At 43.2% G+C, this 60,948-nt stretch overlaps 1 protein-coding gene across 1 annotated transcript; it reads right to left on the bottom strand.

Annotated features, from left to right (window-relative positions):
* Window positions 1-2,943: 2,943 nt before the first annotated feature.
* Window positions 2,944-46,450, bottom strand: LOC146035945 (cytochrome P450 2G1-like). The gene is made up of 9 exons (XM_083159666.1): window positions 46,093-46,450; window positions 24,584-24,746; window positions 21,212-21,361; window positions 20,317-20,477; window positions 16,838-17,014; window positions 14,030-14,171; window positions 10,155-10,342; window positions 8,220-8,361; window positions 2,944-4,006 (listed from the first exon to the last, which is right to left on the bottom strand). Exons 1-9 carry the CDS (start codon window positions 46,267-46,269, stop codon window positions 3,825-3,827), a joined length of 1,482 nt encoding a protein of 493 aa, XP_083015792.1. The 5' UTR covers window positions 46,270-46,450; the 3' UTR covers window positions 2,944-3,824.
* Between the last annotated feature and the right edge of the window lie 14,498 nt (window positions 46,451-60,948).

Here is a 60,948-nt window from a genome sequence, read left to right as displayed (position 1 = left end):
TTTTTTAATGCCCAGAATTTATAAATGTCTGTCTAAACTTATAGTACTCTACATCTCAAGCTTATTATTTGAGGAAACCCTTCCATGTAATCTATAATAGCATTTTAAGTAAATATTTTAGACCTATACACTGCCAATCAAAAGTTTTAGAACACCCCAAGTTTTTAGATTTTATTGAAATTTTAAGAAAATTCCAGTGAATAACCTGCAATGATACAAAGGGGGAAATTTACTAAGCTGGGAGTTCTATTTCAGATGGGATGTTGCCATGGGCAACCATTAAGACACTATCTAGTATCTTCTAGAAGGTGCTATATAAATGAGAAGTAGATTCCTATGTAAAATAGAACTCCCATCTTAGTAAATTCCCCCAAAAGACCGCTGAAATACCAGCATGCAGGACGTTAAATGCCCACTGCTACATACAGTATAGTGTTCCTGTAAAATAAAGACAGTACACACACGCCATTGACAGTAGTGAACTGTATACTGAGAAAATTAAGATTTATGCCAATGATATTCTGCTTTGCACATACTGTATGCCTTCATACAGTAAATGTTGATAATGGAACTGATAATTCTGTGGGTAATATGAAGCTTGTTAGATAATGGCAGTGGCCATCACAATGAGCAAGGAGAGAGTCCTTTTAAAGGAGTAAAAGAGATTGCTACAATGGTTTACAGGTAAATGGAGACATGTAGATTACCAGGAGGGATATTGACATAACCCATTACAATGAAGAGGATCTCAGGGAACTGGGCACTGAAAGTTCAAGAAATTGTTGGTATGTTCCAGTGGGTTGGTAGAAAGCCTGACAGTAACCCTCAAAACATGAACAAGAGTAATGGAACACTTGGTTGAATTCTTAGGGGTAAGTGTGGGGTATTGGTAGATTCATTTATGTCTGAAATAAATCTTCATGATGCAATGGAGAACACTAGTTTGTCAGAATCACATGCTTGAGATGTATACAGCAATTCATACTATGTAATAAGTTAAAATTTGTAAGAACAATTTTCAGGCAAGCAACTGTATGTAAAGTGCGCTGGATAGGAATCTCATTGTTTTTACATTTTGCTTAAATCCTGGATGACTATTGGACAAGAGGGCTGACCTGCGCTAGGGATACATGTATGCACATGTATGTATGTACCTGTATGTATTTTGTGTGTGAGTGTGGCAGTATAGAGGCTGTTAGGGTTAGGATGTGGGGTGGTAGTGCTAGGCACTAAGTGTTAGGGTCAGGTGCTAAGAGCGTAATGTGTGATGGGAACTACAACTACATGAGCCCACACCTCCTTTTTTTATGTACAAGTGCGCCAGGGCGCGCAGAAGTATATATTTGCATACAAAGGAATTTTTCCTCAATCTAGCCCTCGTTAGCACCATTGTTCTAAGCATACAGTTTCTGGAGGTTTGCCAAGTGTATAGTAACCGCTTATGATGATTTGCATTAACTTGGATATACTGTATAGTATGCAAAAACTTAGATTTACTATAGCATTACTGTTACACATATGGTTTGTGGTTAAAATATGAATGTGTTTGTTTCTCTTGACGTGGCTTAATATGGTAGTCTTTTTAATATAAATGTATGTTATAATGTGTGTTCTAATCATATTTATTGTTTACTTTATATATTACAATTAATTATTCTGTGCAACCATTGTAAGCATACATTTTGCACCACTTGAAAAAGAGTTACCTTTACCCATGTCGAATGTGGAGTGTGATCCATTGGGAACATTGGACAGTCAACTTTCTACCTCTGAAGGTATGTCTAGCAGTTTGTTTAACTGTTTGTCCTCACCTTCGATGCAAGTGTAATTGACATTCCACCTAACCTCTTGGAATGGAACTTTTTGTGGACTGTTAATCCCATTTATTTAGTTGGGGGGAAAAATTGTATCGTTAGATTTTATTAGCCTTTTTCTTTAGTAAATACACTTTTTTTTACATAATTGCATTCACACATCCATTTTTTTTTTACCCTTGGTGGGTAATGTTAAGAGTTTAAGGTTCCTACAGTAAGGGACAACACCAAAGAAACCTTTATATAAGGACTTCACCCCATAAAATTATGAGTTGAGGATTAGCTTGTATTTCATTTTCAGTGTTGTTTTGGAAAGAAACCTTGATGTACTTATCTTTTATCACTCACTAGTAAGTAAGATACCTACCAGGTGATGTGGACAAGCTATTTGAATATTGGAAAGAGGGACATTTGTCTGCTTCATAATATATATATATATATATATATATATATATATATATATATATATATATATATATATATATATATACTATGTACTGTATATACTATATAAAATATAGTATATAAGAACTGTAATGTTGAAAAAATATTTATTTTTAATTCTATGGTGTGTAGGCGGCTCTTATACGCCTTTGATCTACATAGTTACATTTGTCACCTTTGTTCAGTGTTTAAACTGAGCAATCCTACCAGAGTGCATGCTAGAAACTATATAAATTGATATATAGAATTAAGGGACAGGTAGCCCTTCGAAGTATATACTATTGATTATGGCAGTGTGAAGTATTGGGGGATGGGTCAGAACACCGGCATCTTGAAAACAACATGATGCCAACGCTGGAATACCGCCAGCCGGGATCCGGAGCATTTAGGTTTAGGTACTAGTGGGGAGACTTATGGTTAGGCTAAGGATGAGGGGGTAGGTTTAGGCTGCTCTAAAGGAGAGCTAGGGTGGTAGGGTGAGAGGGATATGGTATGTGCAGAGATCCTGTGGGTATTCTCTGTATCTGAATGCCGGGGTCGGTCTTTTAGCTGCCGGCATATCCACTGCCGGGATATCGTAATTGGTTCATCTAGGTTTTCAAATGATGGTACTCTGCCCACTGCCTGAGTAAAAACTGCCTGCCAGGTAAGCTTGTCGAAGTCCATAGCAGCAGCAACAACCACAATAATAAGAATAATACTAATAATAATACTATAGTGGAGTCTGAATTATCGCCAATACAGGTTAAATAATGTGGCAACATTTCTGTACATACAAGTGAATGACCTTCGACAATGAACAGCCAAGTTGCTTAACCAGTGGAGTGGTTTATTGAAGGAATAATGGTTACAGCTGTACATTGGTTAGATGAAGCAAAGCTTGAGCGAAGTGGCGTGTCTTACAGCTCGAATGGCAACTAAACTACAGGCCTCACTGAGGGCCAGATGTATCAAGCTTCAAAAAGTGATAAAATGGATAGTGATAAACAACCAGGCACTCAGATCCCAACTGTCATGTAAAACACTCATTTTATCCTGTGTTTTAATCTCTCATACAGGATAAAGGAGTCCTTTATTAACCCTTTGAGTGCCAATTTTGCTGTGAGCGACTGTTCTTTTAGTATAAATAAATACAATTAAAACCAAGTCAAATAATTGAAGTTTAGTTAAATATCGCACTCGAAAAAAGAACAGTCGCTGTGAGCGGCGCTGTCATTTTTAACAAATATTTTGAGGATCTCTCACCGAGACATTGGCACTCAAATGGGTTAATAAAAAAACAAGTTTGTTCGGCAATTTTTATACCTATTTTGACAAATCCCCTTGGCACTGGTTTACATTTACTGTACTGTTGATTAGTAAGGCCTCCTGAAGCCATGATTTGCTATGGTTACTACACCGGTGTCTTGAAGTATTAATATACAGTCTTCATCCAGCTCCTGCAGGATACTTCTGTGTTACTTTAGCATAAGCTTGATGAAGAAAAAGATTTCCATTACCAGTACTGGCTTCAAGTACCTTTGAGCCGTCACAATACTGTACTTGAATGTTCAGTGTACATCACCTCTAGCGAGGTACAAATGATAGCTCATAGTTGATCGGGCCATTTAAGAACCCGGCCATTCTTGGAGCAATATCGGACTCTGTGAATTTAGTCTTCGAAGTCAGTTTAAAGTTCTGTAAAATGGTGGTAAGGAAAATAAAAAGTTCCATTCGAGCCAGGCTCTCCCCAGGGCAGATCCGTTTTCCTGTAAAAAAAATAAGTAAGTTCACAGAAATAAATAAGTTAAATGAATAATTAATTTTACAAAATAGCAGGATGGCTCAATAAATGAGGTAAGACCTTTCATTGCGTAAATGATTCAACTTGTTGTACATATACAGTACATATAAATATAATCAACAGTGTACCAGGGGAGCCATAAGCAGTGACATTTTTTGATTGTATTGTTTTGAAAGATCGAGATGTACTCCACTTTTGTTATGAACCAAACAGTTCTTTAACAGTTCTTGTCGACTGGGAGTAGAGGGAAGTTTCCAGGTGCATGTTAATTGATATTTCAGCTGCGCAGGTTATATGAAGAAGTTTTTTAGCCTCTTTGGGAATGTGTTCAATGGGGCTGCAAAGAAGAAAATTGGCAGATGTAGGAGGTTAAGGGCGAGATGTATCAAATGGAAAATGCGGTAAAACCCCAGTTTTACCGCATTTTCCAATGTATCAAAAATGATACCGCACTGAAGGGTATCGCCACCTTTGGGTGGCGATACCCTATAGAAGCCTATGGACTTCTTTTCGCCGCCCGCCGACGCAAACCCGCCGCCTCGCCGACCCCCCCTCTGGCTTACCTTCCTGAAGGGTCCTCCTGGACCCCGGAAGGTAAGCCCTGCCTCCCCCTAGTGAAGCAGCTGGACATCCTTCCGGCTGCAGGGGGAGAAGGAAGCGCCGGGGACAGCATGCATAGCTGTCCCCGGCGTGAGGGGAGAGCGTGGCGGCAGGGAGGTGACAGAGACCCCCCGCACACCACATTCCAGGTATCACGGGGGGGCTCCGTGTTAGTACATATGCGTCAGCATCGCGGCGGGGGGGGCGGCGAAGGGCTGCGATGTATTTTAATACATCCCGCCCTAAGGGAGAACAATATTGCGAGAGAGAAGACAACTCATCATTGACCAATAAGACGCAATTACTGGGCATGACCACCAAATGTGGTCAAATGTGCCTTGCAGTCCGCAGTTTCTCCAACATAGGTTGGACGAATTAGGATACATAAGATGAAGACGTTCTGGGACTAGGCACCAATGATTTTTCACAAATAGCCACCCTTATGGAGCATTTGGAGATTCCTCACTATCAAGATGTTGTCCCAAGTCCTGTTCCCAGGCTCGTTCACGTGATTCCAAAGTGGAAGGTTCTTGCGTCAATATAGAATTATATAATTGAGAGATAGCTTCCTTATCAGTCGGCCTGTACATACAAAATCTTTCTATTGGGAAGGGAATTTGAGGCGGGTTTAAAATATTTCCAAACAAATAATTTTTTGTATATCATTTGGCGTGGATAGAAATGTTAATTCCAGAGCTGTGGAGTCGGAGTCGAGGAGTCGAAGAAAATTTCGAGTACCTGGAGTCGGAGTCGGCAAACAATGCACCGACTCCGAAAATTATAATTAATGACTTCTCTACTGTAAGAATAAAGACCAATGCATGCAGTGCCTCACGTAGCCGCAAAACGAACACGTTAAGTGACCGTGAAAAAGCATGCTTTTCATGTGCTTCACTATATGGCACGCAACGCACAATTCGGAGCACCAATACTTATAAATGTATTCTCCCTTGTAGTTTACAACTTATTTCCAACGTTCAATAAGGTTTTCAATACCTCGTTGGTAGAAATCACCTGGTGTAGACTCGAAAAATTCATTCAACCAAGCTCTCCCACCATACGCATAGCATCTTTTTACGCGGATGAAGATCTTGTTTCATGCGCGGGGTCGTTTGTTTACCTTTGCTAAGCCATTCCTCACGCTGGTTCATATTGATGTACAGGCACCATTTTTAGTCGCCAGTAACGATTCGGTAAAGAAATCATTCCTTGTGTCCATGAATTGAATGGTGACGAGCAAGCAAACCAGCGGAGATTGTGGCTCGTTGATTTTTGTTGTCGTCACAAAGCATGCGGAACTCATGCTCCACACTTCTGAACCTTTCCTATTGAGTGAAGATTCTTCTCTATAGCTAGTAGAGCTTAGAAGGACTTGATGGAACAACTTCTTGGATTCAACTGTTAGTGTTTATATTTATTTTAAAACCTGCATGCCTGCTTGTCTGTATGAGGGTAGACATGTGTACATGTTTCTGGAAGAAACTGTCTATCTATACATTTGCTAAGCCTATAACTACATTTAAAGATTAATATAAACCATTTCTAGGTTTTACAGAGTTTGATTTTAGTTCATATAGATAAGCTTTGTTTTTGTTCCCAAAACAACCAAATAATGTGTTTTTTATCTTTAAACTGGTAAAGTTCCTGTTCCTGATGTTTATGCCTACTGCTACTATCCAGCCATTTAATGAATAAAAAAATTAATAAAACTTTGTTTTCATTGTGTTTGTCCTTTGCTTAAACTGTTCAATACAGTAGACTGTTGGCTTCCCAGCCTCTAGTTTCTGTAGTAAGTATATGTATGTTGCCTTTCTTTCCTTCAAGGAATGTATCAAATACATTCGCATATTAATACAGAGGAGTCAGAGTCGGAGTTGAGGAGTCGGAGTCAGAAGTACGAGGAGTCGGAGTCGGGACATTTATCTACCGACTCCACAGCTCTGATTCATAGAGAAAACTATAATGAGAGGCTTTGGAATGATTTATATATTCACTACATACAGTATGTCTTTAAAAAATACAGTTGCACAAATGTTTGAAAAATATGAATTGTATGAAAGGAGTTCTATTAGAAAACCATCTGTTGCTGACTGAGTTGAGTTTATAGTGGATATTTGTGATATATATATATACATATATATATATATACATACAGATGGTCCATAAATGCGCTGAAGAGTCCCAGGATGGAAAGGGTCTGTCAGTATTCAGATATACATGCAGTGCAGCTGTATTCCGTTTGGTGTTTCACAAAACACCGGAATAAGGAAACATGTAGAAAAAAAACAGAAAGCGCACAGGTGAGCTAGTATGAAAGTACAAAATTTACTATAATAACAGGCTCACATACATGATATACACCAGAGCGAGCAAGGAGGAGGCATTCATTTGGAAGAGTCCCTGATCCAAGCCGGTGACCGATTGATCACCCACCAACCAGCGAATACCCAACTATCTGTAAAAGGGTGGGCTACACCCACAATACTATATTGATCCAAATTGGTGACCGATTAATCACCCTCCAATTTTGAACATCCAACTGATCTAAAATAGATCCAAAACTGGTGACCGATTAATCACCCACCATCTTTGAATATCCAACTTTTTGAAAAAGGTTGGCTATACCCACAATACCATATTGATACATTAAAATCCACTTTAATCGGCAATACTTACTGTATGGATTGTCATTTATATGATCATACATCGGTTGTACCCCTGATGAAGTCGTAAAGACGAAACGCGTCGGGTTGCTTTTTGAAATAAAAAAGTTTTTTCAAAAATGAAAATTGCATGATTACTGCGAACAAACTCAATATTGGACATACAGAAATCACCTTCAGAAAGGACTTCTGAGTATTGACTGGACAAACTGGGTGGTACATGTTATATATGTGACCATAGAGACAATAGGTTGCGCACTCCAATCACCCCTTTTCTCTCACATACATGTAAGTTAGAGTATGCAGGTATGCAGTAATATAAAAACCAGCACGGCAGAAGTCCACAATCAATGAACGGCACGGCGGCTTGGCTTCAGCGGCTGTAAGCGGAGGACCCGGAGACGTCACAGCGTCAGCAGCTTGTCATCAACGTCAACGTCAACCAAGGAACGCCCCAACGCATTTCGGCAGCTTGTGACTTCGTCAGGAGGCGTGAACGAAGTCACGCGTTGGGGCATTCCTTGGTTGACGTTGATGACAAGCTGCCGACGCTGTGACGTCTCCGGGTCCTCCGCTTACAGCCGCTGAAGCCAAGCAGCCGTGCCGTTCATTGCTTGTGGACTTCTGCCGTGCTGGTTTTTATATTACTGCATACCTGCATACTCTAACTTACATGTATGTGAGCCTGTTATTATAGTAAATTTGGTACTTTTATACTAGCTCACCTGTGCGCTTTCTGTTTTTTTTCTACATATACATATATATATATATATATATATATATATATATATACACATGAGAGAACTAATGTAAAGAAGTAGGTTGAGGGAACCTACTTTGTCAGATGATGAGCTAGATGATATGTTTCACGCTGTTAACCCTGAGATTCTGATTGTTATGAAGAAAGAGCCTTACCTAATGAGAAAGCCATATAGGCATCATTCTTTTGGAACTTGCCATCATCATCCAAGAAGTGGTTGGGGTTGAATTTGTATGGAGTAGAGAAATGCTTTGGGTCACGATGAGCGGTGCAGAGCAGAGGGTAGATATGTGTGCCCTGTGGGAATAGGATATTAATTAATGTAGCCTTGAGCCATTCATCTATATATGAAGCATCATTAAATACCATTTTAAAATAAAATTGACTAAGGGACTGAAGCAGAGGCATTATTATGCTATTTTGAAAGCATATATTACATTGCACTGTACATGCCCAGAACCGTGGATAGACGCATACAGACAGTGGCTAGCTGCAACTGGGTATCACTCGGGAGTCACCTGCTCCATGACTGTGAACCAACTCCCGAATCACTCCCAAGCCCACCCTCATACTCCTGTGAAACTAGAACACAGGAGTATGGGGGAGGGCTTAGATTGATGCATGGCGCCAGATACACTCGGCACACCCAATCCCCTGGGGGAACCAGTAAGTGCATATATTACATACTTGATAACATGTATGTTTATATGTGCTAAAATTTTCTCCACCCTGCACTAAATGTTCGGGAATGCAGCCCAGGTTTTGCAGCCACTGATAAATATAGATAATAGCAAAAATTGGTAATGGTGATACATAGTTACGTTTTCCTTTTCCTCTCCGGGAGGATCCCATAGAGGAGGCTATCAGATGAATTTAAAGGGGGCGGGGACTGATATCTACAGATTGAGCGGCTCTCCCCCTTGCCGCTAGTGTGCCAGATATCAGTATCTGGCGGCTGCTGGAGGAGGTTGGGCCCAGCGAGCGTAGGCGTGCAAACGTCTCACACACTTGCGCAATCATTGCCGCTAATGGGGTGCACGAGCGTCTCTGTCATGCACGTGCCTCGTTCACCAGCTGGCGATAGCGTGGACTGGTGGATGGTGCGATGGGGGGTGGGACTTGATGACATACAGATGGAGCCGCTCTGTCGTGCACGTGCCCCGTTCACCAGCTGGCGAAAGCGTGGACTGGTGGATGGTGCGATGGGGGGTGGGACTTGATGACATACATATGGAGCCGCTCCTCCAGTACAACAAATACAGCGATTTGCATGTTAATGTTTTGAAATGATGCCACTTGCGCCATTTTGCGACTGCCATTTTGGAACAGCAAATCGGGGTATTTAAATGGAAAAGTGGGGGAGATGCAGAGGCTGGGGCATGTGCAAGGCTTGCCCACCATTCTGGGGAGGGGGGGGCAGGAGGGGGATCCCAATTTTCTGGCTTCTCTCAGCCATTCTGGTAGGGTAGGCAAGTATGGAAAAGTGCAGTATCCCAGATGCAACTGATTATAGATTCACTTTACTCTGGAAAATTCAATATTACTGAATAATAATATTGTCTGGAAAAAAAATCTCTATGTAGCATTTTAAGACAAAAGATAATAAAGAAACTAACAATATTATATTAACTTTTTTAAATGTTACTTAAACCCTTCAATGTAAAAATGTGTGTAAATCGTTACATAAGATATTTATCATTTTGCCTATTCATTCAGCACTGTAAATAATTGCTCCGATGCTGCCACAAGTATAATGTGCCTCCTCACGTGCGGATTGTCAGACAGCTCTGGAAGTTATTCTGGATATTTATATCAAGCAGAAAAAGATTTTTAGTCCATCTTCCCAATTTTTCTAAGAACAAGGAAATTGCCATTTCCAATGGAGTAACCTTCCAAACAATTTTTTTTTAAGACCAAAGCCAATCCCTTAAAAAGAGAAACATGTGAGGGTGATCCACACTCTGTATTATCTTACTTTGACAGATTGGATGGCTTCTAGAAATAAAATCAGATTTTCTTTTTTTAGCAATTTCAGTAAAGGTTGAATACAGGCTACAGGGAAAACAAACAATAAGAGGTTCATATCAGACCTTGGGGATCAGGTATCCTCTAAACTCGGTATCTTTTGTAACCATATGTGGCAAGTTCAGAGGAAGAACATCACCAAACCTTTGAACCTCGTGAATCACCGCCTGTGTATAATGCATTTGTGTCCGATCATCAAAATTTGGACCTCGATCTTGTCCAATAACTCGATCAATCTCTTCATGAAGCTTAGCTGTAAAATAAATGTTTGCAGTAGAGATTAACGCGCCCGATACTCAGTGAACCAAGCCCTCGCGAACTTTGGAAATCCAGGGTGATCTGACCTGCAATTCGTATGTCCCCTCTGCCCTGACAATGAGGATACCACTGGCACCCCTGCACTGCTGACCCTTCTCTGAGGACATGCTACCCTCCCACACTGGTGACACTGCCGGCAAACCCACACTAAGGACATAGCCGTCACTCCTGTATTGCCGACACTTCTGGCACTCCTAGCACTAAGGATACCACTAGCACCCCTGCACTGCTGACACAGCCGGACTTCTGCTCTAAGGACACCGATGTCCCCCCACACTGCCGACACTGCCGGGAAAACCCGCACTAAGGACATAGCCGTCACTCCTGGATTGCCGACACATCTGGCACTCCCAGCACTAAGGATACTACTAGCACCCCTAAAAAATCAGTGCATCAGATAACATCTAATAGTAAAGGAATCTTCAATCTGTCAAGTAAAAAACTTTCAGATGAAGAGAAATCAATTCTAGAAAGAGGACTAAACTTTGCGCCAGTCTCAAAACCAAATTTATTTAAGTTGTTTTTTGACTTGAACCAGTTCACCCGTACACTTAGTCGGAAAATGTACTTCGCATGTAAGGCACTTAAAAATAAAGATCTAGATACCACTCCAGTAATTCTAGACAGTGAAGATTCCAATGCTCTAAAAATGCTGGAATCATTAGAAAGAGAATCCAATTGAGAACTAAATCTAGATGATACAGCCTCCTTACCGGTAAAAGTTTATGACTATGGTAGACTGTCCAAATTCAAGAGAAAATCAAACTTTTACCCACTTCAATATAAAGGACCCCATATAGAGAGTTTCCATAAAACAACACTTATACAATTTAATATCATATGCAAAAAAGTTGAAACACAAAGACCACAGGACAATTTAAACCCCAAAGAACGCAGAGCACTCAAACAGTTGTATACAGACCATCAGATAACGATAAAAATGGCCGATAAAGGCGGTAGCGTAGTTGTGCTTAACACAAATGACTACGTCAAGGAGTGTTATAGACAACTGCAAGATCCCAAATTTTGCAAACGCCTAGAAAATAACCCTACGGTAAGGTATCAACAAGAAATGAGAGACATGTTGGAGATTTGGCCCTGGTGAAGGGCGCAATATCCAAGGAGGTATTTAATTTTCTTTTTCACATGCATCCTATGACTCCCACTTTTTATTATTTGCCAAAGATTCACAAATCACTTGTTTCACCACTCGGTCTCCCTATAACTTCAGGTGTTGGGTCCCTCACAAATAATTTATCACAATTTGTAGACCATTATTTACAAGGTCACGTGGAGGGCCTGAGATCATATATTAGAGACACCAAACATTTTCTCAACAAAGTAAAATAAATTAAATGGAAAGAGGGTTACCATCTGCTAACCTGCGATGTGGAAGCCCTCTATTCAAATATCCCCCCAAAACAGGGGGTAGAGGTAATTAAACAATTCTTAGAAACAGATGATGAGATTTCGGACCCTCTACGTGACCTTGTTACACAAGCTATCATGTTTATTTTGGAGCACAATTATTTTTTGTTCGATTCACATTATTATTTGCAGACACGGGGGACTGCCATGGGGACTAGGTTCGCCCCGAGTTTCGCGAACCTATACATGGGTGCCTTTGAGGAGGAACATGTGTGGGGGAACAAGCTCGGGGGGAACCTGGTCCTCTATGGCAGGTATATAGATGATTTATTTATAATTTGGGATGGAGATGTAAACTCACTTAATCAATTCACTAAAAATTTAAATATTAATAATTATGGCCTTCACTTCACCTTCACTCACAGAACCTCCACCATTAACTTCCTGGATATTGCGCTCTCCATTAGGGACAACAACATAGAAACTGAAACATATGTAAAATCAGTCGACCAGAACCGTTACCTAAAATTTGATAGTGCACATGCGAAGAGCTGGAAAAACAACATTCCGAAAAGCCAGCTAGTAAGAATAAAGAGAAACTGCTCTTCAGAAGCAGCTTTTCAAAAACAGTCAGAAAATATAATGCAGTCTTTTGTAGAGCAAAGATACCCACAAAATTTAGTCCAAAAAGCATACAGTGAAGTTACAAAGATAAATAGAGAGAATCTTCTTAAAACTACAACATCTAAAAAGAAACAATGTATAACAGAATCAGAAGATAGAAACGTAGCATTCATAACGCAATATAATAATTGTGCACACAAAATTCAGAAAATTATTAATAAGAATATGTTCATTTTGAAACAGGACGATTTACTAAAAGACGTCTTAGGAACAAAAAATTAAGTAATCTTTAGAAAGGGAGAAAATTTAAAATCTAAGTTAGTAAGCAGTCATTTTAATAATAAAAAGGAAAGAACACACAGGAAAATGCTAAAGAAAATAAAAATTGGTTATCAAATCTTCCAATAGGGTTTCATAAATGTGGGAACAGTAAATGTCAAACATGTATGTATTGGGAACAGAAGAGCACGGAATTCAAGTCCTTCCACAATTAAAATATATATAAAATAAAGGAGTTTTTGAACTATAAGACTACATACGTTATTTATTTAATAGACTGTGGGTGTGGCCTTCAATACGTTGGCCGCACCACGAGGACCTTACATACTCGTTACCTGGAACATAGGCGTAACATACTAGCAGGAATAAAAACTCATCCTCTATCGAAACATATATCCCACTGTCAACAACAATGCATTAAACAACATACGCATTAGAGCAATAGAACATATTAAACTTACCCAAAGAGGTGGAGACAGATTTGGGCTAATATGCACAAGAGAGGCCTACTGGATTTTCCAGTTGGGAACAATGGTCCCGAATGGCCTAAATGACGCCATTGAACTAAATAACATCTGAAATATACAAACTGCAACAGTACTGCCCCCCCCCCCCCCTAGGTAAGAAACATAAAATACTAGATAGATTCTGCTTGATACTGTGATGTATTTCCATAGGCTTGCTGACAAATATCTCCCTCTTATTTCTATTTCATAAATGTTTTCATATATTCATTCATTTTTTCATATATATAGTCATTGTGTCTCTTTGTCTTTTATCTTTTCTCTTTGTCTTTACCTCCTCTCCCCTATTGTCCAAAAGTCTACACATCTTTCAAAAGACTGCTACTAAATCCTGCTTTGCAGATATTAACCCCATGCATGCCTAACAAAGTCGGTTGCCGTGACCACCCCCTCCCTGTCCCAATATGACTGCAGTTTGTCAATCACTTGATGTCTGCAGCCCTACTGCATCCGAATGGGACCAGCACTGGATTGGATCCTGCACATGTTCAATGTACCAACCAGTTGTACATTGTGACTCCTGCCACAGTGGGCCGGGGCCTTTGGTTTGTTACTAGTCATCATCGGCAAGCACCTGATCTACACTATATGCAAAGGACACGCCTCCAGACAGCCGCTTTATTTTTTCTCCATCCACTTCTTCATAGACCTCATTGGCAGGAACTGAACTTTGCCCATATGAGACCACCGTGTTATACAGCATAGTTCCACCTCTAAATACACATGACTCTTCATCGTCCAACATGTGCCTGATTTCAGGTGTATATTTAAATCTGCCTCAGCCTCAGTGGGTGTTGCTACTTGTAATGGGTGTACTACCTACTTACCCTGTATCTCCGGGTATCTCAGTAAGATAAGTAGTGCACAGCGCAGTGTAGTAGCCACCGTTTCTATTCCTGCTAGAAACAGGTTATGGGTTGTTACCAAGAGGTTCCTCATATTGAATTCTGAATTGGGATCATTCTTCTCCTGCAAAGACATCAGTGAGGTCTCCAAATAGTGTCATGTATTAAATTGACATACTGTATGTGACATTTGACATCCATTCGCATCCTTGCATACGCCGACCATCAAATGATTTCTACAGCGCTCACTGATCTAAGCACCTAAACCCTTGTCATGGGTGAATTGCCATGGAAACACCCATGAAATGCTGGGCATTCCAGCCCCTCGTCACTGACCCATGCCCCCCCACCCCCACTGCTAGGTGCGAACGGGATGGAGAACAAGCCATTTGCCGGGCTTGCTCACACCAGACGGCTGCACATGCGCAGTTGCTCATCATCGCTCCCAGGGGAGCATGACAAGTGGAACAGGGACCAACGTCTGGACCAATTCATGAGATGTAGTTGGCATCCTGATGTCCGACGTTCGAGTCCCAACTGTAAGTATCCCAAACGGACCATCCGTGTCTCCTCCCACCGCCGGCAGATATATACAGTAGGTGAGTTTTTGTTTGTCTGTTACTGCACCCTGAAGAAAACTTCCATATCAACATCTTACTATATTATAGACCTATCTTTAAGTATACAAGTGGCCGCTGTTCAGCCATTCACTTGTACTAAGATATACAAAATAACAGAAAACAAAATAAGGTTCTAGCAGCACAGAATCTTACAGTATATAAGGAAATACCAATAACATATTGATTAAAAAGCAACAAATAAAATGTATTGTTCTCAATTCATATGAATAAAAACAGGTATTTTATAGTCTCAATAAATGGTGACCTACTTGTAATACCGGTATACATTACTCAGTTAGTTTTAGCGACTCCTTATAAATAGACTTAGACAAAATGAAGTGAGAACAATAATGATAATAATAATAATAATAACAATAAATAATTTATCTGGCCATTTAATATATAATTGTTAAGGAAATTAAAATGATTTACTCTAAAGAGTTTAATTTAAACACTTCCCACCTAGTGGCACTGGCCTTGAGATTACAATCTGTGCTTTTTTAACATCTTTAAAGTATCTAATAAAGTTGGTTGAGAGAGTTCAGAGTCTCAACCAATGTAGGTCACCTACTCAATGTAGGTCGCCTCCTCTGCACACTCATATGGTATGTCTTCCTTGTACTACACAATGTTGGACAGATACAGTGAATGGCAGATGGAAACCATGTACGGAAGGTACAGTACCTGTTTGGAATAGAATAGGAGAAGAGTGCAGATAGGGTGAGGGGAGTCTGGAGAAAGGGGAAAAAAGTAGAAGAGGATGAATGGTGGTAAGAAAAGTCATTGAGTAACCAGACGTTAATACTTAGAACCAGAAGGTGAAGCAGAAGTGTTGTTGAGCCAGGAGGAAAGAGTCTTAGATGCCTCCGTTGCCCCTATGACTTTGCCTATATGTTGTGCAAAGGTGAAGACTGAAGAGTAGAGGTGCCCATACACGGTACAATTATTGTATACAATATCGCATCGCATCTCATCGCATACAGATGGAACCCCTCTCATGCTTGCTCTGCTCTCGCCAGAACGTCCCTACTGGTGAGAACCGGCGGAGAGGGACTCCATCAGACTGGGACGCGCGTGTGTCTCACGCGCATGTGAGTCCCAGTCTCTTGGCCGCTGGGCAGAGGGACCCTGCCTGTCTCCGCTTTAGGGAGATGGCCAGGATTAGGGGGGGTCAGGGCGACGGTGGGGACAGGAAATGGCGGTGGGGAGGTGGGAGATGGTGGCGGGAAGCTCCATCGCATCGGGGCGCGTGGGCATCTCGTGCATGCATGCCCCCGGGAGATGGCTGCTTTGGCGTTGGAATCGCCAGCCCGCGAGTTGAATGAAATGTGCTGCATCTGTAGGTTTTGCAATGCAATGAGATGAGATGAGATCTAGTACAAAAAGTATGTGCAGCACATGCTTTTTGAGCTGTGCAATGAGATGTGTGATGAGAGCGTGCATCTCATCGCACCCAGCAATTGTACCGTTTATGGGCACCTTTACATTGATGTTGGTCTCCAAACACTTGACTTTTAAATTACTAAAAAAAGTCTTAAAGTGTAGTCAAATAATTTGTGGGGTGATTCAATTTTCATAAAAATGCAGATTACAGGTTGAGTATCCCGTATTCGAATATCAGTTATCCGAATTATTCCAAAAACCATACATTCCAGAAAGTGAAAAACATTTTTTTTTGCTAAAAACTCACTGGGGACATCTGTAACAGCACTACTGAGGACATGATATGTAACTGGCACTACTGAGGACATGATATGTAACTGGCACTATATACACTATGTACAATAAAATGATTGCTTGGCATTCAAATTCAATATCTGAGATAGTACACACATTTTGTTTCATGTTTTGAAACCTTGCTTTTTGAACAAATAAAATAGATTTATTTGATGTTTGATGTGTTTATACAGCATAAATGCAAGATACTTCAAATTGAAATATTAAAATATTTTGAAATACGTAATAATACGTTATCCAAAATTCTCCTGGTCCTGAGCATTTTGGATACAGGATACTAAACCTTTATTACAGATTTTTAATCTACTGTACTTGAAACTGATTACATTGCTGAGATTTGGGCAAACTCATAAAACACCATTAATATATATACCATCTTAAAACATATTATACAGTATATCCATGACATGACTTTAAATATGGAATAACATACCTGTTCTATTTTAATGAGGAAGCTGTCAATGAAATGTCTGGGAGAACTGGGATCCAAGGTCCCCTGGCTGGCCTTCACTCTCTCTAATATAAATTCAGCCAGTTCCTCTGAGAGGGTGATTAACTTGTGATGAGGCCCGGGGATGTGGTTCATAACTGCTGGAAGAATGCTATGGAGCTGTAAAGTCACAAAGAAGAAAATTGATCAACAGGATCATGTATTTGTACTATAGCTCCAAAAACATTGGAGACATATATAATGATCACATTTATGTATTGTACATTACATCTCTGAATTAGACCCTATGTTACAAAGTAGTGGTACTTGGATTTGGCAGAAAAAAGGTCATTGCAAACTTTCATGAGGGCAGTTTCAGTGGAGTTAAGAGGACAGAAGCCAGATTGAAGTGAGTCAAGGACGGAATTGGAGAAAATAAAGCCGGTATGGTGGTTGTAGACAAAATGCTTGAGGAGTTTGGAGGCAAAAGGGAGGAGAGACATGGGTCAGAGAGTGCGTTAAGGTGCCCATACATGGTGTGATTTTTCCCGTGCGTTTTGTACTAAATCGCATCGGATCACATGCGATCAAATCACATGCAAATTGCGTGCTATGCGATCCGAATGTAGAACAAAAAGTATGTGCAGCACATACTTTTTGTACTGTGCGATGAGATGCCTGCAGAAGCTATTAGGATTGAGGGTAGTTTTATTATGAGTAGGGGAGACAAGGGCATGCTTAAATGCAAAGGGGACAACAATTGATGAGAAGGGGAGAGAAGAAGGTGGGGATATGGGAACAGGCAGAAGGACAGAGGTAGTGGAGGAGGGATAGGATCAAGTTGGGTGGTGGTGGTAGGGGAGGCCCAGATAAGGGCCATGACTTCCTCTCCAGATATAGTGGAAGTCAGGGTTGGCAGGAAGGATGGGGAGGGGTAGTCAGAGAAAGGAGAGGGTGGGTTTTTGTGGATCTGGTGTTATGTAAAGTCCTGAAATACAGATGGAGCTGCTCTCATTCAGTGGGGATCTGGCGGTCAGACCGCCAATTGCCATCCGCTGGAAGGGGAGCTCCCCGTCGGTCCCTGCCGTCTCCCCGCTGCTGTCTGTTGATCCCCGCCAATTCTCCGCACCCCCCCTAACCCTGTCTGTCTCCCTGAAGCAGAGACATGCAGGGTTTGTGTCCCACGCCACCCGAAAACTTGGATGCGTGTGCGTGTGAGACACTCACACGTCCCAGTCAGATAAAGTGCCTCTCAACCGGTGATCACCAGCGGGGCATTCTAGTGAGCCCCGACTCTGGCTGAGAGGCGCTTCAACTGTATGGAGTTAATTTTGGGTGTGAAGTGGGTGGAAAAGTCAAGAGTAGAGAGTGAGGAGGACAAAAAAAACTGCGGCCAACAGTTAGCAGGCACCTAATAGGGTGGTTTTGTCAAGCTGCTCCTACTGGGGGGTGTCAAACCCCTAGGGGAAATACAATGGAAAAGGTTGGTGGAGCGCTAGAACATGAATAATTGGTTACAGTGGGTATATATGAACATACAAAACTTTTATTTTTAAATGAATAGTGTGCAATCGCACTGGGTATGGTATAAATTAAAAATCGCCCAATAAAATCAGCAGGTGCTCCCTAGAGAGTGATGAGGGTAGTTAAACTAGAGGTGGGCAAAGGAGGGAGCGACAAAAGGAAGCCAAGGGGTTTAAGGATTGGGTGGAGATGAGGTTCTTAAAATACTACTATTTAGAGAGGGCACTGTGGGGTGAGATAATAGATTTGAAATAGAAGAAGTCCACTTTAGTGCGTGATTCCTACACTGTTGTTCAGAGTTAAGTGAACACTTTTGCAGATATCTGGTGAGTACGGAATGCAAGGGTTAAGGTGTTGATCTGTGGGGGTGAAAAGTGGTTGCCAAAGCAACAAAGTGACAAGCAGAAGTAGAGGTGGTCATACGTCTACAGATCGATTGTCAGATCTGACTGGTTAGAACAAAAACATGGTAATATCTGAATGACAGTTTTTGGCAGTTTTCCTGCATTTCAAAGCAAATGGTCAACTGTCATTTGCTCTCATCCATTATCAGGATATTGTTCCAACCAGCCCAATCTGACAATTGATCTGTAGATGTATGGACAGCTTTAGGGAGGCATTGTATTTTATAGTGGCATCTTCAGGGCAGGATAGAAAGGGACTAATAGAAAGAAAATAATTATACAGGGAGGATAAGGAATCAGTGTCAATAGCCTCAATGTTTTGCAAAATGATTTTATCCTAAAGAGAAATAAGTGGAGAAGAGAGGGATACATTAAAAAAGCAAGTGATGGTTAGAGAGGGGGAATGGGGAGTTGGACAGTGTTGGGAGTATCACAACACTGAGTGAAGACAAGATCCAGTGAGTTCCAACTCATATCAGAGTGTGAGGATGTCCACTGGGAGAGAACACGTGATTATGGGCGAGATGTACTAAGCTTGAAAAGTGATATAATGGAGAGTAATAAACCACCAATCAGCTCCTGCCTGACATTTTTCAAACATAGCCTGTGACATGACAGGTAGGAGCTGATTGGCTGGTGGTTTATCACTTTCCATTTTATCACTTTTCAAGCTTAGTACATCTAGCCTTCTGTCAGTTTAATGAGTTTAGTGGCAGAGGGTTTTGCAGGGATATCAATTGGGATGTTGATATCACCTAAAATAATGAAGGGAATGTCTGAAGACAGGAAGCGAGAAAGCAGGAGGGAAAGTTGTTCAGAAATTTGTTGAGAATGTCAGGGGGACGGTAAATGACAAATACTCAAAGGTGAACCTGTTGGAAGAGTCATATAACATGGACTTTGAATGTATAATACAATGTAAGGGATGGTTCTGGTTGTATGAGTTGGTAGGAGTAGCCAGAGGATAGAAGAACCCTAACACCACCACCAGCACAACACGGGCTAGGCTGTATGTGAGGCCTCTAGCAGAGAAAGCAACAGGAGATGTGGTTTTAAAGGGAGAATTCCATATTTAGCAGTACGGATGGTGTAATGGTTAGCATTACTGCCTCACAGTGCTGAGGTCATGGGTTCGATTTCCACCATGGCCCTAATTGTGCAGAGTTTGTATATTCTCCCCGTACTTGCGTGGGTTTCCTCCGGGTACTCCGGTTTCCTCCCACATTTCAAACATATACAGGTAGGTCAATTGGCTCCCAACACAAAATGAACTTTAGAATGTCTGTGTGTGTGTTTGTACATGTGGTAGGGAATATAGATTGTAAGCTCCACTAGGGCAGGGACGGATGTGAATGTTCAAATATTCTCTGTAAAGCGCTGCGGAATATGTGTGCGCTATATCTATAGATAAATAATAAATAAATGTTTATGTAATGGCTAAGATGTTCAGGACGTTGGATATGAAAAGGTCATGTGTAAAATAAATAGATGTTTGTGTTTAAGACACATAATATGTTGACTGCACATAATAGATCATGCAATCATATTATTTACTTGTCCCCAGCGAGAGCTGACAAGGTGGAAACATTCCTCTGCAATACTGAGAAGCTTGGTGAACTGCTCATCCTTATACTCGAAACGGTCTCCAAACATAATGGAACAGATAACGTTGGAGAAGGCGTCCATAAGCTTCTTGCCTGGATCCAAGGGAAGAACTGGAACAAAAACGCAAATTTGTTATTCAGTTATGGAACAGTTTTAAAATGTCATATGGATTAAAGGCTGTTTCTGAAGGAAAGTAGATAAATAAAAACAGGGCCGGTACAATTGAAAAATTTTGTATCTAGACCAGTGTTTCTTACCTCCTACCGGGATACGGTCATTTATTTATTTACATTTGGTACATTTGTGTCTAGGTCGCCATGGGTTTAGGTCGACAGGTCATTAGTTCGACACAAGCATTAGGTCGACAGTGTCTAGATCGACAGTCAAAAGGTCGACATGGGGTTTTTCTCAGTTTTTTGAGCCGACATGTGCTGACAGGCAGTATTTCATGCCCTACCATCCACTAGGGTGTGGTGGGAGAATAAAATAGTGTGCCGAGTGCAGTGAGACACTGTGCCCAAAGCATGGCGAGCAATGCACTTTAACCTGTGTCCATGTCGACACAGTCGACATTTGAGTAAAAAACTGAAAAACCCTATGTCGACCTTTTGACTGTAGACCTAGACACTGTCGACCTAATGCTTGTGCCGACCTAATGTCCCGCCAACCTTAACCCATGTCGACATTGACACATGTCGACATTTCACCATGTCGACCTAATTGTGTCGACCAACATACTGTAGACTTGCCTTGAGAACAACTGATGTAGACAAATCATATCCTATTATGCACGCTGTCCTCAAAGTAGATCATTATACTTATTTTATACTGTACAGTACTGTACCTTGAAATTTCCTAAATTCATCCACCAAACACTGCGCTTCCTCTTGGATCTTCCCCTCAATGCTTTTCTTTCCAACCCCAAAGCTTTTGAGTGACTTTACAGTAAAGGTACGTATGAGTTTCCACCGTACTCCATTGCTAAAGCTAATTCCTGGAAAGTAAATGGTTTGTGAGATACAGTAGTAGTAATATTAAAATAACAGTAATTCACTCGGCATTCTGATTTTAGTTATGAAATGACATGAACAAAGAGAAAGTACTAAGCCATTTCCATGTCAATATCATCTATTAACAAGTGATTAGAGCAGTGGTTCCCAAACTTCTTGGAATCACGGCACCCTAGATAACCCCTAGGTCAAAGGTTTCTTTTTTAAAAATGTAGAAAAATAATCTAAAATTAAGTGAATAGTTTTTTTTCATATGTAATACTTAGGTTTAATTATGTGGTTAGGGTCAAGATTTTCGGTACTTGTGTAATAACTAGGCGCCTGATTTTTTGATTGTATGCCTTAACTTAGATGCGAGCGCAGCGAGCCACCGAGCCCGAAGCGTGGCGAGCCCCGCAAGCGTGGCCCTCGCCACACTATATAAAATCAACTCCATGCCCACTTGGATAGTGGGGGTATGAACAGGGTGGGTATACAATAAAAAATGGGGTCTGGGGGGCATTTAACATTGGACCCAATGTAAAATCGGGTCTCAGGGACCCTTTAACAATGGATCCAATGTAAAAATCGGGTCGATCGCATCGCATGTGATTTGGTTGCATGCGATGCGATCGACCTGATTTTTCCGACCCGATAAAAAAAATCGGGTGCCCAGATATTACACAAGTACCAGATTTTCTTATGGTGGTCCACATATGTAATGATTGGTGGCCATTAGCAGTAGTTTGGCCATAAATAATGTGGCCATAAATAATTAGAATTAGTCTAGAGCTCCACTCCAAGGCACCCCTGCAAGTCTCCCAAGGCACCCCAGGGTGCCACGGATTAGAGGTATAATAATAATAATAATAATAAAACTAGGGTCAGAGCCACTATTGCATCTGTGCTACAAAAGAGGGGATATTCATACTGACAGTACATGAAGTTAACAGGGTTAAGAGCAACTAAAGGAAAACTGCCTGGCCTCCCTTGGTATGTGTCAGTGGATGTTGTAGTAACATTTGATGAGATAAGAGATGAACCATTATAGGGAGAAACTATGGAGACCAACTGGATGACAAATGAGAAGAACCATTGGCTTTGGTAGTGAGGAGAAAATGATTGACCTTACTGAGGTTCTGGTGGAATGGAGGGGATAGAAACCAGATTGAAGTGAGTCAAGAAAAGAAGGGAAGTAGACCAGTGTATTGAGTGTGAGATTGAAAATCCTTGGTATAAGCTTGGAGTCATGGGAGCCAGGGGCGGATCCAGGATAAAATGACAGGGGGGCACCATGATAAAAGAGGGTTTAGGTGGGGGAGGGGCGGTGTTAGTAATGCCAGTGTACATGCTAAGAGAGCGGCAGAGAGAGGGTGGGAATTGGATTAAAAATAGGCCCTGGCATTTAAAGTATGCAGGCTCACCATGGCGACAAAAGTGAAGGATGCAGTTGTGCGCGTGCCGAAGGCGCGCTCCAGAAAAGGGGGTGTGGCCACTCAACAAGGGGCATGTCCTTGAGTGTAGTGTACAACACTATATACAACTTCTACACATTATGCAACAAAATACTAAACCCCACTATACTTGCCCCTACACATGATGCCAAATGGAATGAGCCAAAATTCACATAATGCCACATGGATTGAGCCAAAATTCACATAATGCCACACGGATTGAGCCAAAATTCACATAATAACACATGGATTGAGCCAAAATTCACATAATGCCAAATGAATTGAGCCAAAATTCACATAATGCCACATGGATTGTGTCAAAAGTCACATACAGTAATGCCACACAGATTGAGCCAAATTCAAAAAATGCCACACGGATTGAGCCAAAATTCACATAATGCCACTAGGATTGAGCCAAAATTCACATAATGCCACACGCATTGAGCCAGAATTCACATAATGCCACACAGATTAATCCAAAATTCCCAATACGCTTCATAAACAGGGACATTGTCCATCAAAGGCGGGATTTAAACATTTACACTATAATATCCATTACACGTTAAGTTACATGCCATTATGTCCATTATGTATTATGCCAAACACCATAATGCCTATTAAAAATTATGCTACATAAGTGCTGCTTATCTACATGCTCATTGCCAAGGGTTCCATGCTCATTGACAGAGGTTCCATGCTCGTTGCCATGTGGGATTACATGCTCATCGCCAAGGGAGAATACATGCTCGCGGTAAATGGGGGACAGACGCCGCCAGGCAGAAGTGATAGCCACTGATAGTGGCAGAGCCTGGCTGTATTCGAAGCACTGCAGGTCCCGGCTATTTAAAATAATACCCCATTCACACCAGAAAATGCATTCCCAGGTTGGCCCCCTTTACACCAGCCTAGTCCCTGCATTTTCTGGTGTGAGGGGGAGATAAAACCACCCCTCCCCCTCTTTAACCAGTTATCTCATTTAACCGGCTATATCTTTGGAACCAACTGACCATTTACATAACACAAGTATCATATTGATTTGAGTGGGCTTTGAATGATTTTGGTCCAGTGAAACTGAAACGTTTGGTTCCAGAGTATCCATCAAAGAACATGAACAGCCATGAAATTACATTTCAAAAATAGAAAAATCGGTTTACATGCAATATCTCTGGAACCGATTGACGGATATGGACGATCCTGGTATCGTATTGAAGGCCCAGCGGTTTGGAATTGAATGAGATCAACCACAAGCTTTTGTGATGCCAGGGAGGGAACTGGCAGCCGTCGGAACTAGGTGGGGGTCGGAATTGCCGGGTCCCATATTATCCTATGGGGAAAAAAACGTTACAGCTTTGCCAGGCGATATCTTTGGTTCCCGGGGGGCTAGAGACACGGGGCTGGGCTCGTTGGAAAGCCCTGGTCCTCAGCTACAAAATGACAGGGGGCACGTGCTTAGGTGCCCCCCCCCTGAATCCGCTACTGATGGGAGCAGAAAGAGACAGAGAACGTGGTAGAGAAATAGCCCTAAGAGGTATATAATGGAGGTAGAGAAAATAAGGCTAAATAGAGGTACAGAGGTACATTTAATAATAGCAAGTCAGTAAATAAAGCTATAGGTGTGACATCGTCTATAAGTAATAAACTGACAAGAACAGTAATTATTATTTTACATACTGTACATGTCCTTGAAAACTGTACACATAAATAACCCATAATCCCCATCACTTTGTATACTAAATACAGATTTGCATCTACAGTAACCAACATGTCTCTTACCATAACCCTGAGTATATCTCTCCAGAGAAGGTAGCTGACCTCGGGCTCCAAATTCTTCAGCTCGATCAACAAGTGCTTCCTTAAGAGCCTCATATCCACACAAGACAATCACTCGTTGTGGGCCGAAATAAAGGGTATATACAGGGCCATATTTATCCCAGAGCTGTAAAACATGCTAGAGAGATTTAGACAGATGCACTAAGCTTCAAAAGTGATAAAATGGAGAGTGATAAACAACCAGCCAATCAACTCCTACCTGCCATGTCACGGACTGTGTTTGAAAAATGTCAGGCAAGAGGTGATTGGCTGGTTGCTTATCACACTCCATTTTATCACTTTTGAAGCTTAGTGCACCTGGCCCAGTAACAGTAATATTTTAAACATCCCAACATCTCATGTGTACCTTTAGCATGTCATAATATATACGTTCTTAACTTAGTATAACTAAACCTGAAATAAAGACTCAGAGGCATAGGTTTGGCAGAAATTGTTAACTGATTTATTTGTAGCAACTTATTAAGCTAATTTTGATTATTTAAACTAATTTGATAATTAATTAATGGTGGCCAAGAAAGAACAGCTACTAATGTAACTCCACCCCAACTCTGACGTAACTGACCTAAATCAAAAACAGGCGGTATCCAACTCTACCTAACACATTGACTACCCACCCAGCCGGGTGGGGTCGCTGTCCCCGACACGGGTGATACAACGAAAGGCCTAAGCCAATGAGAGGTGAGTGCACCGCAAACAAGCCATAAAAACGCCCACAAAAAACACGTGGTGTGAGCTAATTGATTAAATCTGCCATTCTTTCCCGCCTATCAGCTAACGCGATTAAAACCCACCACCCTCGATAAGCAACAGGGAAGGGAGGGCGGGGAATTCTGCAGGAAGAAGAGGAAGTCTCCTCCCCTTCCTGCTATTATCAATCAGTCACCCCAGCCAGACCTATGCCCTTATTGGGTCCCCGAGTCACATGCATCCCAGTGTGACACGCAGATGGGGGTGTTTAATTCACTCCATGTCAAGTGTTGGCATTACGTTACTCTTTATCTTCTAAGTTCCCCCATGGCAGCAATTACCCTATGTTTAGATAGGAAATTTTTACCAAGCAACCGCCCACCTGGTAAAAAAAAAAAATCCTCCTCTTTCCTGTCTCCTAAGAATGACTAGTGTAGGTAAACTTGTTGGATTATTATTTTACCATTTATTTTATGCCAGTGATGTACCTCTAAGGACCACACTCTGTGGTAGGGGTGGCACCCTGGGGATATCAGTCTAATGGCGGATTTCCTAATGTAAAATGTGGTAAAACCCCCGTTTTCGGAGGATTTACTGCATTTTCAAACGTACTAATACCCGGCCACCGCGTCATCGCAGGGCAGGGTATCGCCACCTGCCGCAGACTCCTACCCCTCTCCCCATCCTCTGTGAACTCCTCCTCCGGATAGCATATGTCACAGCCAGATGTCCTTCTGGCTGCGAGGGGGAGGAGGAGGCGCCGGGGACAGCCTTGCTGAGCCGGGATGCTAGGCGCATATGTTAATACATATGCTCTAGCATTGCTGTGATCGGGCGGCGAGTTGCAGCAATGTATTTTAATACATCCCACCCTAAGGGGGGGGATGTATTAAGTGAAAAATGCAATACTAATACCCGTCCACCGCATCATCACAGGGCAGGGTATCACCACCTTTGGGTGGTGATACCAAATAGAAGCCTATGGACTTCAATCGCTGCCCGCTGACCCCTGACCACCACCCCTCGCCACAGATGCCAACTCCCCTCCCCATCCTTCATCAAACTCCTCCTCCTGGTATGTGACGGAGACCCCCCGGACACCACATCACAGGTTTCGCGAGGAGGCCTCAGTCACCACACTGCGATGCTGGTCGCATATGTTAATACATATGCACTAGCATCACTGCGATGCCAGCCAGTACATATTAGGGGTGCAAAGGGGCAAGACAGCGAATAAGAACATTTTTATGGAATATGTTGAATTACAGTCGAAAAAAACGACTTCTGTAATACCAGGTACAGCCAGAACAATAGACAAGGATATCTCTGACTTAGTGATACAATGAAAAACTAGTAAATTCGCTATCACAGCCAAAGAACCTCATATTAACAATAGTCACAAGTAAATCAGGATGGAGCACATATCTGTTACAGCACATATCTGTAGCATAGGATATTGGATCTCTAAAAGAGTTTTTTTTTTTAATTCACACCAGCAAGAAATGAAGGCTCCATGGAAAGCAATAAGAGGTGCTTCAGACTACTTGTATCATACTGAATCACCCTCAAACAGCTAGACAGTGCTGGCCTATTTGACTGCCAGAATGGTACCACACAATGGCTGCTCCAGAGGATTTCAAATAAGGGAGCCACTCCAATTGCCAGTGCGTCTAGAATGGGACTGGTGGCAGTTGCTGTGCCTCCCCTATTTGAATATTGATCTGATCTGATCTACCCCCCCCCCCCCCTTCCTGGCGCCTCCCTTGGTACCAAAGACACAGTCAAAAAAATCATGGGACGGGCTGGAAGCACCTGAACTCCATATCAGCACCCCATTTACCAGGCAGAGAAAATCTTGCAGAAGAATTCTTAATCCGAAACAAATCCCTCCACATGTTACATCTGCCCCACGTGCAGTGCACATGTTACTGTATGTACATTTGAGAATAAATCAGTGTTGCGATCAGATCTGAATAGCCCCCTATATTTCCTGGACATTTTCTCAAGTTGATGTTATGAAACATCTTACAAGTTTTGGCACAATGCTTTAATGAAAGGTCTAGCAGTATCACGTGATATATACATGTATCCACCCTGAGCATCTCTTAGGACAGGAGGCTAGGTTGTAAGATTCTGTCAAGTCATAAAAAAAATTGTCCTCAAATTAGATCAATTATAACTCCTGGAATAAAAACAGTATTATACAGTGAATGCTCTGATATCATCATCATCAATCAAGTCCTTGTAGGAAGCTTATCTGAAATTCCTGGTATTAATAGTTACAATTACAGCAGCCCAGAGTGTGGGCGAATAGCAAGCTCTGTGGGCAGAGGAGTGTCCCTGGCATATCAAGCCAGAGTTGCAATAAAAAAAAAAAGTCAGCCTTTCTGCCAAAAGTAACATCCTTATTCCATCAGAATCTGTTGATCTTACAGCCATGCTTTTTACTTCAAGCTAAGGATGGATGGGAAAAAAAATGCATACTGTATGCTGGGAAAATTTAATAGGAGAGATTCAGAAAGTGAGAGATTTGGTAAGAAATCTCCAGTTTCTTTTAAAGCGGCAATCATTTACACTGCAAAACCGGTTTGATATTGCAGTGTAAATGATTGCCGCTTTAAAAAACTGGAGATTTCTTACCAAATCTCTGACTTTCTGACTCTCTCATCCTATTACATTTCCTCTGCTGTATATTCTCAGAGCAATATCTAACAACCTTATAAGAATGAAACCCATTGTGGAAATCAAGCACTTGATGATTCTTCTGGCAGGAACAAAGAAAGTTTGTACCAACTAAACAGATCATTGGAAGATAGATTATACAATGAATTGTCTTCATGATCAGAAAGAAGGGTGTAATGCACTGTAAGTACTTAAGGTGCTCTCAACTATGGCAGTATTAACCTCATGGGGCGAAGAAGGCTCAAGTAAAAGACATTTTTGCATGACTAGCTTGGTAATTGTTATGTACAATATTGGGTCCAGGGCCGGCGCTACCCACTCAGCAGCTCCTGCAAAGCACGGAGGCGCCATGCTGAAAAGGCGCTGTCTCCCTCCCTGCTCTGCTAAAGCTGCCTCAGCCCTTACTGTCACTGCCTCCTGCTTGCCACTCGCAGCACCTGTCTGAAAGCGGGAGGGTGGCAGTATAAAGAGCTGCTCCCTGCACCGTGAGTGCACACAGCCTGCACGCCACCCGCAGTGCCTGTCTGACAGCGGGCGGCAGTATGGAGAGGCTGAGCAGCTCCCTGCACCGCGCACACACTGTCCTCCTCCTGCGACCTGCCCCCTCTTCCTCACAGACACTTGCGCTGAGGCATGTAGTGCTGTCTGTGAATGCCTAGATGACATGTCATGTCCGGATCCACCCCCTACCCATTGCTCCCTGCGCCTGTCAATGAAATGACGAACAGGCAGCAGCGCCACCTCCCCTTCATTCCCTCTTCTCAGTGTGCTGTGCCAGTGCCACTGCCAGTCCTCAACACTGCACCCCCTCTATCTCCTCCCCTCTTCTTCCATCTCCTCCTTCTCTCCCCTCCTTTCCCCCTCAGTCACGAGAGGGCTGTAATGACGTCCTCAGCATCCTGCCTACGCAGATAGAAGAGGAGGGACTGCACAAGAGTTAAACAGCAAAAGAACAGTGAGTCTTTTATTATACATGTTTATAACAATTTTCTAATAATTGTAGATTTTTTAATATTAATTTAGACACTTTTTAAATAATGGGCTGGCTTATGTGCCTAAATGTGGCCATACACACTGCAATAGCAGTGTGCGATGCGATGTGTGCTCCTGCGGGCATCGCATCACACAGTACAAAAAGTATGTGCTGCACATACTTTTTGTACTGCTTTCGGATCGCATTGCACACACATTGCATGCATGCCGTACAATGTGATGCAATTTATCCCATAACGTATGCGATTCTCGAAGCGTGTATGGGCACCTTTAGTGCCTGCAACATTTTGCAGACACAGCACTGAGATGGTGTATGCATACATGTACATGCACCCGAGATCCTCCATAGAATTGCATGTTGCATACGCTCCCACAATCGGGCTGCAGCTTGTTGCAATGGCAATGTGAAAGGACGCAAAATGTATGGTTTGCAGGAGGGCGCCGGACACCCTAGCACCGGCCCTGATTGGGTTACTATGCATTATAGGGAATGGGATAATTGGATAGACAGTAACTAGGTCGACACCACTAGGTTGACATGCATGAAGCTTGACATGACTGAAGGTCAACGTGGTTTAGGTCATTAAGTTGACACAAGCATTATGTCGACATGGGGAAGGTCGACAGTCAAACGGCCGACATGTTTTTTGTTTTTTTTTACTTTTTTTGCCCCAAATTTCGACACAGTCGACATGGACACTGAAACGTAGTGCCGTGTCCCCTTGCATGGTATGGTGCCTCGCTAAGCATGGCACAACATTTTATTCTCCCACCAGGCCCTAGTGCCTTGATGGCTAACCTTGACACTCCGGCTGTTGTTGAACTACACATCACAGCATGCTCTGCATCAGATTTAGCATGGCCAAAATAGCAAAACTGAAGCAGAGCATGCTGGGATGCATAGTTTAAAAACATCTGGAGTGACAAGGTTAGCCATCAAGGCCCTAGTGGATAGTAGGGCATGAAATACCACCTATTGGCAGGTGTTGGCTCAAAAAAAGATAAAAACCCCAAGTCGACATTTTGACTGTCGACCTTCCGCATGTCGACCTAATGCATGTGTAGACCTAACCCATGTTGACCTTCATGCACGTCGACCTTCATGCATGTCGACCTTCAGTCATGTCGACCTTCATGCATGTCGACCTTCCAGCATGTCGACCTTCCAGCATGTCGACCTAATGCTTGTCAAACCAGCTGTGGGAAACCTAGTGACTGTATCCCCATTATATATGGTGGATACTATCCGAAGAGTCAGGTTCCGCAGGGGGTAGTTTAACCCTTTGAGAGCCAAGTGAAGTTGTCAAAATAGGTGTGAAAATTGGCAAGCAAACATTTTTATTCCTCATGATGACCTGTAATGTTACCTAACATAGGAAATACAATCTCTTTTTACACATTTTTTATTTGAATTCATATAACAAATGTGAGCGAAATTGGAATTTCTAGCGGATATTTTGAACATCTCTCACAGATACGTTGGCACTCAAAGTGATAATAATAAATTGCTATTGTATCAGTATATACCTTCAAGTCTTGACTGGGTATATACTCCATAACTCTCCACGTACTTGCTTTGGTACATCACAGAATAATGACCACCATGGAGGAACGAAGATGAAAATAAATTATACTCACCCATAATTCTATTATATTTAACCCCTTCACGACAATTGACGTATATATACGTCATGGCCGGGAAGTACTTCCCGACCGTTGACGTATATATACGTCATGGCTTAAAACTGTCACTGCGTCTAGAGACGCAGTGACAGAGGGACGATGTCTGCTGTCCCTGACAGCAGACATGTCCCTGCATGCCCAGGGGGGGCTGCGATGCCGCCCCCCCGTCGCCGATCGCTGTGATTGGCTGTTCAGTGTGAACAGCCATTCACAGCGTTTTCCTGTGTCACCGGCGAATAACGTTCGCCGGTGACACGGGATCGGAGGTGATTGGTGCTGTAAAGTACAGCACCAATCACCGCGGGGTGTAAGGGTGACACTGGTGTCACCCCACCTCACCCCGCCCGCCCCCAAAGGCCGTGATTGGTCCGTCGGACCGACGGACCAATCACAGCCGTGGAGGGGGGTTTAAACTAACGGTGACTGCACTGCAGACGCCATTCCGGTCTGGAAAAGCGTGCAGTGCGGTCACCGTGCCCCACCTGCCGCCTATACTGACCAGAACCCTTACCTGATCATTGATCATTGATATTGTGACATTTTGTGACATCCTGTGCTGCATCTTGTGCTGCATCTTGTGCTGCTGCGATTTATTAGATAGATAGAGAGTTAGAGAGAGTTAGAGAGAGAGAGATAGAGAGAGATAGAGAGAGATAGAGAGAGATAGAGAGGCCTAGTGCTATATTTTGTGCTGCTGCAGTGTGATAGAGCTATAGATAGAGAGAGATAGAGAGAGAGAGATAGAGAGAGAGATAGTGACAGATTGTGCTATATATTTTTTATATAACTGAAAGAGATAGAGAGAGATAGAGAGAGATAGAGAGGCCTAGTGCTATATTTTGTGCTGCTGCAGTGTGATAGAGAGAGATAGAGAGAGAGAGATAGAGAGAGAGATAGTGACAGATTGTGCTATATATTTTTTATATAACTGAAAGAGATAGAGAGAGATAGAGAGAGATAGAGAGGCCTAGTGCTATATTTTGTGCTGCTGCAGTGTGATAGAGCTATAGATAGATAGAGAGAGATAGAGAGAGAGAGATAGAGAGATAGTGACAGATTGTGCTATATATTTTTTATATAACTGCTGCAGTGTCATAGAGTGATAGATAGTGAGAGATAGAGAGAGATAGTGATAGAGTGCTAAATTTTGTGTCGGCTGCCCCCGCCTTTTTGTGCTGATCACTATATCTGAGGTGATCAGCAACTTTTTGGGGGTACAGAGGTTTTTTTTTTTTATATATACCTGTCAGTACCACCAAAGGTTGTGCACCTGCTGCCCCTCACTGGTAATCAGTGTCGCATCACTGATCACCTTTTTTTATTTTTTGTGAGTGCTGTGGGGTCTTTTTTACATTTTTTTTTTACACACACTGTGATTTTGTGTGTGTCCTGTGGCCACTGTGCACTGATCAGTGACGTACATCACTGATCAGCTTTTTCGGCACAGGGTTGATCTATTTTTTTTTTTTTTTGATCAAATTCCTGTTGCCTTTGAGCGCTGTTCAGTGACGGACGTTACTGACCAACATCTGTGCTCAATTTTTGGCGCAGGACCTTTTTTTTTTTTTTTAACCCCTTCCATTTTTTTTTTTTTAACCCCTTCCATTTTTTTTTTTTTAACCCCTTCCATTTTTTTTTTTTTGAACCCTTCAATTTTTTTTTTTTTGTATTTTTTTTTTCTGCACTACATACACAATACACACTACATACCCCCTGGGTTGAAATAAAGTTTGTACCCCCCCCTACACTATACACGTGTTGAAACATTTCACTACCAGTAACACAAAAATATAAATGGCATCCCAAATGTCATCCCAAATGTCGTCCCAGTCATCCAGGAGAATGTATTCGGTGGAGGAGGCATATGCCATGCTTGCATCTGACTCTGACACAGCCAGTGAGGCAAGCGGGGAATTTGAAGGATTTGTCTTAAGCTCCTCTTCCTCCTCTGATGATGAGGGACCCCCTCAAAGACGCCCCCGTAGAGCAGCTGAGACCCCCCCCCCAATAATTGATCTCGTATGGACCCCACCACCAGACAATTTTGAGCCCCAGGTTCCTGAGTTTTTGGCCATCCCAGGAATCCAATTTGATTCAACAGGTCTCAGAGAAATTGACTTTTTCAAATTATTTTTCTCTGATGATTTTATAAATTTAATGGTGGACCAAACTAATTTATATGCCCAGCAGTTTATTGCTCAAAACCCCACGTCATCATTTGCTAGGTGGACCCCTGTAGATGCAGTAGAGATGATGACGTTTTGGGGTCTGGTGTTACATATGGGCATAGTAAAAAAGCCACAAATTAGGCAATATTGGAGTACAGATGTTCTGTACAGCACCCCATTTCACCGTATGGCCATGCCCCGGGCTCGTTTTGAGGCAATCCATAAATTTATACATTACACCGATAATGCACAGTGCCCACCCAGAGATGATCCCACCTTTGACAGGCTATTCAAAGTCAGGCCGGTCATTGATCATTTCAGTGCCAAATTTGCAGAGCTATACATCCCTGATAAATGTATTAGTATCGACGAGTCCCTTATACATTTTAAAGGAAGGGTTAAATTCCGCCAGTACCTTCCCAGTAAGAGGGCAAGGTATGGCATAAAAATGTATAAGCTGTGTGAAAGCACCACAGGGTACACCCACAAGTTTAGGGTATATGAAGGGAAGGATTCAAGAATTGAACCACCAGAATGCCCCCCCTCCCTCGTAGGTGTTAGTGGAAAAATTGTCTGGGATTTAATGCACCCCTTCCTGGATAAGGGTTATCACCTCTATGTGGATAACTTTTACACCAGCATCCCCCTGTTTAAGGCCCTTGGTTCAAGAGGTACAGCAGCTTGCGGTACTGTGCGCAAGAACCAAAGAGGCCTCCCCAAAACGCACATTGCCCAAGTAATGAGAAGGGGTGAAAGCAGGGGAATATGCACCGAAAATATGTTGTTGGTCAAATATAAGGACAAGAGGGATGTCCTTATACTGACAACAATTCATGGAGACAGTACCACCTCCATCCCTGTACGAGGTACCAGTACCCACACCTCCAAACCAAATTGTATCCTAGATTACAATAAGTACATGGGCGGAGTGGATCTTTCAGATCAGGTACTAAAGCCGTACAGTGCCCTGCGGAAAACAAATATCTGGTACAAGAAGCTGGCCGTGTATATCATCCAGATGGCACTGTATAACGCTTACGTGCTATTCCGTTCTACCGGCCAGAGGGGGACATTTATGCACTTTCAAGAGGAAGTCATAAAGAGCCTAACATTTGGGAATCAGCAGGCAGAGGGCCCCAGTACTTCTAGTACTGGCCCCCGTATTGTACCAGGGCAGCATTTTCCCAACGAAATCCCCTCCACTGCAAGAAAGGGCAGGACACAAAAAAGGTGCAAAGTTTGTTATAAAAAGGGAATAAGAAAGGAAACTATTTTCCACTGTGAAACTTGCCCCGACAAACCCGGCCTATGTATAAAGGAGTGCTTTAAAATATACCACACATCTATGGATTATTAGGTTCATCATTTCACCGTGCTTCGGGGGTCTTGCTAATGCCACATAGCACCCACCATTCATTCCACCAGAATCTGAGCTGCAAAATCCAAAAATCACTCCTTCCCTTCTGAGTCCTGCCATGCACCCAACTGGTATTTTTTGGTCACATGTGAGGCATTGCCGTACTCTGGAGAAATGGGGGCACAGATTTTGGGGTGCTTTGTCTCCTTCATTCCTTGTGAAAATGAAAAATTTTGAGCCAGAAGTACATTTTTGTGTAAAAAAATGTATTTTTTTCATTTTCACTGCCCAGTTGTACCAAAATTGATGAAACCCCTGGGGGTTTGAAATGTACACTATACCCCTAGATGAATTCCCTGAGGGGTGTAGTTTGCAAAATGGGGTGACTTGTGGGGGGGTTCCACTGTATTGGTAATGCAACATAGCACCCACCATTCATTCCACCAAAATCTTTGCTGCAAAATCCAAAAATCACTCCTTCCCTTCTGAGTCCTGCCATGCACCCAACTGGAATTTTTTGGTCACATGTGAGGCATTGCCGTACTCTGGAGAAATGGGGGCACAGATTTTGGGGTGCTTTGTCTCCTTCATTCCTTGTGAAAATGAAAAATTTTGAGCCAGAAGTACATTTTTGTGTAAAAAAATGTATTTTTTTCATTTTCACTGCCCAGTTGTACCAAAATTGATGAAACCCCTGGGGGTTTGAAATGTACACTATACCCCTAGATGAATTCCCTGAGGGGTGTAGTTTGCAAAATGGGGTGACTTGTGGGGGGGTTCCACTGTATTGGTAATGCAACATAGCACCCACCATTCATTCCACCAAAATCTGTGCTCCAAAATCCAAAAATCACTCCTTCCCTTCTGAGTCCTGCCATGCACCCAACTGGTATTTTTTGGTCACATGTGAGGCATTGCCGTACTCGGGAGAAATTGGGGCACAGATTTTGGGGTGCTTTGTCTCCTTCATTCCTTGTGAAAATGATAAATTTTGAGCCAGAACTGCATGTTTGTGTAAAAAAATGTAATTTTCCATTTTCACATCCCAGTTATACCAAAATTGGTGAAACCCCTGGGGGTTTGAAATGTACACTATACCCCTAGATGAATTCCCTGAGGGGTGTAGTTTGCAAAATGGGGTCACTTGTGGGGGGGTTCCACTGTATTGGTGCTTGGGGGGTCTTGCTAATGCGACATAGCACCCACCAAAATTCCACCAGAATCTGAGCTGCAAAATCCAAAAATCACTCCTTCCCTTCTAAGTCCTGCCATGCACCCAACTGGTATTTTTTGGTCACATGTGAGGCATTGCCGTACTCGGGAGAAATTGGGGCACAGATTTTGGGGTGCTTTGTCTCCTTCATTCCTTGTGAAAATGAAAAATTTTGAGCCAGAACTGCATGTTTGTGTAAAAAAATGTAATTTTCCATTTTCACATCCCAGTTGTACCAAAATTGGTGAAACCCCTGGGGGTTTGAAATGTACACTATACCCCTAGATGAATTCCCTGAGGGGTGTAGTTTGCAAAATGGGGTCACTTGTGGGGGGGTTCCACTGTATTGGTGCTTGGGGGGTCTTGCTAATGCGACATAGCACCCACCAAAAAAACACCAGAATCTGAGCTGCAAAATCTAAAAATCACTCCTTCCCTTCTAAGTCCTGCCATGCACCCAACTGGTATTTTTTGGTCACATGTGAGGCATTGCCGTACTCGGGAGAAATTGGGGCACAGATTTTGGGGTGCATTGTCTCCTTCATTCCTTGTGAAAATGAAAAATTTTGAGCCAGAACTGCATGTTTGTGTAAAAAAATGTAATTTTCCATTTTCACATCCCAGTTGTACCAAAATTGGTGAAACCCCTGGGGGTTTGAAATGTACACTATACCCCTAGATGAATTCCCTGAGGGGTGTACTTTGCAAAATGGGGTGACTTGTGGGGGGGTTCCACTGTATTGGTGCTTGGGGGGTCTTGCTAATGCGACATAGCACCCACCAAAAAACCACCAGAATCTGAGCTGCAAAATCTAAAAATCACTCCTTCCCTTCTAAGTCCTGCCATGCACCCAACTGGTATTTTTTGGTCACATGTGAGGCATTGCCGTACTCTGGAGAAATTGGGGCACAGATTTTGGGGTGCATTGTCTCCTTCATTCCTTGTGAAAATGAAAAATTTTGAGCCAGAACTGCATGTTTGTGTAAAAAAATGTAATTTTCCATTTTCACATCCCAGTTGTACCAAAATTGGTGAAACCCCTGGGGGTTTGAAATGTACACTATACCCCTAGATGAATTCCCTGAGGGGTGTACTTTGCAAAATGGGGTGACTTGTGGGGGGGTTCCACTGTATTGGTGCTTTGGGAGTCTTGCTAATGCAACATAGCACCCACCATTCATTCCACCAAAATCTTTGCTGCAAAATCCAAAAATCACTCCTTCCCTTCTGAGTCCTGCCATGCACCCAACTGGTATTTTTTGGTCACATGTGAGGCATTGCCGTACTCGGGAGAAATTGGGGCACAGATTTTGGGGTGCATTGTCTCCTTCATTCCTTGTGAAAATGAAAAATTTTGAGCCAGAACTGCATGTTTGTGTAAAAAAATGTAATTTTCCATTTTCACATCCCAGTTGTACCAAAATTGGTGAAACCCCTGGGGGTTTGAAATGTACACTATACCCCTAGATGAATTCCCTGAGGGGTGTACTTTGCAAAATGGGGTGACTTGTGGGGGGGTTCCACTGTATTGGTGCTTGGGGGGTCTTGCTAATGCGACATAGCACCCACCAAAAAACCACCAGAATCTGAGCTGCAAAATCTAAAAATCACTCCTTCCCTTCTAAGTCCTGCCATGCACCCAACTGGTATTTTTTGGTCACATGTGAGGCATTGCCGTACTCTGGAGAAATTGGGGCACAGATTTTGGGGTGCATTGTCTCCTTCATTCCTTGTGAAAATGAAAAATTTTGAGCCAGAACTGCATGTTTGTGTAAAAAAATGTAATTTTCCATTTTCACATCCCAGTTGTACCAAAATTGGTGAAACCCCTGGGGGTTTGAAATGTACACTATACCCCTAGATGAATTCCCTGAGGGGTGTACTTTGCAAAATGGGGTGACTTGTGGGGGGGTTCCACTGTATTGGTGCTTTGGGAGTCTTGCTAATGCAACATAGCACCCACCATTCATTCCACCGAAATCTTTGCTGCAAAATCCAAAAATCACTCCTTCCCTTCTGAGTCCTGCCATGCACCCAACTGGTATTTTTTGGTCACATGTGAGGCATTGCCGTACTCGGGAGAAATTGGGGCACAGATTTTGGGGTGCTTTGTCTCCTTCATTCCTTGTGAAAATGAAAAATTTTGAGCCAGAACTGCATGTTTGTGTAAAAAAATGTAATTTTCCATTTTCACATCCCAGTTGTACCAAAATTGGTGAAACCCCTGGGGGTTTGAAATGTACACTATACCCCTAGATGAATTCCCTGAGGGGTGTACTTTGCAAAATGGGGTGACTTGTGGGGGGGTTCCACTGTATTGGTGCAACATAGCACCCACCATTCATTCCACCAAAATCTGTGCTGCAAAATCCAAAAATCACTCCTTCCCTTCTGAGTCCTGCCATGCACCCAACTGGTATTTTTTGGTCACATGTGAGGCATTGCCGTACTCGGGAGAAATTGGGGCACAGATTTTGGGGTGCTTTGTCTCCTTCATTCCTTGTGAAAATGAAAAATTTTGAGCCAGAACTGCATGTTTGTGTAAAAAAATGTAATTTTTCATTTTCACATCCCAGTTGTACCAAAATTGGTGAAACCCCTGGGGGTTTGAAATGTACACTATACCCCTAGATGAATTCCCTGAGGGGTGTAGATTGCAAAATGGGGTGACTTGTGGGGGAGGTTCCTAACTTTTAGCACTTATGGTGCCTAGAAACCTACATGGTGCCTAAAAAAAAATCTCATAAAAAGGAGGCTCCAAAATCAAGTAGGTGCTCCTTCTATTATGAAGCCTGTGGTTTGGTCAACGTGCACACTAGGGCCACATATAGGATATTTTTGAAAACAAAAGAATTGGGGGAATCAATTTTTAGTCACATTTCTCTAGTAAAATCTACTGTATTCGTTAGAAAAATGTATTAAAATTGAAACTCTGCAAAAAAAAAGAAATTTTGAAATTTCACCTACACTTTGTTTTAATTCCTGTGAAACACCTAAAGGGTTAACAAACTTCCAAAATGCTGTTTTGAATACTGTGAGGGGTGCAGTTTTTGAAATGGCATCATTTATGGGGGTGTCTCACATACAAGTCCCTCAAAGTCACATCAGAACTGAACTGGTCCCTAAAAAAATCAGTGTTTGAAATTTTCATGAAAATTTGAGAATTTGCTATTCATATTGTAAGCCTCCTAGTGTCCAAAAAAATTAAAAGGAAGTTGAAATAATGATGGAAACATAAAGTAGACATATGGTCTATGTTAGTTATTAACTATTTTGAGTGGTATGATTATTTGTCTCACAAGCAGAAAATTTAACATTTTGCAAATTGCAAAATTTTCCATTTTTTCACGATATTTTGGTATTTTTCACAAAAAAACACAGACTGTATCGACGAAAATTTACCACTAACTTGAAGTACAATGTGTCACGAGAAAACAATCTCAAAATCACTGGGATAAGTAAAAGCAAAAAAAAGTTATCCCCACTTAAGTGAGACATGTCAGATTTGAAAAAAAGGGCTCTGTCATGAAGGCACAAACTGGCTCTGTCATGAAGGGGTTAAAGAGACTCCATTGCAGCCTATAGAATCCCTATCTAAATAAAGGGGAATGGGATATTATTCCAGAGTTATGGCTGCCATAGATTTACTTGAAGAAATTGAGTTATTGATGATTATAATTTGCTGATTTTTATTTTTGTAATCATCTTCCTTCACTTATTAATTGAGTAATACAATCAATGTAAAATATAACAGCATTTTAAGTAAATAGTGTCCACCTATACATAACCAGTCAAAAGTTTAAAAACACCCCAGATTCAGTTTTTGTTATAATGTAAACACAGGGATTAAACGGAAATGGTACAAAGATAATCTCAAATTCGACCCAGATTTGGTACATGCTTCCAGCCCAGGTCAAATCTGAGACGGATCCAATATATTGCTGTCCAAGTGCTTGTGAGTCAGCTCTCCCTATGCTTTTACCATGTCCCGGTCTGATGCCCCATGTAACGAATATACACTGCTCCATTACCTGGGTCTTCCCAGTTCCCAGTTCCAACCTTGCTTGCAACCCAGTTTGGATTTTTGGGTAAATTGGCCTGGGATATTTTTCAGGGACTCTTTCACTGAGCCACAATCTGGTTTAATCTGGTAATAACCAGTGGCATTTTATATCTACAGTACATTTAGTAATGGGACTGATGCTATCCCGTGCATAGAGAGGAAAAGGCCAGCCTGGGGTCCCAGGACCTGCGCAATGGTTCTGGCAGGTAGTGGGAATGGCACATATGCAGACGCCTTGGTAAGATTGCACATGCGCAAACCCTGGCTTCTATGGACTCCATTGGCTGAAGTCCATAGAGCTGATTTAGGCTGATTGAAAGGCAGGGATTGACATCCCACAGGAAGCTCCCTCTCTTTCCCTCTTTGTTTGTCTGGTCTGGCCAATGGGACTGTCTGTAGTGTCTGCATCTGTGACTGACAGGTAGGACAACCAATAGGAAGTCACTGCTAGTCACAGTGAAGCCAACACAGTCACAGCCAGCATCTGGCTCAATGGCACTGCGTAGGGTGGCAGCTTTACCTGGGGCAGTCTATAGGTAAAATATGTCACTGGTAATAAACCAGGTTATGAAAATGAAGAAGAGGCAACGGTAAATGAAATATCCAGCACAGTAGCAGTACGTCTGTTTTTATATATGTATATATACATACACTAAATAAGTGTATCCCATATACAGTAAATACCAAGCATGTGATTGACAACATACCCTAACTGTATGGAGTGTATAGGTAATGATGTATACATCTGTTCTATACATGGCATTAGCCAGAATCATATTTGTTAGTATTATAGTGTACACAAAAGTTAACACAGAGCCTGCAGCCACAAATTTGTCAAATAAAGGCTTAACGACACACATGATAGTGCTCACATGGGATCCCAATGTTGTTATAAATAATTAAACATTAGCAAATACCCCAGTAATCATAAATATGAAAAGCACCAGCAGATTCAAGCAGTAGATCAGTAATGAATAAAACAATCATACAGGATGCAGGATAAATAGCATTTTTCCATAAATACAGGAATATGTAAATTAGTAGAAAACACGTCGCCCTCTTATAAAAGATAATGCTGGGAAGACACTGACAGACGTGCTTCATGTGAGCTCCTGCTGCTTGGCACCTATTTCACCCATCCAAGCACCTTTCCTGCAGACCCTGACCTTTGCTGTCCCCCCACCGGTTGCCTCGATACCTCCGGCTGCCCCCGATCCCCTGCCGCGGAGCCGGGAAGCGCTTTTAAGCGCTTCTGCGGGTTGAGGAATGGTCCGGAGGCGGGACCTTGATTTCTGAGCCGCAGCGAGATCGGGACCCACCGGAACCCAGCGCACATGACGAGTCGGCGCTCCCCTGCCCAGATAGCTGACAAGAATGGCAGGTATTTACTGATGACAGGTCTCCTCGATGATAGACTGACTACTATTCTTTGCATTTATGCTCCCAACTCTAACCAAATACCCTTCCTATGCAAACTTTTCTCCCTTGTTAGGAGATCCGCCAAGGGCTCCCTGATATTATTGGGTGACTTTAATCTGACCCTAGACCCCTTGCTGGACAAATCCCGACAATCCTCTAGCCGCCAATCCCCCCACTACCAACACATCCTTAGCATTCCGCAACCTCCTGCTAGAATTTGACCTATATGACACCTGGAGAACAACCTACCCAGCTGGCCGTGAATATATGTTTTACTCTCCGGTACATAACACGTACTCCAGGATCAATTTTATCCTTTGTGATAAACGGTCCCTGCAGCACACCACGGGTGTCAACGTCCTTCCAATCACATGGTCCGACCATGCCCCCGTCGTGTGGCAATGGGACTTCCACCCATCCAAAATACCCCCCCAGACCGTGGTGCCTATTCCTACATCTGCTGACGGACCCTATAGCTAAGGACACCATCTTAACAACAATCAACTCCTACATGTCCAACAACTCGCCAAATGAAACCTCCATAACCAACCACTGGTGAGCTTTTAAAGCGGTCACAAGAGGTGCGGCCATACAAGTGGGAGCTAACTTGAACGTAGAACTTGAAACGTAGAGCCATCGTGACTCAGAAGGCCTAAGCTGATTGCCCTTGAATCCCAAAACAAGACAGCTCCATCAGGCCTTTTGAAGAAAGAGTTGGCTGCTATACGTAGCCAACTTCAAAAGCTGCTACTAGCCCGCACCCAGTCTGCCCTGAATAGGTTAAGACAAAAAATCTATCTCTCTAGTAATAGGTCAGGCAGAATGCTTGCCCGTAAACTGCGCACCCAACAAGCTAGGAACAGAATTAAATGCATAATTTCCCCCAATAAAGAGAAATTCAACCACCCCAAGGACATCGCTAACCAATTTGTAGACTATTACTCCAAGCTTTACAACCTATCCTTGACCTATTCCGCTACCAGTCAGCATGCCTACCAGCCCCAATTAAAAACTACACTGACCTTGCTTCCCCTAGGGCATGGGTGACTATTGAACAAACCCGTGTTCCCCATATCCTATTATCGGACCTCCTTAAGATTCCAAAACATGTTAGACCCGCCCTCCCGAACCTACTCCCATCCTCTAAAGCAACTCTTCACTCTTGGGACCAACTGACTGCTACTCTCCCTGCCCCGAATTCCCTCATTACTACCCTGCCTATCACTACAGTAGCGAAGTTAATACCAAACCTCCGCTTGACTGTTTGGAGATCCTGCGGGATTGTCTCCCTTGGTGACGTTTTGGACGCCCACTCTATGATCCCCTTTACTACCCTTCAACGCCTGTTCTCACTCCCCAAATCAGAACACTACCACTATTTACAACTTGCCCACTGGTGGAAAGCCCATTTCCACAATTACTCCCCCCCAGATGCACTCTCACAGATAGTTCTCTCTAGGCCCTCCCTGATGCATTCTACAGGGGACATCTCTTTCTGGTATAAAACCTTTGTGACTCCCTCTGAGTTCTCCAGGACCTCTGCCCATAGGAAGTTGGAGTCGGACCTTGGCCGGTCATTCTCGTCTTCCCAGTGGCGACAGATTTTTCAATCCTCCTACACAATGTCCTTTGCCTAAACCACACTGAGGTGCACATTAAACTCATCAACAGACTCTATTTAACCCGTGACCGTCTCCACACCTTTTGGCCATCTTGCTCTAACCAGTGTTGGAGGCAGTGTGGCTGTGTGGGCAACATATACCATATCTTTTGGTCTTGCCCCAAACTCTAGGAGTACTGGGAAAAGATCTTTAACTTAATCTCTACTGTTCTCCTGTTCGCTCTCACTTCCACACCTAGTATCGCTTTGTTTCATGTGTACCCCCAGGGAGTCCCAACAGAAAAAACATATGTCCTTGGGCATATACTCATTGCTGCACGAGCGAACCTAGCCCAGCAATGGAAACAACCCCCCCCCCATCCCTCCTCAAGGTTATCCTGAAAACGAACCACCATTACCTTATGGAAACCAATGCCCTACCCTTCTCACCTAGACCCTCCTCCCCCCACTCCCGTTGGTTACCTTGGTACATATATATCATGGAAGGAGATGGTGCCAAATTCTCCCCACCCCCCGAAACCCCCTCTCATCCATCACAGTGTAGCCTGAATGAGCCTCCCGATGCCTCCCCACCCCAGGATCAGTACCTCAGGCCTGCGCCTTCTACCTTGTATGATTATTGATTTAAACTAATTCGGGGCATTTGGGAACCATTGTGTTTAGCCATGTTCTGCTATGTTCAAAACCATGCTCCTCTTTTTAGTTGCTCTGCGTAGCGACATGTTATGTGTTCTTTGCGATTTGTATCTTGATTATGTTTGCTGTCCATGTCCGTAAAATTCTGGGCATTAACCTGGTTCCGCCCCATGGCCTCCCTTCACAGTATGAATGCCTAGGCAAGTTTGATACTCGCCGAAAGCGTTTGCACAGGGATTTTCACATGCACATATTCGTGCATGCGCAACCCCCCCCACCATCGAAAATGGGGCCGAAATCTGCTGTTGCATTTCCACATCAAATGATACCTGATACTCAGAGCATGGCACACATACACGTTACTATGGATCTGCAATGAGAATGTCTGAGAAGGAGATGGAGGAACGTGTGAGACATTCCCAATTCTGGGGTGCTGATACACTAAGGCCCTTATTTTGGTTCACTCGCAAAGGCAAATTCCTTCTCAAATGAAAAAAACCATGTGCACTGCATGGAACTGGTGGGGGGGGGGTAGATGTAACTTGTGCAGAGAGAGTTAAATTTGGGTGGGGTTTTATTTAAAAGTGAGATCTATCAGTCAGTATTTACCCTGCTCAGCAACAAAATAACTCACCAAAATCTAATTCTCTGCACGAGTTACATCTGCCCCCCTGCAGTGCACATGGTTTTATCCATCTGAGAAGGAATTTGCCTTTGCAAGTGAACTAGAATAAGGGGCTACCTGTGTATGCCACATTACTGTATACTCATTATACCCATAAAGGTAATACTATACAAAGAATAAGTAGAGATGATAATACAGTTTGTGGGCAACGTTTAACCTCCTGTACTATCTGTTGCCTAAATGGTAATGCAGGCTATAAATGGAGGGGTGATGCACATAATGATAGAGGGTTGAGTGCTAGTAAGAAGGGCAGTTAGACATCTGCTGCCCTCATAGAGCAGCCCAAAACTATTTCACCCCTTGGGTGGCTTCTTCAGTGGCTGTCGGGTGTGGTATAGCTCAAAGGCAATGTCTAGTCAGACAGTCAATAGGTCGACACCAAAAGATAGACATGCATTAGTTAGACATTGACAAAAATTAGACATGCATGCCTAGATGGCTAACCTTGACACTCCAGATGTTTTTAAACTACACATCCCAGCATGCTTTGCTTCAGTATGTTGGCCATGCTAAATCTGATGCAGAGCATGCTGTGATGTGTAGTTTAAAAAACATCTGGAGTGTCAAGGTTAGCCATCAAGGCATTAGACATTGACAAAAGTTAGACATGCATTATTTAGACATTGACAAAAGTTAGACATTAACAAAAGTTAGACATGCATTAGTTAGACACTAACCAAAGTTAGACATGCATTAGTTACACATTGACAAAAGTTAGACATGCATTAGTTAGCCACTGACAAAACTTAGACATGCATTAGACATTAACCAAAGTTAGATGTGCATTAGTTAGACATTGACCAATGTTTGACCTGAATTATTTAGATAGTGACTAACGTTAGACATGCATTAATTAGACATTAACAAAAGTCAGACATGCATTAGTTAGACATTGACATTTTTGTCAATGTCTAACTAATGCATGTCTGACTTTTGTTAATGTCTAATTAATGCATGTCTAACGTTAGTCACTATCTAAATAATTCATGTCAAACATTGGTCAATGTCTAACTAATGCACATCTAACTTTGGTTAATGTCTAATGCATGTCTAAGAGATTGACAAAAGTTAGACATGCATGTTAGACATTGACAAAAATTAGACATGAATTAGACATTGACAAAAGTTAGACATGCATTAGTTAGACATTGACAAAAGTTAGGCATGAGGTGTGTATATATATATATATATATATATATATATATATACACACACACACCTCATGTATATTCAAAAACAGGTATGTATTTATTAGCGAAACAAGCAACGTTTCAATGCCTTCATGGGCATTTTCATCAGGCTCATTAGCTACTTTTTCTGATACTTTGACCAATCCGATAGGATCTACAGATAAGTCCTCTTTTTCCTGGACTCTTTTAGTTTGATCGCTCATCGCAATTGAGACCAGCGACTTATGCCTAGTCCATCCGGGAGCCTTAAAGGAACCGGATTCATTTATATCTGACCTTTTATGCATTCTGAACATCGAATCTGTCTATACCCCTGATGAAGTCTGAATGACAAAACGCGTCGGGTTATCTATGATGAATACTTTATGACTCGCCATAATTCCGGACTATTGCATGCTGCTAATTATTTGCTCGTGAATAGATTTTAATTAAATGTTTGTAATTTTTTACCATAAATTGTTTATGTGACTATTTTATACTATTGGAAATTTGAGGTGGTGGTGATACATCTTAAGGCGCACTCTATATACTTTGTGTGTATTTCGTTCTTCTTTTTACATTGCGTTGTGATGCGCGCGGGAGCGTGCATTGCATCGCAAGCCCAAAACACACCGTATGTGGGCACCTTCACAAGAGAAGAAAACTGCAGCCAATGGGAGGGAATTGCACATGTGTGATTTGGTTGCAAACAAATAAATGTATCTTCCATTTCATTTTATGAGTCAATATGCGACTCTGAGTATGGGACAAATTAAGGAAGACCTAACTGCTTCTGTTCCTAGGCATCGTATTCCTTTAGATAAAGTTAGTCTATGAAAAATACCAACTTGTCAGAGTTAGTTGACCAAAGGAATGGAAGTGTTAGGAGTCAAAGCTTTAGAGGTCTTTACAACACAGAGTAATAAATTACAAAATACTGCAGGTAACAATCCTAATACATTGTTAATACATACAGTAAAAAATGCACAGAGTGAAGTCAGAGGATAATCAGATATAAATGATGAGTATATAGTAATTGTAGAACTGACAAAAGCACAGACTAAAGGAAACTGACCTTCATAAGGGAGTTCACCAATTCCCCTTGTTTTATGTACAGCAAGGTCCCAACCAAAGGAAACGGCGTTGGACCCGGTGGAAGGTTGCGTTTCCTGTACATTGTATCCCAAGCCATGTAGATAAAGATGCAGGAGAAGAACAGAACAACCAGTGCAGCAGTCAAGGAATTATCCATGGTGAAGTCTCAGGGGTAACCCTCTTATGATCAGAGAGATATAATACTTGCACCGTATATGTATATAAAGCATATACTTAGGAATTGGTTTACAGCGGCACACGCTGTTCAGTAATGTAGACCAGCACCAGAGTTACTGCTTGAAAAAGTAAACTTAGCTGTTGTATAACTGCCAGATACTGAAAGTAACAAGTCAGCCAACACAGGCAGGGTGGAGGGAACGTGGGATAATGACAGGGGAATGTAATTCAGAATATGCCAAAAGTCAAAACAGATCACAAAGATTCAAAATGAAGACTTAATAAGCAATGATTAAAATACAATCTGCTACATATTCACGGTACAGTGGAGAGAAATCCGAATTAATCAGAATAGTCAGAAGCACATCCTTGAGAATGTATACAGATAGTCATAGTACTTGTACAGTATATAATGAAACATATTCAGAATTCGAGAATGTTAACATTGTAAAAATGTCAACACAAAACATGACTTAACCTCCGCGGTGGTCTAATGGTTAGTTATGTGTTAGTTAAGTGGTGTCTAATACCCCTTTCACATCGCACTTTTAAAACGGTATATTGCCGTTTTTTTTCCATTTTAAAATGTTTAAGGCTGCAATGTGAAAGTGCCAGAGTTGATTTACCGGTTAAAGTTAATCGGTATTTCAATACGGTTCAAAAGCCGTTTTTTTGGCAGTTTGAACAGCTCTATTTCAATGGCTTGAAACGTGTCCCTTGGGGGTCAAACGGGTTGAATGTTTGAATGGTATTAAATGATTTTTAAAACGGTTTTCACCTGCAATGTGAAAGGTCTCAAGGCTCAGACCCATTTTAAAGTCCCATTTAAGAATACCGTGTCATTACCCATTTCTGCAATGTGAAAGCAGTATTAGTTGTCATGCGGTGACAACATTATGACTTGTCCTAGAGCATGTGCTGCTTCCAGTGGTGAGTATTTGCTAAGCCCTAAACTCTAACTCCTTACTCCCCTCCCCCCTCAGTGCTTAACCCTCCTCTCCTATAGCCCAACCCTAATTCTCTACTTCTAGTGCTTATCTTTTACCCTCCACTCCCATAACCTAACCTTAATTTAACCTAGGTGCATATCTTTAACCCTCTCTCCCATAGCCTAACTATAACTCCACTCTTAGGGCCTTATTCAGATCTGAGCTCATTACAAATTTGTTTGGAAAATGGGCAAAACCATGTGCACTGCAGGAGGGGCAGATGTAACAAGTGCAGAGAGAGTTAAATTTGGGTGGGCTGTGCTGAATCTGAAATCTAAATTGCAGTGTAAAAATAATGCAGCCAGTATTTACCCTGCACAGAAACAAAATAACTCACACAAATCTAACTATCTGCACATGTTACATCTGCCCCACCTGCAGTACACATAGTTTTGTGAATTTTCCAAACAAATTTGTATTGAGCTCAGATCTGAGTGCCTAAGTTTAACACAACTTTCCCATAACATAACCGTCTTGAAAAAGTTCCTGTTGCTAGGGAACTGTCACAAACCGTGGGTCTCAGCCCCGTCTGAGACCACGTCCATTACCTTCCCGGTGGTCAGCGGTGAGAGTAAGGCCTCTGGTAGCTGTCAGCGCCTGGCGAGATGTCCCATGTTTGGCTGGTGTTGACCCGTGCAATCGACATGCCGGCACGCTGGAGCCCGCGCGTCATGGGCGCCGCCATGACACATGCGCTCAGCTGACCAGAGGGTCCAATCCCGCGGTCCAGCCAGGGTGACCTCTGACCCACACACCTGCACACCTCTCAGGTGTACTCACTCTTTCCCTGGACTGATTGGTGCTGCTGACGCTAACCAATCAGTGCGCAGCAAGGGGGATATATTCCGGCTTCTAACTCACAGTCATCGCCTTGAATATGTGTTCATCTGACCTCAGTCCCTCCTGTGTTCAGCTGTCTCCAAAGGCTCCTGGTTATCCGGTCTCCCCGTGTACCTCTCGCAGTTTCCTGCATACTACCTGGTTTGTCATCTCCAGAAGACTCCTGCCATTCCACTCTGCAGTCGAGTATTACTCCTGTTACCATCTTTACCTGGCATACCATCTCCAGAAGCCTCCTGCAAAATAACCATCGTGCAGTTGAGTGATCTCATCGACCCTGCTGTCGACATCAGTGTTGACACTTTCACACTGTGCCCTCCAGAGACTATTCCAATTCCCAGTGTCTCCAATATCACTACCACTCTCCGCCTACGTCCAGAGGACCAGGGCAGAGGGCCGCGACCTGCCTGTCAGACGCAGCGAAGTCCATATCCCCTTGCGGGGGTCTCTGGTGAATACCGCTGGCAGGTTAGACTCCGCGCCTCTGTTTCTGGTTTCAGCCAACACTCTGGTACGCAAGGCAGTGCCTCTGTGCATGTCATTCATCAGGCCTCCGGCCTTCCGCTACACAGCGCCCTCCACTGGCCCACCACGGTCAGGGTCGGGAACACAGCAGACCCAGAACCTGACAGTATATTCAAGGCCGATGGACTCGGCCCAAGACCCAAGTGTGGGACCAGCGGTTCTTCAAAATGTTGCTGCCAGAATGGAGACCCAAGAAGCTACTCAGCAGCAGGTGATTAAATTCTTACAAGATGTATCCAGTCGGTTGGACACCCTGCAACAGTCCCTGTCGACTTCTGTGTCAACCACTACTGTAAGATCAGCAACACCAGCTTTATCATCCCGTCTCCACCTGCCAGCACCCACCAAGTACGATGGTGACCCCAAGACCTGCAGAGGGTTTATCAACCAGTGCCAAATTCAGTTCGAATTGGTTCCTCATAACTTTCCTACGGCCAGAATTAAAATCGCATACATGGTGTCATTATTAACTGGCTCGGCCCTGAAGTGGGTATCACCCTTATGGGAAAAAGCAGATCCTCTGCTGACAGACTATGACCAATTCCTCCTGACCTTCCGCCGCATATTCGACTTGCCAGGTCGACCCGTGTCAGCAGCTACCGACATCCTCCAGGTTAAGCAAGGGTTCCGCCCCATGGGGCAGTATGTAATCCACTTTCAAACTCTCGCGTCTGAATTACAGTGGAACAATGAAGCCCTGACAGCTGCCTTCTGGTTAGGAGTTTCTGACCGGATCAAAGATGAGCTGGCATCTCGCGACCTTCCTACCCCCTTGGAAGATCTCATATCTCTATGTGTCAAGATTGATCTACGTCTTCGTGAGAGAGGACTAGAAAAACACAAGAAGTTAATTCCCAAAGTTTCTCCCAAGATTCGTTCTGAGTCTCCTACGCGTGAAGAACCAATGCAAGTGGGTAGATCACGACTGACTCCCGAAGAACGCACCCGTAGGCAGCGCAATCGCCTGTGCATATATTGTGCTGCTCCTAGCCATTTCATTAACAATTGTCCCGAGCGTTCGGGAAACGACCGGGCCTAACCTGCAAGGGAGGAGTCAGGTTGGGTCAAGTGGCAAAATCTCCTCCAGAATATGACTTTGTCTTACCCGTATCTTTGGATACCCCTACTGGTACACATTCCAGTACTGCCCTGGCAGACTCCGGCTCGGCCGGGAACTTTATTTCTCAAGACCTGGTTACTAAACTGAAGATTCCAATGGAACCATTAGTTCCACACCTAGCTGTGACAGCAGTTGACGGCAGCAGAATCCCAGGCAGTGAGGTTCGCTTCTGTACCAGTCTCCTCACCCTCAGAGTCGGCATGCTGCACCAGGAACAGATCAAATTTCTCGTTATTCCCAAATCTTCTTATGAAATCGTCCTTGGTCTTCCCTGGTTTCGTCTTCATAACCCCAACATCAATTGGAAGACGCTACAGATCGAGCAATGGAGTTCTCATTGCCAACAGCAGTGTATCAAGTCAGTGGTGCCCACTCGTTCAGCCAATGTAAAAGTTCTTCCTGGTCTCCCTGAAGTCTATAGTGAATTCGCTGATGTGTTCTGCGAGCAGTCCGCTGATACTCTTCCTCCTCATCGTGATTGGGACTGTAAAATTGACCTTCTCTCAGAGAAATTCCCCCCTAAAGGTCGAACTTACCCATTGTCCGTTCCTGAGACACAAGCCATGTCGGCATACATACAAGAGAATCTTCAGAAAGGCTTCATCCGGCGCTCAAGTTCACCAGCAGGCGCAGGTTTCTTTTTTGTAAAGAAAAAAGATGGAGGCCTCCGCCCGTGCATCGATTACCGGGGTTTAAACAGTATCACAGTCAAGAACAGTTACCCGCTTCCTCTTATTACAGAACTTTTTGACCGAGTGCGAGGTGCCCAAGTCTTCACCAAATTGGATCTCCGTGGGGCATACAACTTAATAAGAATCCGTGAAGGTGACGAGTGGAAGACCGCATTTAACACCCGGGATGGTCATTACGAGTACCTGGTAATGCCTTTCGGTCTTTGTAATGCCCCAGCAGTATTCCAGCAATTTGTAAACGAGGTCTTTAGGGACATGCTCTACGTTTGCCTTGTGGTATACCTCGATGACATCCTCATTTTTTCAAAAGACTTATCCTCTCATCGAACTCAGGTCAAGGAAGTATTGTCTCGTCTTCGCAGAAACAAACTGTATGGCAAAATTTCCAAATGTACTTTCGAAGTCCCTTCTGTGCCCTTCCTCGGATACATCATTTCTGGGTTCGACCTACGTATGGATCCAGAGAAGTTAGAGGCTATTAATGGGTGGTCACAACCCACTTCCCTCAAAGCAGTCCAACGCTTTATAGGGTTTTCCAACTACTACAGGAAATTCATTCGAGGCTTCTCCACGCTGATTGCACCCATCACCGCACTCACAAAAAAAGGGGCTAATCCAGCCAACTGGCCCTCAGAAGCCATCGCAGCCTTCCAGTTTTTAAAACAAGCTTTTGTCACTGCTCCCATCCTGTCCCAGCCTGATGTCGACAAACCCTTTTTTCTTGAGGTAGATGCCTCTCACATAGGAGTCGGTGCTGTACTATCTCAAAAGAACAGTGATGAAAAACTCCACCCCTGTGGGTTCTTCTCTCGCAAGTTTCTTCCAGCAGAAAGAAATTACTCCATTGGAGACCAAGAATTACTGGCCATCAAATTAGCTCTCGAAGAATGGAGATATCTTTTAGAAGGTGCTAAGTTTCCCGTGACGATCTTCACAGATCATAAAAACCTCCTGTACCTCCAGTCTGCCCAGTGTATGAACCCCCGACAGGCTCGTTGGTCCTTGTTTTTCTCTCGTTTCTCTTTCAAGTTGTTATACCGTCCAGGCACTCAGAATGTGAAAGCAGATGCCTTATCACGTTCCATGCAAGAAGATTCTGACCTGCAGGAAAATCGGCCCATTCTGGACCCCATCGCCTTTGCTCCCACTCAGGTGTCGCCTGTGCCTCCTCCTGGTAAAATCTTCGTTCCCACTGAATTACGTCAGAAGCTTCTTTCCTGGGCTCACAAGTCATTATTCTCTGGGCATCCTGGCGCTCAAGGGACATTAAAAATTCTTCAGAGATCCTATTGGTGGCCGCAGATGGGCAAAGAAGTAAAAGAGTTCGTGGCATCATGTCCAGAATGTGCACAGCACAAAGTATCCCGACAAGCCCCAGCCGGCCAGCTCCATCCTCTGTCCGTTCCATCTCGTCCCTGGACTCACATCTCAATGGACTTTATCTGTGACTTACCCAAATCCCAAGAGTACAACACCATATGGGTAATAGTTGACAGGTTTTCCAAGATGGCCCGATTCATCCCATTACCCGGGCTACCGTCTGCTCCCACTCTGGCTCAGCTGTTTGTACAGCATATCTTTAGAAGTCATGGCTTGCCTAGCGAAATTGTGTCCGATCGGGGGGTACAATTTGTGGCACGGTTCTGGAGAGCTTTGTCTAATGCATTCCAAATCAAATTAAAGTTTTCGTCAGGCTATCATCCTCAGTCCAACGGTCAGACAGAAAGGGTGAACCAAGATCTGGAGACCTTCCTTCGTCTTTATATATCATCCTCGCAAGATGACTGGTCGAGACTCCTCCCGTGGGCAGAATTTGCTCATAATTTCCGGTACCACACAACCACTGGTCATTCCCCTTTCTTTATAGTCTATGGACAAAACCCCCGGGCCCCCAATTTTGAAATGTTACCAGCGATAGAGGTACCTGCAGCCGCAGCAGCCATTAACCATTTCTCTCAAATCTGGCGAGAGGTTCATTCCAACATCACGAAAGCCTCAACAAGGTATAAATTCTTTGCAGATCGCAAGAGAAGAGCTGTTCCTGAGTTGCACCCAGGAGATAGAGTGTGGCTTTCCACACGGAATCTCAGACTGAGAGTTCCCTCTATGAAATTTGCTCCCAGATTCATCGGTCCCTATACGGTTCTACAAAGGATCAATCCTGTCGCATACAAACTGAAGTTGCCCAAATCTTTACGCATCCCCAACTCATTTCACATCTCTTTGTTACGTCCTCTCATCCTGAATCGCTTCCATACTTCCTCACCCTCACTACCCAAAGTTCAAACCAGCAGGGGAGTAGAATTCGAGATTAACAAAATTGTTGATTCTCGTCGGAGGTATGGGCATCTCCAATATCTCGTTGATTGGAGAGGATATGGTCCTGAGGAGAGGAGTTGGGCAGATGCAGAAGATGTACATGCCCCCCGACTAATCAAAGTATTTCACGAAGAGAACCCGTCCAAGCCTAAAGGGTGTTCGGTGCCCACCCTAAAAGGGGGGGGTACTGTCACAAACCGTGGGTCTCAGCCCCGTCTGAGACCACGTCCATTACCTTCCCGGTGGTCAGCGGTGAGAGTAAGGCCTCTGGTAGCTGTCAGCGCCTGGCGAGATGTCCCATGTTTGGCTGGTGTTGACCCGTGCAATCGACATGCCGGCACGCTGGAGCCCGCGCGTCATGGGCGCCGCCATGACACATGCGCTCAGCTGACCAGAGGGTCCAATCCCGCGGTCCAGCCAGGGTGACCTCTGACCCACACACCTGCACACCTGCACACCTCTCAGGTGTACTCACTCTTTCCCTGGACTGATTGGTGCTGCTGACGCTAACCAATCAGTGCGCAGCAAGGGGGATATATTCCGGCTTCTAACTCACAGTCATCGCCTTGAATATGTGTTCATCTGACCTCAGTCCCTCCTGTGTTCAGCTGTCTCCAAAGGCTCCTGGTTATCCGGTCTCCCCGTGTACCTCTCGCAGTTTCCTGCATACTACCTGGTTTGTCATCTCCAGAAGACTCCTGCCATTCCACTCTGCAGTCGAGTATTACTCCTGTTACCATCTTTACCTGGCATACCATCTCCAGAAGCCTCCTGCAAAATAACCATCGTGCAGTTGAGTGATCTCATCGACCCTGCTGTCGACATCAGTGTTGACACTTTCACACTGTGCCCTCCAGAGACTATTCCAATTCCCAGTGTCTCCAATATCACTACCACTCTCCGCCTACGTCCAGAGGACCAGGGCAGAGGGCCGCGACCTGCCTGTCAGACGCAGCGAAGTCCATATCCCCTTGCGGGGGTCTCTGGTGAATACCGCTGGCAGGTTAGACTCCGCGCCTCTGTTTCTGGTTTCAGCCAACACTCTGGTACGCAAGGCAGTGCCTCTGTGCATGTCATTCATCAGGCCTCCGGCCTTCCGCTACACAGCGCCCTCCACTGGCCCACCACGGTCAGGGTCGGGAACACAGCAGACCCAGAACCTGACAGGAACGAAACGCGTCAACGTCATATCCGCCAGCACACCAACCCACGTGAGGTCACGCTTACAGCATCACGGAGCTAGCACCACAATCAGCTTACCCCGGCTCCCAGCTGCAAACCTCCGCCCAACGTTCACAGCCGCTACCACCAGCTGACCGGCTTACGGCCCGGCAGTCGCACTTTGGAAGTACAAGGACGCCAGTTACCATCTGCAGCGGGTTGAGCCTTTTGCCATCTGGGCTCCCCGCCCCTCCGTCTCCAAACATCAAGGAGGGTTAGCATAACTAAAGGAAGTCTCTGCGTTACCTGACCTTACTTCATCCGGCGTTATATGCGCTAACCAGGCACCCTGCATTGAGCTCCTATACTAACAACTTTTCAAAGTATTTCTGGCTTATTAAAACCTTGCTTCATTTTCATTAACCCCTTCACCTCTGCTATTACCATCCGGCTGGTGCTATTGTATACTAACTGTGCTTAATACGATTAATCGTGGAGTACGTGACTCATTTGGTGTTGCTGGCTATTTTAAAACCCATTCCTGTTTTTGGGCCTCATTTGCATATGAGCAACCCATTTCTAAAATATATGGTATCTGCCTATATTTTAATGCATATATAATTTGTATTTATTTATTATTTTTATTTGTATATTTGTATATGTCTTGTCTTATATAAAATTTTGTTACATTATTCAAAGTGTGCCCTGGTGTCCTTCTGTTCAGTGTGGATCGCAGGTGATTTAAACCAGTTTTTGGCAGTGCAAGTGCAAAACCCATTCCCTTTCCCATAACATAACCCTAACTAATTTGTACCACAGCCTAACTCTATGGTCTCTGGATAATGTTGACATTTTACATGTTGACATTGTGAACCTGCTAACATTATTATTTTTTATTATTCTTATTATGAATAATTTCCAAATTATGTTGCTTTTACAATTCAAAACAGCAGTGATAATACAAACTAGTTAACAGCAGACAGACAAAGATGGAAGAAGGCTCGGTACTTGTATAATTTCACGTTGGCCCTGCCCGCGAATTTGCATGCGATGCGATTTAGCACACCCCCACTATCCACGTCCTCCCGACCTGTTCATACCCCCACTATCTACAGTACATCGGCGCGGAGTTGATTTTATAAAGTGTGGCGAGCGCAGTGAGCGGAAAATTAGCCTAAAGCACGGCAAGCACAGCGGGTTCCGCGAGGGGACACAGATTACTTGACGTGTATTCAGCAACCGCTCGCCACGCTTCGGGCTCGTTTTCCGCATCCGCTCGGCACAATTCAGGCTGACGTGGATAGTGGGGGTGTGCTAAATCACACCGCGAATCGCATTGCATGCGAATCGCATGTAAATCACATGCAAATCGCATGCAATCCGCGGGAAGTGCCTCCGTGAAACTACACAAGTACCGAAGGCTCTGCCCGCAAAATTGGATCGGAAGGTTGAAATTGGATAGAAAGGTTTATGAAGGCTATGAGGGTGGATCTGCAGTTTGCCTAAAAAGATGAGTTTTCAGGGAATGCTTGAAGGTTTGGAGACTAGAGGGTCTTATTCCACAGAGAAGGTCCAGCCCAAAAAAAGTCCTGCAATCGGTAGAATACAAGTAACAAATGGAGGCACTGACAGAGCAGTTTTGCAGACGATGAATGTCTGGCGAGGAAGATCCACCTTGCAGCTGCGTTCATGATGGATTATTGTGGTGAGAGTCTGTATTGGTGAAGACAATTAAAGAGACTATTGCAATAATCAATGCGGGAGATATAGAGAGCATAATAGAGTTTTTGCAGTGTCTTATGTAATGTATGGTCATATTTTGGATATGTTGTTTAGATGATTTTGAGACATGTTGATGATATCTAGGCAGTGTTATCAACAGTTATCTACAGTTACAAAGATAACAGGTTAGTAACTACCATTGGTGGACATATAATTAGTCTGTTTTTGAAATATTTAGTTTGAGGTGGCAAGATGACATGCAAGATGACATCCAAGATGAAGGGGGAAATTTACTAAAGGAAATTTGTAAAAAAAATAGGTGTATTTGTATCCAGAAATACACTTATTTTTGACATTTACTATCCCGAAAATACGGCAATTTGTAGTCGTATTGATGTAGTCGAATTGAAAATACGGACTCTTCTCTTCAAGTCACGCTGCTCCCGGCTGCTGGTACCCGCTCCGCTCGACTTTCTCGGTTCCTGATTGGCCGCTAGGCGGCCAATATAAATCATTCTGAGTAGAGGCAGGGAAATATGAATATCTCTGCGTCTCTGAGTGTCCGAGCGGAGTGGAGCGGGTACCAGCAGCCGGGAGCAGCGCGACTTGAAGAGAAGATGCCGGGATGGTCGTCAGATGACCAGGTGAGTAGGATTTCCTTCCACAGGTACCCCTTTGGATTACAACGGATCCTGGACCCCAGACTTTTCAGCCCTGGAGGGGACCTACCGACGGGCTCAAGATAGGTAAGTATCAGTATGTTTGTGTAATGTATGTATTAAACTTTTATTTTTCTGGGGTGTCAGTGTGTTAATTTAACTATTTCTTGTACTGTGGAACTACAAGACCCAGCGGGCCCTTTAATGCCCCGCATGCTGGGACTTGTGGTTCTCTAAGTCCCAGCATGTGGGGGAGGCTTGCTGGGACTCATAGTTCCACGGTATAAGACAATAGTTTTTAATCTTTGTTTTTACACCATTTTATCAGCCCGGTGGCCACCGCACAGGGCCACCGGGGACAGCACCAGGCTTCAGCCTGGTCAGGTAAGTTCTGGAGGGGGGGACTCCCCCAGGACCCCTGGCCAGGCTGACTGGTCGGTAGGGTTAATGCTTTGGCCGCGGGACCTTATATAATAAGTGTCCCCCGGCTGTGGCATTACCCTGCTGGCTGGTTGTGCCTGGGGCTGGTTATTAAAATACGGGGGACCCCTACTCATTTTGTCCCCCGTATTTTGGGAACCAGCCCCGGACCTGGAGCCTGGGGCTGGTTGTTAAAAGTCGGGGAACCCCTATTTGTTGGGTTCCCTGTTTTTTAATTACCGGCCCGGCTCTTTCAGCCTGGTGCTGGTCATGGCTGTGGGGGGGACCCCACGCTGTTTCTATTTCTATTTTTTTTACACCTTGCAGCCTGCACAGATCTGACTGATCTGTGCAGACTGCCTAAACTAATTCGTATTAGCGGCCGTATATACGGCCAGCTAATACGAATTAATACGACATCGGAGGGTTACAAAGCAGTCGTATATGACTGCTTTGTAAATCCCCCTCCGGAACACGACTTTGCATACGAGGTATGCAGTCGTATTCATTCGTAGCAAGAATACGAATACAATTATTTGTATTCGTATTCTTAGTAAATTTCCCCCGATGTATCAGTAGTTGCAGGTTCTTGAGAGACCAGTTGTTAGTGTAGGACTTGCAGTGAAATGGGGTCCCTTGGCGATGGGCTGCAAGCTTAAATGCATTGATCAATTCATGAACTAAAACCCCATTATTTATTTTATTGATTATTTGTATGTTAAGGTGAGTTAGTTTATTATGGTGAGTGCTGGGCCCCCTGTCAGGGGCGTAATTAGATATCAGTAGGCCCCAATAGCAAAAGTTTGGTTAAAATCAATAACCAAACACTTGAAACCTCAGTGTACACAAAAAAAACAGATAGAAATACATTGTTAAAGCCATTGTCATCCAAAAAGTTTGATCCAGGGTCTGCCCTATTCCCAGATGATACGGGTCTACCGTATCAATAATGATAGGAACACATGCATTAAACAGATCGATGATCTCATCATCAAAGTTGTCAAAAGAGGATATACCATGCACCATCTACAAGAGTGTAAAAACAAAGTGCTTAAAATGGATAGATTAGCCCTCATCAATAAAACATCACCCACCACAGCAGCTAATGCAGCTGACACCCGCATACCATGGGTTAACAGATACAATACAGCCTCAACAATGGTAATATCCACAGTCAAAAAACACTGGCCCATTGTAAACTCAGATGCAACACTGCCCTTTACTACCAAAAGAATAATGCCTTGTTATTCTAGAGGCCGTAATTTACGTGATCTGCTAGTAAAAACTAAGTGTCAATCACAAAATCGCCTAGTGTGTATGCTGGTTTTTTGAAGACTCCTAAAAACGGCTGTTTTAAATGCTCCTGTGTTACCTGCCAGTACCTTTTGACAGGAGACACATTCTCCCACCCTCATAGTGGCAAACAATTTTCTATTCGCCATCACTTCACCTGTGAATCAAAATATATCGTTTATCAAATTATATGCCCTTGTAGCTTATGCTACATTGGCAAAACTGAACGAAAGTTCAAAGAGAGGATGGGAGCCCATCGTAGCGCCATCAAAAAAGCTTTGAGTAGCGGCCACAGCGACCAACCAGTGGCACGCCATTTCTTAGAGAAAAAACACCCTTTGAATACACTAAGATACCGCATAATTGATTGTGTAAAGCCATCCATTAGAGGTGGAAACATATCAAAAAAACTACTGCAATGTGAATCACGTTGGATTCACCGGCTTGATGTCATTGCACCCCGCGGTCTTAATGAAAATATTTCATTTGCAGTGTTCAAATAATAGCTTTATTCCCGGCAGTAATTTATGCTATGCATGTAGCGCATTTGGAGACTAACTCTTATATCTCCGTTTTTCTGTTTGCATTGAGAGATAATTATATGTTTATATTCATGCTGATTCTATTAACCATTAGTATCTTACCTGCTAATATCTTCATGCATTATATGTCTTTGAAATGTATATCATTTGTGAAAGGTATATAATTTGTGAGGTTAACAAATGTTGATTTTCTGTCCGTGTAGATTTTAGCACAACACTATGGTAACCACTTAGCGTCTACAGCTTGAGCTAGACGAACAATGATGATGTTACACACCCCTCCTGCAGAAGGGCGGGCCTCTCCTCACTGGCACATTGTGTTTGCACTTGTATGTACTCACCTATAAAGGTATGTGTGTTTTTTATGACCTTTATCCTAAAGAAAAATACAAAGTTATTTGAAACGTTGATCACCAAGGGCCTTATTTTGGTTCATTCTTTCTGACAAAATCCTTCTTAGATGGGCAAAACCATGTGCACTGCAGGTGGGGCAGGTGTTACTTGTGCAGAGAGAATTAGATTTGGGTGGGGTTTTACTTCAAAGTGAGATCTATATTGCAGTGTAAAAATAAAGCAGTCAGTATTTTCCCTGCACAGAAACAAAATTACTCACCCAAATCTAATTCTCTCTGCACATGTTACATCTGCCCCCCCTGCAGTGCACATGATTTTGTCCATCTAAGAAGGATTTTGTCAGAAAGAATGAACCAAAATAAGGCCCCAATTTACCGTGTCACGGTGTGTTTATTGATCAGTATCTAAGCCTTGAGTGCCGCACCTCCAGCCTCTGTGTATATATATATATATATATATATATATATATATATAATGATAGAAGAAACAGCGGCACTCAAAGGGTCTTGTTTAAATCTTTAGTATTGTATTTCCATAAAAACGAAATTGAACATGTAGATACACTGCACATGGTTCAAGCACTCCAACGTTTCAATGCAGCAAGCATTTTCCTCAAGGAGCCATGTCAGTTCAAACATATGTTTGAACTGACATGGCTCCTTGAGGAAAATGCTTGCTGCATTGAAACGTTGGAGTGCTTGAACCATGTGCAGTGTATCTACATGTTCAATTTCGTTGTTATGGAAATACAATACTAAAGATTTAAACAAGACCCTTTGAGTGCCGCTGTTTCTTCTATCATTCTACAAATCGTGTAAGAAGGCACCTGGGCACCAACATCCACAGGATAGAGTGCCGGATTGTCCACTTCTCTATATATATATATATATATATATATATATATATATATATATATATATATATATATATATATATACTAGCTGACCCGCCCGGCGTTGCCTGGGAAAACCTTGGGGTATTTTTATTTCCAAAACTGCTGAAAAAATTCATCTTACAGTATTCTGTGCCAAAGACCTAAGATTGTAATTTGTTATAGTTTCCACCATAATGTTAGAATGTGTTTGCATTTGTACTCAATGACGGCAATGAAATCAGGTGTGGTGTTGTATTTTAAAACACAACTCTCCTGAGTTGATAACTTGTATGTGTTGATGAATTCCACATCCACTCCTGAGATTTAGCACCTACTGTATGACATATCCTCCAACATCTGATGGTCAGAAATAGGTACAAAATCAGAAAGGGACGTGGCCACACCTCCATTTCTATACTTTCAATGGTACAGTTTCTAGGGTGTGTAATTACAGGCGCTGAGTGCGTGGAGACCGGGGTGGGCGTTACTTACCTCGCCATAATTAATAAAAAATTCACCGCTCCCTGCCACTGCCACTCCCCTCACCGATCCTGCCTGCAGCAGTCTCTGAGGTCTGGAGATCTGTAAAGCACATGCACCGGGCGTCTCTACAAAGCAGTGGGGCAGCCCCTGAGTGTGAGAGCAGGTCCGCGGGCCTGGCCACATGACATCATAACGTGACGCATGCTACCTGCACCACTGCAATGCACCACTGGGAACGGGTGAAATTGGTCAAAATCTTCCCTACACCCGCCGGGCCAATCCACCGATCCAGCCATCGCAATCATCAATGGGTGCATTGAGAAGGTTTGGAGTATAAGAAGTTGAAGAATAAGACTGAGATAAAGATTTGCCATGTTAAAGTGTACAATTTTCTCAATAGATCGTGAAAATGAAATGAAAGTAGGATTAAAAAATAAGTTCTGATTCAAACTGATAATTGTTTGGATGGGGGTGGGTTGCAAAACAAATCTATAGGTGGGGGTATGGCTATTGTGGGCATATTTGGTGTTTGGTACACCTACAGGGGGTCCTCAATTGATGGGATCTCTTCTCCTTGAGCCTATGGTCTCCCTTAATGATAGTCAATCACTGAGGGAGACCTTAGGCTTCAGGAGAAGAGACCAACGGGATTGTGAAGGGGTCCCT

The sequence above is a fragment of the Crinia signifera genome, chromosome 9 (genome assembly GCF_055691185.1).
Source record: "Crinia signifera chromosome 9, ASM5569118v1, whole genome shotgun sequence".
Lineage (NCBI taxonomy): Eukaryota > Metazoa > Chordata > Amphibia > Anura > Myobatrachidae > Crinia > Crinia signifera.
This window is presented reverse-complemented; position numbering and strand designations above follow the sequence as displayed.

Excerpts from the sequence above, each read along its gene's own strand:
- LOC146035945 (XM_083159666.1), bottom strand. The coding sequence starts at position 46,269 with ATGGATAATTCCTTGACTGCTGCACTGGTTGTTCTGTTCTTCTCCTGC. Across the intron at positions 24,747-46,092 it reads TGGTGAACTCCCTTATGAAG|CTCTGGGATAAATATGGCCC; the intron begins GTCAGTTTCCTT and ends CATGTTTTACAG. Across the intron at positions 4,007-8,219 it reads CTATATGGCTTTCTCATTAG|GAAAACGGATCTGCCCTGGG; the intron begins GTAAGGCTCTTT and ends TTTTTTTTACAG.